Below are 72,089 nucleotides of genomic sequence, written 5' to 3'. Positions count from 1 at the left end.
AGATGGAGACACGAAGAGACGGTAACTGGCGTAATCAACTCACCTCCACAATAAAGGAGAGAAACTCCCGTAATTATGTGGATTAAGTGCCAAAACCTAGCCATGCCCACCCGTTCGCTCACTCACCGCCTACCTGCCTACCTGTCTGCCTGCCACGCCCACGCCCATGGCCCATGCCCATGACCACGGCTCATGGCCCATGCCCATGGCCACGGCCACGGCCTCGGCCTGGCTTGGCCCACGCCCATGCCCACGCCCATGGCTTGGCCTGGCCCGGTCGATGGTGGCGCGCGCACGCGTGTGGCACTCCTATATCCTTTTCTTAGCTTCTCAATTAAGATGGATAATTTCCAATCAAATAAGCTGAGTCAATGTTTAGTCATAATCCTGTACGGTATTAAACCATACAACGCTTAATGTTATGGACCAAAGAGTTTTATTTGATTTATTAAATATTATACGGGCCAAACCCATAATATATCCAATAATCCCCAACAAACTCTAGGGTTTATAACAAAGTAGTCTTAGAACCACATTTCTTTTATATATCGGTGTTTCGATGGAGACTGTTAAGTTAAACATCCATCTAGAGCAATAGTTTCACTCAGTCACAACTGAATAATGGATTAAGCCTTGAATTGATAGTTTTGTGTGAGGTGAATGTCACTAAAGTCCTTAACTGATACTAGGCTGCAAAAGGCATCCCCTCTATTTGAAGCATATAAGTCATACTCTAGTGCCTTTCATGAGTATTTAGAGATCACCCAAATCTCATAGACTATGACTAGCAGTCTGACTCATATAGGTGTGTTCCTCAAAAGATATTTTGTAGGACAACATATTTGCTTTAGCAAGCCACTTGGAACACATTAAGCTAAAAACCAACCTGCCTTACAGAAAGGAAAGATATGCATCAGAAATGAGTCTTACTAAGAATCTTTCCTCACAATTTACTACTAGCTTGTTTCACCATCCTACTTCATGGGATCTCCGATCACATAGAATAGGTTACCACTACAGTAAATTTCATGTGGGTCTCAAACTCATCTCTCTCGATGCACTTTCTATCACATCGTGTGATAGACCCTTAGTGAATTGATCTGCCAGATTGTTAGACATGTGAACATAGTCCAACGCTATTACTCCAGAGTTTCTCAATTTTTTGATAGATTTTAGTCATCTCTTAATATGCCTTGTGGACTTCATGTTATCCTTAGAATTGTTAACCTTTGTAATCACAGTTTGGTTATCGCAGTTCATAGAAATAGCCGGTATGGGTTTTTCAACAACCGGTAAATCCATAAGGAGATCACGAAGCCACTCGGCCTCAGAGCCAGCGGTGTCTAATGCTGTGAGTTCTGTTTGCATTGTAGACTTCATTAAGATAGTCTGCTTGTAAGACTTCTAGGAAACAGCACCACCTCAAAGCAAAAACACATATCCACTTGTGGCATAAAGCTCATTAGCATCAGAGATCCAGTTGGCATCACAATAGCCTTCTAGCACCTTTGGGTGTCCAGTATAATGAATACCATAGCTCATAGTGCCTTTTAGATAGCGCATCACTCTCTCAAGAGCACGCCAGTGATCATCTCTCGGGTTTGACACAAAATGGCTTAGCTTGCACACAGCAAATGAGATGTCGGGCCTTGTTGCACTAGCAAGATACATGAGCGAACCAATGATCTGGGAATATCTCAATTGATCCCTTTCTATTCTCTGATTTTTTTCTCAATAGCACACTAGGGTCATAAGGTGTAATAGCAGGTTCACAGTCACTAAACCCAAAGTGACTCAGCACCTTTTCCACATAGTGTGTTTGTAACAGAGTTACCCCACCATCACCTTCTCTCAAAAGCTTGATATTAAGAATAACATCAGCCTCTCCCAAATCTTTCATTTCAAAATTATTAGACAAAAATTCCTTCACCTCCTCAATCACTTTGAGGCTGGATCCAAAGATTAGTACGTCATCAACATATAAGCGCAAAATAACTCCTTCTCATGCCACTGCATTTGTCAGCTTCATTCACAACAAAGCCAGCAGATGTTAGAGTTCTGTCGAACTTCTCAAGCCACTGCTTAGGAGCTTGTTTTAGGACATATAATGACTTTAATAATTTACACACCTTGCCTTCTTGACCATTTGCTATAAACCCATCTGGCTGATCCATATAGATCTCGTCCTCTATGATGAGGACATGACAACCATGCATATGACCATGTTTGGCACATGGTATGGAGGGGTAGGAGGCCAACAAGGGTGTCCAAGTCAAGAAGGAGGCCCGAGGCTAATTCGGTTCGACTCCCCGAGGTGGAGGCCCAAAGCAACTCAAGTTCGAGTTTGCCTCGGCCTCTAGGACCAGTCTGCCTTAAACTGGTCACCCAGAACGCATCCGGACTCCGTTTTTGACGATCCACATATGGTTGGAAAGCTAATTTGATAAGGAAGCCAATCCAAGTGGTCTCACATCAAAAGGCCTTCAGAATCAATGGAAATCGTTGAAACAAGTCAGCATCCAGAATCTACCAGGGTGCTGCGACACCGTCTTTTGGTTCATTGGACCGTGTATCGTGTTTGGACCCATTAGGGGGCACGTCTAGGGTAGGCGATGACCCTAAGACCTTTATAATCATACATCACCTTTGTCATTAGGTTTTGGGTTTTGCTTAGATTAATCTGTCAAGAAAGTTTTACCGTTCATCCGTTTGTGAGACCCCAACTTCGTGAGATTAATCAATCATCTACAATTTGGTTGCTTTCTTTCTTGTTCTTGCTTGTGTTCTTCGTTGCACAGGCAGGGATTAGACTTCTTGGTGAGGTCAACCGGATCCGTGTCTCGGTTGATAACTAGAGGAGTTGTGGTGCTAAGATTGCAGGGTTCGATCTTTCGATCTGAAGTCGGATTGGTGTGTCATTCTATGCCACAATGATAGTTATCACTACCACTTGGATTGGCTTCCTTATCAAATTAGCTTTCCAACCATATGTGGATCGTCAAAAATGGAGTCCAGATGCGTCCTAGGTGACCAGTTTAAGGCAGACTAGTCCTAGAGGCCGAGGCAGACTCGAACTTGAGTTGCTTTGGGCCTCCACCTTGGGGACTCAAACCGAGTTAGCCTCGGGCCTCCTTCTTGACTTGGACACCCTTGCTGGCCTCCTACCCCTCCATACCATGTGCCAAACATGGTCATATGCATGGGTGTCATGTCCTCATCATCCTCCCCTTCTTGATGAAAACTGTACTCGGCGTCGATTGTGCTTGAAACTGATCCTGCACAACATAAAGGAGAACGGGGTTGAGAAGACAAAGGGAACTGAAATAAGTGTGAGAAGGGAACGTGACTATGTTTCTAAGAAATTTCAGCAAGCATGTAAACTCCATGATCCGAATGCACATGATGTATGTCAACATTATCCTACAAAAGATTAGAACTAACCAAAGACAATGTAGAAATAGATGGTCTAGCAGACATAGATAGCCACCAACAATGCTCCCCTTCTTGGAAGTGAACTTGTTTCTTTGAGGAATATGAGAAAATGTTTGTATTATTATGGCTGCCCTCTAAACGATCATAACCTTGTACAACAAAAGGAAAATTCATATTACTACGAATGTATACTTGATGTATCATATATTGTCCCTTGTTGTTATATTTGCCAATAACATGATATGTGTGTTTAAAAAACCAAGGCAAATCAGCATATTTAAAAAGGCTCTCCTCCAAACAATCTAGGTTACATAAAACATCAAATTCAATGTAACCCAAAGTATATAAAGAAGACAATAGTTTGAACTCATCAGTTTTATTAGCAATATGAATAACATGTTTATTTTTAGCACAAGTGACTGGTTCCAAAACATGTAAAACTAAAGCATCATCAACCAATTCATCTTTATCACAAGGAACTTCAAGCAGATTATCATGAGATAGAGATAAATCAAGAGAGGGTTCCACTAACAATTGCTCTATGATAGCATGGTTTGTGGAAAAATTTAGTACATTAAAACATTTCTCACCTTCCGTGAGTGTAGCACCATGAGCATTACCTATGTTCTCAACAGGAGTAATAGGTGCATTGTGAAGTGATGGTTCTAAATTTGCATATGAGGTTGTGCGCTCCTCATTTTCTTCCATGTCATCCTCTCGCTTATGGACATTATCCTGTAGAAGGTTAGTCATAGCAAGAGGAATAACAATAGACTCTTCCTCTAAATGGTGCACCTCAGCATATGAAGTCAAAACAAGAGGTGGATTAAGAAAGGTTTCTTGCATAAGGAGTTTCATATCATTCCAAGTTTGAGGTTTATCAGAAGGATCTAAAGACTCCCACCAAGATAAAGCAGAATGTTGCAAAACACTAGCTGCATTTTTACCTTCCTCCTTGGACACATAAAGCAAGTAGCAAATATGTTATCTATGGCAATTTCCCACTCTATGTACTCATTAGCACCTATACCATCATAAGTCGGTGGATACGAACAACATGTCATTGTTAGAAGACAGCAAAAGACAACACAAAAGTATTATCCCTATCAAATGACTACGTGGTTGTCGTGGTGTCACTTTTCACATCAAGTGGAAGCGTCTTACCAAGCTCTTACAAAGTTCTTACCAACGCAAGCAGTGGGCGGTACAACCGGTGGCTGGTTCGTGATAACTGTGAGGCAGTGGTACCGAGATTGCAAGAGCCTTTTTTTGTACTGGTCTAAAGAGTTTGTGGAGCTTGGAAGGCACACAAAGAATAATATATATATCTAGCACATAAGTCAATAACAGAAAGTAATGCTGAATTATAATCCAAAGTACTTATTCTTGTTGCTGGTCTAAAATGTTCCAAGTACTAGGTGTGTAACAAACAAGTATGGTGGATAGCAAGGTGATAGGGGTGTGAGAAACAAGTATGGTGGATGGCAACAGCAACACAAACAAAAAACCAGACAGCACACGCTAACACAGCTCACTTTGGCCTTCTCTATGTGCTCCTATAGATATTGTTTCCCTTTTGCCCCTCTCTTTTTTCTATTTTTTGGGATCTCATTGTTTGTTTGGGAAATTTCAACTTTTTCTTTTTATTTTTTTGATATTTTTCCTTTACTTAGGAGCACAAAAGAAGTAACCACAGAAAATATGAGCTTAAACAAGTGAAAGGTGTGGCCTGTGGAAATTTTAGAAGACGTGCTCAAAATCGACAAAAAGCTTGTGACCACGAAAAGAGGATCTTGTGACCAGTTTTTGACCAAATTAAAAATCTCTGACCCCAACAAAGATAGGGGATGGACGGATCTGAAATTTTTTTCTAATCGATTTTGATATATGGAACATCGAAATCTGAGTTCGTATGCGAAAACTAGACCAGTTTTAAGAATTGGCTCCGAATTAGAGGACAAAATAGGAACAATGTGCGTAAAATTGGTCACGAAAGCAAAGATTTGATGCAAACAATGGGGGAAAACACACTAATTGGACTCTAACATGACCTAACCAGCAACAAGACCTCGACCAGGACACAAACTCAACATGATGGACTCTAAAACTGAAATATGCAAAGGCTATGGCGCGGAAGGTTCTAGGATAGGAAAAAAAAGTATGACACTGGACTATGGGACGAATGCAAAACACTCCAAACTAGGGGATAAATATAAACCTGATGGTATACCTTAGCTCTGATTACCACTTAATGGGAACGGGGGTCCCAATCTTCCGTCAGGTAGTGATAACTATCGTTGTGGCGGAGAATGACACACCGATCCGGCTTCAGATCGAAAGATCGAACCCTACAATCTTAGCACCACAACTCCTCTGGTTATCAATCGAGACACAGATCCAGTTGACCTCACCAAGAAGGCTAATCCCTGCCTGCGCAATGAAGAACACAAGCAAGAACAAGAAAGAAAGCTACCAAATTGCAGATGATTGATTAATCTCACGAAGTTGGGGTCTCACAAACCGATGAATGGCAAAACTGTTCTTGACAGTTTAATCTAAGAAAAACCCAAAACCTAATGATGGTGGCGGCGTATGATTATAAAGGTCTTAGGGTCATCGCCTACCCTGGACGTGCCCCCTAATGGGTCCAAACATGATACACGATCCAACGGACCAAAAGACGGTGTTGTAGCACCCTGGTAGATTCTAGATGCTGATTTGTTTCGATGATTTCTATTGATTCTGAAGGCCTTTTGACGTGAGACCACTTGGATTGGCTTCCTTATCAAATTAGCTTTCCAACCATATGTGGATCGTCGAAAACGGAGTCCGGATGCGTCCTAGGTGACCAGTTTAAGGCAGACTGGTCCTGGTGAAAACTCTAGTTTGGTTTTGGTAAATTGATGAAACCCTAAGTGCAAACCTAGTTTATCAAATAATCATGAGATAGGTAGCACATTCCAAGTGGTGAAGCAAATGAAGATCATGCCATGGTGATGATCAAGTGCTTGGACTTGGAAAGAAGAAAGAGAAAAATGAAAAGCTCAAGGCAAAGGTATAAACCATAGGAGCTATTTTGTTTTGGTGATCAAGACACTTAGAGAGTGTGATCACATTTAGGTTTGATAGCCGTACTATTAAGAGGGGTGAAACTCGTATCGAAATGCGGTTATCAAAGTGCCACTAGATGCTCTAACTCATTGCATATGCATTTAGGATCTAGTGGAATGCTAACACCCTTGAAAATGTTTGTGAAAATATGCTAACACATGTGCATAAGGTGATACACTTTGTGGTTGGCACATTTGAGCAAGGGTGAAGAAGTTAGAGGTGAAAAGGAGCTAGTCTTGCTAGTCACAAGGTGGTCGGACGCTGGTCTCAGGCAGACTGACGTGTCCAGTCGGTTGTAGCCTCGAAGACACCAGCGTCGGTCAACTGATCGGACATTGGGTCACTCAATGATCGGACGCTGAGGTCCAGGGTCTGGTCCTATTGTCGGGCAGCATAGAGAAAAGTCATTGTGTGACTGGACACTAGCAGGGTCCGGTCAAGCATGACCGGACGCGTCTGGACAAAGAAAACCGTTTCTAGAACCTTACTGGAAACAACCGGACGCTGGAGATTGAGCGTCCGGTCAGTTTGTGCGCTATGTCTGGTCAGCAGATGACCATTGAAATCTAATGAATAGTATTTGAAGCAAGGGACACATGGCATGAATCATGTGACCGGACGCTGAGGGCCAGCGTCCGATCGATCAGACCGGAGCATCCGGTCACCCCGTGTTGTGCCTAGTGAAGGGGTAAAAAGGCTCTATTTCGTGGGGGCTTCTATTTAAGCCCCATGGCCGGTTGAAGCTCATACCTTTGGCCATTTTCATTGATATAGCAACCTTGTGAGCTTAGCCAAACCCCTCCCACTCATCTCCATCATTGATTCATCATTCTTGTGAGATTGGGAGAGAATCCAAGTGTATTGCTTGAGTGATTGCATCTAGAGGCACTTGGTGTTCATGTTTTGCTGCGGGATTCGCTTGTTACTCTTGGTGGTTGCTGCCACCTAGATGGCTTGGAGCAGCAAGGATCATTGAGCGAAGGGTGGTGATTGTCTCCGGCTCCCATCGTGGTGATTATGAGGGGTTCTTGACCTTCCGATCGTGGTTGCCGCCACCTAGATGTCTTGTTACTCTTGTGGATTGCTCGTGGCTTCTATGATCCTCATCTTGTGTTGGTTGTGTGGCACCCTATTGAGGGTTTGGCGTGTGAAGCCAATTAGCGTGTGAACCTCTAAGTGAGTGAATTGCCATAACGAGGACTAGCTTGCCGGTAAGCAAGTGAACCTCGGTAAAAATAATTGTGTTCATCATTGATTCCGAGGTGATTGGTCTTCATTATTATTCATCCTTATGATTGATTGGTTCCTTCACCTACATAGCGGTATAACCTTCTTGATCACTCTCTTTATACTACCGCAAACTAGTTGTCAAGCTCTTTAGTGTAGCTAGTTGTGAGAGCTTGCTTGTTTGGTTGGTGTGGCTCTTTAGTTAGCCTTTGAGAGCACACTAACATAGGGTAGTGTCATAGCTATTGTGTGAATAGATACTATCTAAACTAGAATTGTGGTAGGTGGCTTGCATTTTGAGTAGGCTAGCGCAACATTTGCTTCGCTTCATAATTGTCTAACCATTTTGTTAAGTGTTGTTGTAGAAATTTTTATGAGGCTATTCACCCCCCCCCCCTCTAGCCATTAGGACCTTTCAAGTGGTATCGGAGCCGAGGTCACCATGATTTATGGCTTAACAACCTTCAGTGTAAAAATGGCTCAAATCAACAACACAAAGAAGCCACCCTAATTTGATGGCTCCAACTATCCCTATTGAAAGGTCAAGATGACAACTTATATCAAGTCAATCAATAGGAAGGTTTGGAAGGTGGTAGAAACCAAAATTGAGATTAAAGATCTAGAGAATCCTACCACGGCCAAAGAAGTGCTTCTCCAAAACAATGACATTGCTCTAAGTGTTATTCATGATGCAATTGATGAAAGAACATTTGAGCAAATCAAGAATATTGAGATGGCTCATGAGGCATGGAAGAAGTTGGAAGAATCATTTGAGGGCACTCAAGCCATGAAGGGTGCAAAGGCATACATCCTCAAAGAGAAGTTTGCAAGCTTCAAGATGAAGGAAGATGAGAGTGTGCCGGAGATGTTGCATAGGCTTCAAGTGCTTGTCAATGAACTTAAAGCACTTGGTGAAGAGGTGAAGGACAAGGACTTCTCTCACAAGTTCTTGAGATGCTTACCTTCAAGATTTGGCACATTGGTCACTATTCTAGTAAGGAGTGGTTTGGACACCATGACACCAAACCAAGTGTTGGGAGACATCATGACCGATGATACATATAGAGATGAAGATGAGAAGGAAGAAAAGAAGGAGAAGAAAGATGAGAAGAAGGATGAGAAGAAGAAGAGTGTGGCATTCAAGGCCACATCATCTAAGGGCAAAGCTAAGCAAGAAACATCAAGTGAAGAAGATGAATCTTGGGATGATGATGATGATGAGAAGATGGCCCTCTTTGTGAAGAGATTTGGGAAGTTCATGGTGAAGAAGGGCTACCGTGCTAGAAGAAAGAAGTCTTCATCCAAAAACAAAGAAGAGTCAAGAAGGTGCTTCAAGTATGGAAGCAAAGATCATCTTGTTGCTCAATGCCCATACAATAGCGACAATGATGATGACAACAAGAAGAACAAGAAGAAGGACAAGAAGGAAAAGAAAGAGAAGAAGAACAAGATGGCATTCAAAAAGAAGAAGGGTGGTTCATATGTAGTCACTTGGGATAGTGATGCTTCCTCAAGTGATGATGATGATGATAGTGATGATAACAAGACCACCAAGAAGAAGGTTCTTGCAAGCATTGCTATCAATGAGAAGCCTTCTCTCTTTGAATCCTCATCATGCTTCATGGCTAAGGCCACTAAGGTACAAACTAGTGATGATGAAAGCGATGAAGAACATGATGATGAAAATGAAAATGAAAATAACCATGATAGTGATAGTGATGATGATGAACCCACCAAAGATGAACTATTTGACATGCTAGAGGATGCTAGAGAACACTTTGATATCAAGAGAAGGGAATGCAAAAGCTTGCGTAAGGAATTAAAATACCTTAAGCAAGCCTTTGATAAGCTCAATGCATCTCATGAGAGGCTAGAGGAAGCCAATGAGAAGCTTGGCCAAGCTCACAAAAAGCTTGAAAAGGCTCATTCCTCTTTGCTTGATGAGCAAAATAAAAAGAAGCATGTTGAAACTTGCAATATAGGTTTAACTTGTGATATAATTGATGAATCACTATCTATGCCTATCATTATTTCTTCTACTAACCCTTCTTGTAGCACTTCCACTTCTACCTCATCTAGTAGTGATGGTCTCACTTGTGATGCCTCACTAATGGTTGAGAATGAGAACCTCAAGAAGGAGGTCGATAAGCTCACTCACACCTTGGCGAAGGCCTATGGTGGTAAGGACCGCTTGCTTATGTGCTTGGGTAGCTAAAGAGCTTCTCTCTACAAAGAGGGATTGGGCTATACCCCCAAGAGAGGCAAGGCAGCCTTTGCTCCTCACAAGACTAGTTTTGTGAAGAACAATGGTCAGTTTTGCACTAGTTGCAAGCAAGTGGGTCATGTAGAGCAAAAATGCAACAACAAGAGCAAAAATGCTAATGTATCCTCCATAAAGCGTGATTCATGCTATATGCTTACTAAGGGTACAAATGGTGTGAAGGCTAAGTTCATTGGTAAACCATGGATGGGCTCAAAGAAGAAAGCCATTTGGGTACCAAAGAGCTTAGTGACTAACCTTTAAGGACCCAAGCAAGTTTGGGTACCTAAAAAGAATTGATCTTCTTTTGTAGGTTAATTACAAAGCCAGAGGAAGGCATTGGGTTCTTGATAGTGGGTGCACTCAACACATGACCGGTGATGCAAGAATGTTCAACTCAATCAACACCAATGGCAATGATGGTTATGATAGTATCACATTTGGTGACAATGGCAAAGACAAGGTCAAAGGACTTGGTAAGATTGCAATATCCAATGACATGAGCATATCCAATGTGTTGCTAGTAGAGAGCTTGAACTTTAATTTGCTATCAGTGGCTCAATTGTGTGATCTTGGATTCAAATGCATATTTGGGGTAGATGATATAGAGATCATAAGTGTAGATGGCTCTAACTTGATCTTCAAAGGCTTTAGATATGAGAATCTATACTTGGTTGATTTCAATGCTAGTGAAGCTAAATTATCTACATGCTTATTTACTAAGTCTAGCGTGGGTTGGTTATGGCATAGAAGGCTTGGTCATGTTGGAATGAAACAATTGAATAGATTGGTTAAGCATGACTTGGTTAGAGGCTTGAAAGATGTTGTGTTTGAAAAAGATAAGCTTTGTAGCTCTTGTGAAGCCAGAAAATAAGTTGGAAACACCCATCCTAAGAAAAGCATGATGAGCACTAGTAAAGCATTTGAGTTATTGCATATGGATTTATTTGGGCTAACATAATACACTAGTATCGGTGGAAACAAATATGGCTTTGTGATAGTGGATGACTATACTAGATACACATGGGTATTCTTTCTAGTGGACAAAAGTGATGTATTTGCAACATTCAAATCATTTGTCAAAGGCATTCACAATGAGTTTGAAATAACCATCAAGAGAGTTAGAAGTGACAATGGTAGTGAGTTCAAGAACACTAGAATTGATGAGTTATGTGATGAATTTGGAATTAGACATCAATTCTCGATCAAGTACACTCCACAATCAAATGGCCTTATTGAGAGGAAGAATAGAACACTCATTGATATGGCAAGGTCTATGCTTAGTGAGTACAATGTGAGTCAATCCTTTTGGGCCGAAGCTATCAACATGGCTTGCTATTGTAGCAACCGCCTCTATTGTCACCCATTGAAAAAGAAGACACCATATGAGCTTTTGAATGGTAGAAAACCCAACATTGTATATTTTTGGGTCTTTGGTTGCAAATGCTATATCTTGAAGAAAGGCACTAGATTGGGCAAGTTTGACAAGAAATGTGATGAAGGATTCCTACTTGGATATTCCACTACAAGCAAATCATATAGAGTTTGGAATTTGGATAGTGGCACTCTTGATAAAGTTCATGATGTTGAATTTGATGAAACCAAGGGTTCACAAGAAGAGAATGATAACTTGGAAGATGTTAGAGGCATTCAACTTTCAAATGCCATGAAGAACATGGATATTAGTGAATTGAGGCCTAGGCAAGTGAATGATGATGAAGATGATCAAGTGCAAGTGCTCTCTAACTCAAATGTGTAAGATGATACAAATCAAGCTAGTACAAGTGGCTCTCATAACAATGAACAAGATCAAGTGGCTAGTACATCATCTCAACCCAATGATCAAGCAAGTGCAAGCAATCAAGTTCCAATCCTCCATCCAACCAATGTTGTAAGGGATCATCCATTGGACACTATCATTGGTGATATTTCAAGAGGTGTGCAAACTATTTCAAGATTGGCTTCATTTTGTGAGCATTTCTCATTTGTATCATCCATTGAACCAAAGAAGATAGATGAAGTATTAAAGGATGTTGATTGGGTGAATGCTATGTATGAAGAATTGAATAATTTCACAAGAAATCAAGTATGGGAATTAGTGGAAAGACCAAAGGGACACAATGTGATTGGAATCAAATGGGTCTTTAGAAACAAGCAAGATCAAGACGGGATAGTAGTAAGGAACAAAGCAAGATTGGTAGCACAAGGATATACACAAGTTGAAGGTCTTGACTTTAGAGAAACATATGCCCCGGTTGCTAGATTGGAAGCAATTAGAATCTTGCTAGCCTATGCTTGTGCCCACAACATCAAGCTCTATCAAATGGATGTTAAGAGTGTATTTCTCAATGGCTACATCAATGAAGAAGTATATGTTGAGCAACCTCCCAATTTTGAAGATGATAAGAAGCCCAACCATGTGTACAAGTTGAAGAAGGCTTTGTATGGCTTGAAGCAAGCACCTAGAGCATGGTATGAGAGATTGAGGGATTTCCTACTCTCTAAAGGGTTCATAATGGGCAAGGTTGACACCACTCTTTTCATCAAGAAGATTGGAAAAGATCTATTTATATTGCAAATCTATGTTGATGATATCATATTTGGATCAACCAATCAAGATTTTTGTGATGAGTTTGGAAAGATGATGGCTAATGAGTTTGAGATGTCCATGATTGGAGAATTGAGTTACTTCCTTGGTCTTCAAATCAAGCAATTGAAGAATGGTACATTTGTGAGTTAAGGCAAGTACATCAAGGACATGATCAAGAAGTTTGGAATGATTGATAGTAAAGCCATTAGCACACCAATGGGAACCAATAGCAACTTAGATAGTGATGCAAGTGGAAACATGGTGGATCAAAAGTTGTATTGGTCTATAATTAAAAGCCTACTCTATGTGACCACATCAAGGCCGGATGTCATGTTTAGTGTATGCATGTGTGCAAGATTTCAAGCCTCATCAAGAGAAAGTTATTTGAAGGCTACAAAGAGAATATTGAGGTACTTGAAGCATACACCAAATGTTGATTTATGGTATCCCAAAGGTGCAAAGTTTGAGCTAGTTGGTTACTCTGACTTGGATTATGCGGGATGCAAGGTTGAAAGGAAGAGCACCTCGGGCACATGACAATTGTTGGGAAGATCACTTGTTTCATGGTCATCAAAGAAGCAAAATAGTATTGCATTATCAACCACCAAAGCCAAATACATATCCACCGGTAGTTGTTGTGCACAAATTCTTTGGATGAAGGCCACTTTGAGTGACTTTGGAATCAAGTTCAAGAAAGTGCCATTGCTATGTGACAATGAGAGTGCAATCAAGTTGATCAACAATCCGGTTCAACATGCAAGAACAAAGCACATTGATGTCCACCACTATTTCATAAGAGATCACCAATAAAAAGGGGACATTTGCATTGAGAGTGTAGGCACCGAAGATCAACTTGCTGATATATTCACCAAGCCATTGGATGAGAAAAGGTTTCGCAAGCTAAGGAATGAGTTGAACATATTGGATTTCTCAAATATGTGTTGATGCACCCTCCACTTATATGACATGCCTCTCCTTCGAGCTATTCAAGGTAAAAGTTGATTGGCATGCCATACATCCTTGCTAAGGACATGTTTAGTGCATCTAGTCACATTTTCAATCTTATTAGAACCTTTCAAGTGGTTTAATTTTATTAGGCTCATTCATGAAAATAAAATGAATTTGATGTTTATATGGTATCACTATTGCTTCTATGCTTGACTTAATCTAGTGGTAGCATATGACATGTTAATGGGCTTGTAAACCTAGTGTTTAATCTAGAAAATGAACTCTAAGTGTTTAACTCAACATGGTACAAGATAACCCTTATTTGAAGGAGTGAAGAAACTTGTCCTTGGATCAAACCGAGTTAAATATCTTTGGTAAATGATCTAGATTAGACCAAATTTGGAAAAATGGTCCTCACCCCATTGATTGACATTGATAATCTCGACCCTACAAGTGGTACTATCTATATTTTAAGTCTTTGTGGTCATTGATGACAAAGGGGGAGAGAAACAAAGATATAAGTGATAGGTGGAGAAACAAAGATATAAGTGATAGGGGAAGAAATAACGAAGATATAGTACATGGGGAGAAAGAAGTGTACTAAGATGGTGAAAAGACAACAAAGGGGGAGAACTTGACAAAAGGGGAGAAATATATAACAAAGGAAAGGGATCAATTAAAACCTTGAGCACACAAGTAGGGGGAGCAAGCTCATGAACTTGTATGGTGCATTTAAATGTGTATTTCATATGTTTGCTTGCATGGCATAAGCTCTAAATTTTAAAATATCCATGCTTGTGTGATGTATGCTAGTTGTAAGATTGAATGATGAAATGAAATCACTAGATAATTTTCATTTTCATGTAAGTTTTTACAAGTGGTATTTTTTCAAAGTATGTTTCCAAGTAGTATAAAGCTAACCATGGTGCTAAGGATGGTATAATGGTGCACTCCGATTGGTATCACGCTTCAAAGGTCCATCTTACCATAATTCTAAAGGCTGATGCAGACTCTATCCATTAGGACCTTTCACCTGGAGGCCGATGCAGACTCGAACTTGAGTTGATTTGGGCCTCCACCTCGGGGACTCGAACCGAATTAGCCTCAGGCCTCCTTCTTGACTTGGACACCCTTGCTGGCCTCCTACCCCTCCATACCATGTGCCAAACATGGTCATATGCATGGGTGTCATGTCATCATCACTCTAACTCTCCATTTAGGAAAGTTGTCTTAACGTCCATTTGATGAACGATAAGACCATAAGAGGCTGCCAGGGAAAGCAAAACTTGAATTGTAGTCAATCGGGCAACCGGTGAATAAGTATCAAAGAAATCATCACCTTCCTTTTGAGTATAACCCTTGGCCACAAGTCTTGCCTTGTACCTCTCGATAGTACCATCAGGCCTAAGTTTTTTCTTGAACACCCATTTGCACCCTGTATGCTTGCACCCATAAGGACGATCAACTATTTCCCAAGTTCCATTAGACATAATAGAATCCATCTCACTCTGTACTGCTTCCTTCCATAAGTCAGCATCAGGAGAGGAATATGCCTCTTCAATGGTCGTTGGTGTGTCATCCACAACGTGTGTATGTGTATATCACTAACAAACGCTACAGCATGCAAGTATGACATACCGATCGATACAGTAAGTACGCAAAGTATGGTAATCAGAGAGTTAAGGGTATACCCAGTGGAGGGTCCCATGCCGAGGACATCGGAGGCTCCATTCGCACCAGACATAGTGCGTTGCTCGAAGTCGTGGACCACAGTCGATGCAGGAAGGTGTTCGCAGTGCAGTCCCACGAATGGTCACCAGGAAGAAGATGTCTGCTATGTGGACGAGCAGTCGCAGAATCGCTCCCCAAAAACCTAATCGCCGCACACCCCGTGCAAGGTTCGCAGGAGGATGAGGGTTCTGGAGGCACCTGCTCTCCCACTGCTCCGTGCGCGCAGAGGTACGGGACGGGGAAAGCCAAAGGGCGGCTGAGATGTGGTTTCTCGGAAGCCAAAGGAAGATTGGACTGACGGAGGACTTCTACTTCTATGCCTGCGGCGGGGAGGGAGAAAGCCAGCGGAGGAACTCAGGAGACGGAGACACGAAGAGACGGTAACCGGCGCAATCAACTCACATCCACCATAAAGGAGAGAAACTTTCGTAATTATGTGGATTAAGTGGCAAAACCTGGCCACGCCTACCCGTCCGCTCGCCGCCTGCCTACCTACCATGGCCCGACCAGCGGCGGCGCGCGTGCGCGTGTGGTACTCCTGTGTCCTTTTCTCAGCTTCTCAATTAAGATTGGATAATTTCCAACCAAATAAGCTGAGTCAACGTTCAGTCAAAATCCCATTATGGCTTATAAGTCAAATGAACAACGCACAGGGCGCTGCTGGATGACGACGTTGCCATGCGCTTGCTCTTGCAGAGGAGGTAGAAGGCGACGGGGAGGTGCAGCACGCCAGCGGCCATCCCGATCACCGCCGCCGCCACCATGTACCTTCACATAATTTGGGTTAGTTTGGACATTATATATAGAGTTAAACGCACCAGAGATCCATTAACTTATGAGGAGGTTTCAGTTGGGTCCATCAACTTTCAAAGTGGTTTTTTAGGGGCATAAACTTTTAAAATGGTTCACTGCAGGTCCATGTCATTTATTTAACCTTAAATCCAACGTACATTTGTAGAAAACTCTTTTATCTTCTACGCAGTCAGACCCATCCTACTCACGCATCAATGCACGTCGGCTTCGGTGCTTTAGGACAAGGAACCTTGCCATGCTGTATCACAGTGTCATGCATGCATGCATGCAAGGATTGCGGCTCATAACGGCAGGGCACGCAGCAGCATATGGCCCTGGCCGGCTGGCCCCTCCTGCAGTCCGAGTGTGTGTGCAACGCGTGCATGTGTTATGCGTTGCGTGCGCGCACGGAAAGACTACAGCTGCAGATGCCTAGGTCGTCGCGGCAAGGCACGTCGGCACGTCGACGTCGCGGCATGATCCGCGCTCCGTGTCTGCGTGCGTGCGTGCATGACCAGGGCGCGGCCGGCTAGCCGGCAAGGGGAGGCTCAGGCTGGGCCGTGGGTGTGGGGGGCTGCATCCTAGTAGGCCGAGAGGCCGTGGACCACGCGCGCGCGGCCGCCATGGACCACGCGCGCGCGGCCGCCATGGCCCGCGGCTCCGTCCTTTATTCGATGGCGAATGCCGACTGCCGAGAGCTCAAGAAACGACAGCAACAAGCACCTAAGATCACAGCCAACCCCTATCGACTATTACAGACTCCGACCTCAGAACGAATGTTTACAATATCGTGCAACTAATTAGCTAACAAAACACCCCCTAATCTAGATGCACACTGACGACACCTAGAGCACTCCTCAGTTCTATGAACCTAACTCGCCCCAGCGCCTTCGTGAAGATGTCGGCGAGCTGCTCTGCAGTTCCAACAAGATCTACCTCCACCTTTCCTTCTTCAATGCATTCACGAAGAAAATGATACTTTGTATCAATGTGTTTACTTTGATCGTGATGTACTGGATTTTTGCTGAGCGCGATAGCGGACATATTGTCCATGAGTAGCTTCACAGTCATCTCCCTTGTTCCCAACATGTCTGCAACTAGTCGATTGAGCCAAATCCCTTGGCACGCTGCTGCTGCTGCTGCGACATACTCTGCTTCGCAGGAAGATAAGGCAACAATCTTTTGCTTCTGCGAAGCCCATGTGACCAAGCTACTGCCGAGAAAATAACCAACACCAGAAGTGCTTTTCCTGTCCTCGACATCTCCCGCAAAATCATTGTCGCTGTACCCAACCAACATTGGTTTCAATTCAGCTCCTTTATCATATCTACAGCCATACGCCAACGTACCCTTCAGGTATCTTAAGATATGTTTGACAGCAGCCCAGTGTTCTCTTCCTGGGGCCTCCATGTACCTGCTCACAACACCTACTGAATATGCCAAATCCGGCCTTGTGTTGACCAAGTATCTTAGGCTCCCAATTATGCTTCTGTACTCGGTTGGATTCACAGACTCTCCATCTTTCAGCTTGCTGAGCTTGAGTCGACATTCCATAGGAGTCTCACACTTGTTACAGTTACTCATACCTGCATTGTTAAGTATCTTTGCAGCATATGAGCTTTGACAGAGTGTGATCCCATCAGTCCCTTGCTTCACCTCAATTCCCAGGTAATAGCTCAAGAGACCCAAGTCACTCATGCTAAACTTTTTCTTCATCTCAGATTTGAAAATATTGATGTCCCTGACATTCGGTCCTGAGATGATCAAGTCATCTACATATACTCCCACAAGCAAGAATGAATTTCTGTTGCTCCTCCGGTATACTGCATGATCTAGCTTGCTTCTTACAAACCCAAGAGCAATCAGCTCTTTGTCAAGTTTTGCATTCCATGCCCTCGGTGCTTGTTTAAGCCCATAAAGTGCCTTCCTCAACTTGAGTACCTTGTCACCAGTCCCAACTACAAAACCTAGAGGCTGTTGCACATACACTATTTCTGAGAGGTCACCATTCAGAAAAGCTGATTTTACGTCCATATGATGGACCTCCCATCCACCTTGAGCTGCAAGTGCCAACAAAACTCTTATAGTTTCTAGTCTGGCAACTGGAGCATAAACTTCATCAAAGTCAACTCCATAACGTTGAGCATAGCCCTTTGCTACCAGGCGCGCTTTGTACCCACATTCCCTTCGGGGTCCTTTTTAACCTTGAACACCCATTTCAGGCCAATGGCCTTTTGCTTTGGTGGCAACACACCGACATCCCAGGTTTTATTTGCCTCTATTGCCTGCATCTCTGGCTGCATTGCTTGTCTCCAACACTGCTTGGTCAAGGCTTCATCCACTGTCCTTGGTTCTTCAGCAGCAACTAAGCAGAGACCACTGTACTCGAACTCCTGTACTTCCTCTGTCGTATCGAGCAGATTGGGTATTGTTCGATACCGCAATGGCGCGCCGTCAGAGTCGACAGACCCATTGGTGGGTGGAGTCGCCGACTGGATCATTGGTGTCCCTGGACTGGACATTGGAGTTTGTGGAGGCGAGTTTGAAGCACCCCCCACCGATGGAATTGACGCTGCAGGCGAACCCGATTCACCATTAGGTTCAGAAACATCTTCAGAAGCCGCATCAGGTCCGTCAGCCTGTATTGTCGGATCATGAACAGTGTCGTCAAGACACTGAACTCTGAATGTGTTCTGTTTTGTTGCTTCTGCGTTCGCGCTGCTGCTGTCCTTCCCTTCCCAATTCCATGGCTTGCTTTCATCGAAGATCACATCACGGGTCAGTATCAATCTATCTTTGACGGGATCATAGATTCGATACCCCTTCGTCCCCGGCTCATAGCCGAGAAAAACTCCTGGGACAGTTCTGTCAGTTAGCTTATTCATACCAGGGCCAATGCGTTTAGCATACGCAACGCATCCAAAAGTTCGTAGATGCTTGACTCCCGGTTTCCTTCCATGCCACATCTCAAACGGAGTCTTCCCGCTCAGGCTCTTTGTTGGACTTCGATTCAGGATGTGTACGGCTGTTCTGACGGCTTCTCCCCAGAACTTTGATGGCACCTTCATGCTTTTCAACAGACAACGCGCCATCTTGACCACCGTTTGATTCCTCCGTTCAACAACACCGTTTTGTTGTGGTGTGTATGGAGTGGTGGTGTTGTGCCTTATACCGTGCTCATTGCAAAATATTACAAACGCACCTGAATTGAATTCTCCTCCACGATCTGTCCTGAGCGCTTTCAGTCGACGACCGGACTCCAGTTCAGCCGCCACCTTGAATTTCTTGAAGCATGCAAGTGCTTCATGAGCCGTGGAGCGCCTTGGCGACGCCGAAGTCGGCCACGCGCGCCTCCATGTCGGCGTCGAGCAGGATGTTGCTGGGCTTGAGGTCGCGGTGAAGTCGGCCACGCGCGCCTCCATGTCGGCGTCGAGCAGGATGTTGCTGGGCTTGAGGTCGCGGTGCGCCACGGCCGGCACGCAGTCGTGGTGCAGGCCACTCCCACCGCGATCCGGTGCCGCGCGTCCCAGTCCAGCCCCGCCTTGCCCGCGGCGCCGGCACCGGCAGCGACGTGCAGGAGGTCGTCCAGGCTGCCGTGGAGGTCCGGTCGCGGCCTCGACGCCATGGAGGTCCGGTCGCGGCCTCGACGCCATGGAGCTCCCGGCGGCTTGGTGAAGTCTATGCTCCTGGGCGGCTGCTTCCTTGGACGCGGTGGCTTGGGCACCGAGCTGTGGTGGAGCCCAATTGTCGCCGCTGCGCGAGGTTCGGCCGCGCTTGCCGGCGACGAGGAAGATCACCTCCTTGCTCGGGTGACACCCCAGGATCGAGAACTGAGTCTGGGCGGCGGCGCCTTGGTGGAGTACGAGGCGCGCGCCCTGGCGCAGCGACTGCCCGACGAGCAGGGCGTCGGTGGGGTGGTCGAACGACTGCCACACCGTGGCGTTCCGCGCGCGCCACGGAGTAGTTCCGCCGCCCCACGCAGAGGCAGAGCCTTCAATTGGACGCCTACACATCACCGGTCGTCACGCCTAGCTCACTCGCTCGCTCGTCGTCTTCGAAGGTCATTTGCTTTGTCCATGTCGTCGTCCCTAGCTCCTGGAGCCAAACCACAAAACGAACTCTCTGCATGCATGCCTTTCCGTCCGTCGGTTCGTGTGAGCGACGGGCGTCCAGCAAGCTGTAGCATTTCCTTTTCCCCTATATACGTACGTACGTCGTATTTACCACGCTGCTACACTCAAAGCCATGTATGGCCTGGCCCCTGATGAAAGCATGCGGCTGGCCACAGTCCACAGAGACGACTTGCTTTGAACAGAGTAGCTACTAGCTACAACAACGGCAGTTTTGTCAAGCTTTATTTGCTGCAGTGATAAGACTGCTGCTAAACCGGTCATGCATGCTTTCAGCCACTACAGGATCACGCCATGGCTGCCTCTTTTCCTCGTGGAAAGGCATGCCGCGGCTGCAGTGTATGTAACCTGGGACGTACTGGGATTTGCTTGTTGCTGTCGTTTCTTGAGCTCTCGGCAATCGGCATTCGCCATCGAATAAAGGACGGAGCCGCGGGCCACGGCGGCCGCGCGCGCGTGGTCCACGGCCTCTCGGCCTGCTAGGATGCAGCCCCCCACACCCACGGCCCAGCCTGGGCCTCCCCTTGCCGGCCGGCCGGCCGGCCGGCCGCGCCCTGGTCACGCACGCACGCACGGAGCGCGGATCATGCCGCGACGTCGACGTGCCGACGTGCATTGCCGCGGCGACCCAGGCATCTGCAGCTGTAGTCTTTCCGTGCGCGCACGCAACGCATAACACATGCACGCGTTGCACACACACTCGGACCGCAGGAGGGGCCAGCCGGCCAGGGCCATATGCTGCTGCGTGTCCTGCCGTTATGAGCCGCAATCCTTGCATGCATGCATGCATGTGCGTGAGCAGGAAGGGTCTGACCAGACCGCGTAGAAGATAAAGAAAGGTAGGGGGTTTTCTACAAATGTACATTGGATTTAAGGTTAAATAAATGATATGGACCTGCAGTGAACTATTTTTAAAGTTTATGGATCCAAAAAGCTACTTTAAAAGTTGATGGACCCAACTGAAACCTTCTCACAAGTTAATGGATCTCTGATGCATTTAACTCTTATATATACATACAGGTAAACTACACATGTACGGAGAGAGCTAAGAGCTTCGAGTATATAGATAGATAATAGAAGGTTGCAGGGGCGCGGCATGCACGTACGTGTAGCTCTGGAGCTTGTTGAAGTTGTCCTCGTAACTGAGCCTGGTGTGGTTGGCCGTCGTGAGCACGGTCATGGCCAGGAAGGCGACCATGAGCAGCCGAGCACCGAGGCCGCGCGGCGATCCACGCCTTCCGGGACAGCGCCATGCTTCTTCATTCTCCGGGAGAGTTTGCTATTGCTAGATAGGAACAGTGACGCAGCACGGACACGATTGAACTAGTTAAACCTTTGTAACCAAGTGCGATATTTGTAGTTGAATCGATCGATCCTAGGTAGCTTGCCTGGCACGTCGATCTCGCGTCGGTAAATGCATGTCACCGCCGCTCGTACGTTGCTTTGACCCATTCACTGAGGATCATGGGACCTACGGCAGTGTTCGGCTGGTATGAAAAAAATACTGGTCATACTAGTTTGTTGTGAGAAAAAAACATTGTCCCGACTAAAAAAATAAGCCGAACAAGCCAGTTTCTTGGTCAGCCGAACACTCTGTCCAGATATCCTTGTACTGGACGCCGCAGGACCAATTCCTTGTACGGTCCAGAGATCCATCTCACGTCGGACAAGTGTATGCAACTATGCCCTTGTCAGGGCCTAAAATTCAAGGGCGTTATATTGGGGTGTTACATGTGAGTGTTTGGATAATAATAATAAAACAAATTATAAAAATCATCGGTACTCCGCGAGACGAATTTATTAAGCATAACTAACCCGTCATCAGCAAATGTTTTTCGGTAGCTTTACTGTAGCACCACGTTATCAAACCATGGGCTAATTAGGCTTACAAAATTTATCACGTAAATTAGTCGCAATTTATGCAATTAGTTATTTTTTTAGTCTATATTAATACTCCATACATGTGTCAAACATCCGATATGATATGGACTAAACTTTAGAGGAAAAACTAAACAAGGCCTATGATTGGTTTGCCTGCATAGCTTCCTATGCATTTTTAGTCTGTCATTGGTATTAGATGCATGAGTGGTTTCTCTGTCATGAACTGCTGCATAAGTGGCACCTGCATAGCTGCATACAGTGAAATCGGCCATTTTGTAGGTTACAACATGGATCTTTTTTTAGAATAATGTTAGTCTGCACAAATTATACCAGGATAAAGCGCAATGGTCCATGCAGCAAGGAAATGACGATTCACAAATCTGATTGCGAAAACCGTGAATTTGTGCAGCTTAACTATTTGCCCAGCTGCAAACTGCTGTTTTCCTGCTACTGCTGTTTGCCGAGATCGCAGCTATTTAACTCCTGCTACACCTGATGACTGAAACACTGAAGGGCCTGTTCGTTTAGGCCAAAATGCAACTAGGAATAGTTACAGGTGATAAAGGTTATATAAATTATTGAAACAATCCATGTAGGAATTGTCCAGCCCAGTAATCCCTAACAACCGAACGGGCCCGAAAGGAGATGCAGCTGCTGGTTTCACCGGATTACTGACAAACTTGTTAGTGTAGACTCAGTAGCAGCTATCTGCCAACCACTCAGAGGAACCACACACGCTGCATCCCAGCTGAACTGACAAACCAAAGCAACCGGGCAATTACTGCTTCAGAATAAGTTTCGGAAAGTACACAAGACTGATGACTGAACAACTCCCAAATTCACCACAAAGAATCAAACCAATAATAACAGATAGGAAAATTAGATAAGGACGATCTGTAGGTAGCTGTTGCTGGGAAGGAATCGCACGGTTGCTGAAATTAAAAGAGTGCTGCTTTGCTATTGCTGTGTATCTGAAAACAGTTGTTTCAGAAACACAATAGTACGCAGGCTTCCAACAGAGGTTCTCCAAAATTCATCAGAAACAGGTCAAACCAAATTTTACTGTAAAGAAACTCTGAACACAACCGTAACTCATTCTGAAGAGACCTTTCTAACAAGATCCACCCAGAAAATTGAAGCTTTCTTCCAAATTTTAGAAATTCAAGAAACCCAGAGAAAAAGGTGAATTTTGAGGAAAACTCAAAATCCATGGCGCTCGAGTGAGGATTTATTAGGGAAACGTCCTAGGATTGCTCACTCATCTGTCATGTCATTACACTGTTTTGCCCTGAAAAATCTGACACAAATCAGTCAAACGTGAAGAACTTAAAATCACCAAAAATAGCCCGAAATTCTACAAAAAAAAGAAAAAGAAAAACGCAAGAACAAGCGGATAGAGAACAAATTTGACTCAGATTCAAAGCAACATGGAAATGGGTTGCATGACAATTTCATCAAGAGCATGGCTAGCCACCTCCCTTCATCCTCCCACTAAAAAGTGAAGAAACTAGAGCAAAAGGTGCTCAACTCTCTCTACTCCCCTCTCTTTCTCTCTTTAAGCACTTGCTAACCTAGTACAGAAAATGATTAGAGAGATTCAAGATCCGCGTTTGACTTGGTCTTGATCCCGCCTTGACTTTGGTCAACATAGCCTTCATCCCATCCACACACCCTCTTGTCGCCCTTCACCACCCATGATACACCGACATGAACCTTGCTTGACGTTCACCATCGCCATCAACCACCAAGTCTATCCACCACCTGCACATACACAACCAAGAGGCATGTTGCACCAGGACCACTTTGCCTCCTGTTAGTAGTAAGCAAGAACAGCTCAACCGTAAGGATTTATGGTCCATGACAATCCACTCTTCATACATAATGACAAGGGCACATCTTAACCTTGTCATCTCACGGCGTCATGGTTTGATTTGCACAAACTTCTACAGAGCAAGCAACCAACAAACTGAAAAGTAGAAACATACAGTTGAGCACGCATCGCACCAAATTAGTTAAATTTGTACCAACTCCCATATGTTCTCCTTTGTTGATGAAACTCTAAAGCAAGAAGATATCTTTTCCCCCAATTCTATCACAGATGCACCAAATCCAAATGAAATGGCTAACTGCGTTCTCCTATAGTCCTATGTAATCATCAGGTACGGTCTAGAAAAGGCATGCAAGATAGACGATCCGGTCTATAGATAGAAAGAGACATTACATATAGTACAAAGGATGCATTTAAAGAGGGGTAGCCGAAGGAGGCCTTCCTAAACTGTTGTACAACGTTTGATAAATGATAATCAAACTGAAAATCTCACATCACAAGCACAACGCATACAAGATTATCAGAGGAGCCAGGTCGATCGGATCGGAGCAATGCATTGATCTGAAACCCCCCATGCGGTATCTGAAATGCTGTGTGGGCGGTATGGAAACACAAACTGAGTTGGGGAGGGACCGGACCGCGGAATTGATGATCTTGACCTTGACTGAGCTGGTGACAGATGGTCGTCAGACATCGGCGTCGTCGGCGTGGGTCGCCCGGGCCCGGAGCCTGGCGGAGACGACAGTGGCGGCAATGGATAGTACCATCCCGAGGAGGATGAAGACCAAGGGGACGAAGGCCTTGTTGTAGACTTGTAGTAGTCCTCGAGGTCGTCCTTGACGCTGTTGTCCTCCCATCTCGTGTAGCGGCTCCTTGAAGCTATTGTCCTCCCATCACTCCGTAAGAAGTCGTTGGTGGCACCGAACCCCGCACCGACCACTACCGGAGGCGGATTCTTTGCCGAGTGCCTGACGCATTAGGCAAAGGCCGATATACACCCGCTAAAGCCTTTGTCGAGTTTTACACTCGGCAAAGGACGCTCGGTAAACAGTTTATCGGCAAACACCTCTTTACCGAGTGCATTATATCGGGCACTCGGCAAAGGCTTTGCCGAGTGCCAATCCGACACTCGGCGAAGAAAAGTGGCCGTGACGGCAAGCGCCACCGTGACGGCGGCTTTGCCGAGTGTCAAGGTCAAGCACTCGGCAAAGGTACCTGATTTGCTGAGCGCCACTGACTTAAACACTCGGCAAAGGTGGCCACTTTGCCGAGTGTCTTGTCGGCGACACTCGACAAAGTGACGACCTTTGCCGAGTGCCTGGACCGTGGCACTCGGCAAATCTGTGATGTTTGCCGAGTGCAATGGCCATTGCACTCGGCAAAGCATGTTCCTAGGTAGTTCCTAGATGGTCACTTTGCCGAGCGTCATGGCCATTGCACTCGGCAAAGTGACTGAAAACAGCATTTTTTATTTGTTTTTTTACATCACATCCAAACAAACAGAAGATATATATAACAAACATCACCAACATCACATATATATCATCAACAACACATATATATCACCAACACCACATATATATCACAAACGTCACATATATATCACAAACGTCACATATCTCACAATATATCACAAATAAATTCACAAGCAATCCAAGTGCTCCATCATCGTCAACCACAATTGTAAATAGAAGTATCATTAACAACCACAAGTATCATCACTGATTTGGTGAAGGGTTCGCTGAAGCATGAGGATCATTCGATGCCACCGATTGATTCTGCACAAAGGAGAAGAGATTGCATGTGTGAGACAAGTTAAATATATACCATACATGAATAAAACTTTCATACTCCACTAGGTTTGACCGTAAGCATAAACATATAAACTAAAACATTTATACTCACAGGAGTATAATAGTGAGGAGGTGGAGGTGGAGGTGGAGCGAATAGCGAAGGTGGCGGAGCTACAAGCGGCGCCAAGACTTTGCATGTACTGAAGAATCTCCATCATCCTCCGCTGCTCGGCCTCCCGCTCGGCCTCCACCCTCTCCATCTTCGCCTGCATCTGCTCCCGTATCCTCCTCTCTTGTTCCAGCTGGGCCTACAATATATTCACCCCAATGTTACAATAATGCAAAGGAAAGGTATGAAAAAAACCAATGAACGACGAATAAACCAGGAATAACCTCGAGTGCCTCCACCCGATGGTGTGAAGTGTCCTACTGAGGTCGTATGGCGGGGCTCCTGCTCGCGCTGCTTGCTCGAATCTGAAAGAGACGGGGAGTAGCAGCCGAGTCGATTGCGTCGTCGTCAATCTAGTACCGCCCATGCTTCTTGCCTCCTCCCACCCTCATGACGACTTCTCCATCAAGGTCCTCAGTGCTCGGATCGTACTCTGACCCATGGACCTCCCTTGCCATCGATGTGTACTCACTGAGGCGGTTGTGGACGGTCAAATTGCTATACGCCTCGGGCCCGTCCTCTGGGATGTAGTCGACGTCGGACGTCGCCTTGCCCTTGTGGGCCATAGCAAATGCCTTGAAGATGAAGCAAGGCTGGCCACCATGTGACACCGACTACGAGAAAAAAATGCAAGATGATTAGAAATCATGCAGAATTGAGCGTTAGAATAAATAAATGAATTTGCGTACCCATGTTTCTGCGTATCCGCTAAGGTTGCGGCTGCCTTGATGGTGTGCTACACCTGGCATCATCAAACGCCGCTCCCGGCACAAGTTGTGCGTCTCCCACTCGCGTGAGCACCACCTGTCCACCATCTGTTCCCAGCACTGGGGATGCATGGTGCACCAATAAGGAATCATCTACAGGCCATCAAGTACATGACATATCAGAAGATGAAATTAAGCCTACTTAATCTCAAAAGGAATCAGTATTAATGTTCTGTATTTACCTGTAGGTACTGGTCCCGGGTCAGCGTCATGGATCTTGCGTCCCTTTTGGTGACCTTTCTTCCAAGGATGGTCCCGTGGTAAGTTATGATGGCCTGGATACGCGTCTCGTAATGCATGTCCACGACGAGTTTTTTGCAACATTTGGTAGCCACCGCATCCGCCCTGGCCTCATGTCTGTCCTGGCATCTAAAGAAATCCTACATACAAATACGATGTATCCATTCATTATTTCAAGAATGTATTGAGCAATGTAGTGCGAGGAAGACTTACCCACAGCTCTTGCTTCACCCGCTCCGTCTTGTTGTTGAATACCCTATGGGCCCGATCTACAGCATCGGGGGCGGTGGCTGTCGACGAAATATGGTCGGCAATCCATCTAGGGGTATGCCCATGATGGTAGATTGTCGGTAGACAGTGTGTGTAATCAGGAACCAGATGGTTATAGAGGCACAAGACATAAGATTTATACAGGTTCGGCCGCCGTGTTGGCGTGATACCTATGTACTGTGTCTCATTATTCTGTATTGATTGAGGTGAGATCTGTGTGATCTGTATAATCTAGATGCTTTTGAGGGGGACCCCTGCCTCTCCTTATATAGTCTGGAGGAGGAGGGTTACAAGTAAAGTATCCTATTTGGTACTATTACAATATCTAGTACAACTTGTAATCTTGTCGTGCACGCCTCGATCTTACGGGCCGGGCCACCTCGGATGGTGCGGCCCATGTACCATCTTATGGTACCTGGGGGTATATCCCCCACAGTGGCGTAGTGGTCAAATGAGTAGGCCGGCCCCATCACTCCGGCATACTCAACCAGGCCAGGGAAGTGCTCCTTGCACAGAAGACCGAGGATGTCATTGACTTGGCATGTGTGACCACCTCCACTCGCCACAATCGTCCAATTCCTGCCCAAGTGATTAAGAAAAAAATATTAATTTCTATTTTGATTTTCAACATATCATATAAAGTAGTGATAACATCTAAAGTTACTTACTTTTCTCCCTCGGGTCGAATCAGCTGGCATCTCTCACGAGGTATCGGTCGTTGAGGGAGGCTCGCGGGACCTCGCAAGTAGACGCTCGATGAACTAGAGGAAGCAGAACCCCCCGCTGTTGCCTCATCCTCGTTGTCCTCCTACGCATCCTCCTATGCCTCCTCGTTGTCCTCCTGTGTGTCCTCATGTGCCTCCTCGGCGTCCTCCTAGGGCACCTGCTCCTCCTCCTCCTCCCCCTCACATGACGGGGCGGCAGGCGATGACTCCCTCCTACGGCTGCTCCTCCTCCTACTCTTCCTCGGTGCAGCGGTCCTTGTCCTTCGGTACAAGGATGTTAGCTTCCTTGTCCCACCGTCCACCATCTTTGTTCAATCACCTGTAATTAAAAAGAGTAAACCAATAAGCACAGATAAATAAGAAGTGCTTAGAAATAGATGCAAAATAAACAAAACATAATTACAAAATAACATAGTATTACATGTATTAGAAATAATCTTCATGATCGGGATTAGCTGGATCATAAGTCTCATCATCACTATCAATCATGTCAAAATAATCAACACTATCCGAATGAGCAATGTTGTCATTGTCATTGTCTAAATGTAATCGCTCAAGCATTTGTAAGTCCTTCACATTTTACACCTCATCTCCAGCGTCCTCTTCAATAACCGTTTTATTGTCTACTTCCATTCTGATTATTTCGGTTAAGTCTATCTCAAACCTCCCTTCTAGTCTCTCTTCTTGAAAGAACTCTCCATCATATGTGTTTGGGTCTAAGTTGTAATCTTCATCGTTTGTGACAGGCACTTTATCGTGTGGTGATACCATGTGCACAATATCCCAACCCTTAAGATGCCTTATGGTTTGACACGCATATGGGAGATAATAAACTTGCGTGGTCTGTTGGGCCACAATATAGACATCGTCTCCTGGTAAGATGGAATCATGTCAAATTTCGACTAGCCCAAGATTAGAATATGTCTGTCTCATTACTTTAGGATCAAACCAATGACATTTGAATATGATGGGGTTAAAAGGTTTGGAACCATGAAACTTGAGTTCGTATATTTCTTCAATTCTTCCATAATACTCGACCTCATCAACGCCAGGCGTAAAAACTCCAGAACTTGTGGTTCTTCGATTGGGCCGACTCTGCTTGTAGCTTGTTGTGCAAAAGCAATATCCATTCACGTCGTAACCAGAAAATGACCTGACCCTATAGGCAAAGCCATCGGCAACCTATCTCAACTCGGCACGCATAGACGCATCCCTCTAGCCCTGCAAGCTCAAGCAGGATACATCGTTATATTATTCGCACGTATGATTAACTTGGAATGTCAAACTAAGTACGAGCTAAATTGGATGGTACCTTCCATTTGAACCAAGAAATGAAATCGGGCATTTCATTTCCCACACCCTATCTAAGAAGGGTATCTACCTGCTGTGGGGTAGGATCCCTTGATTGACGCCAGAATTCATGAAGAAATTCCCTATACCAATGAGAAACAAGAGGGTTGGATGCAGAATAGTGACGGCGTATTTAACAAGTTCATTGAGAACTTACTGCATGTACGGTGCCACTTCATCAAGGTTGGTCAACACGTATAGCATGATATGTCGCCGCTCTTCATGATTCAAGTCTTGGGGGTCGATGCACTTGCGCTTCCGAGTTGCCCTCAGAAAAGGCTGAGGTTCGATTCATTTTCGCCAGCATTGTAACGAGGGGGTGGATTATGCACGCTAGAGAGGTTGTCACCATAGTATGTTGTTGTGAAGTTCGCCACCTCATCCAGAATGTCTGCCTCTGCAATGGAAGCCTCGATTTTGCATTCATTTCTACATTTCTTTCGAAGAACCTTTAGACATCTCTCGATTGGATAGCACCAACGGCCCTGCATGGGCCCCCCTATTCATGCCTCATACGGGAGGTGCAAAATCAAATGCCGCATCAGATTGAAGAAGCCGGGTGGAAAGATCTTCTCCAACTTACAGAGCAACACAGGTGCCATTCTTTCCAAGTCAGCAATCATGGTCCTGAGATAACTCCTTGGCACAAAGCTGGTGAAAGAAATAGCTCAACTCTGCCAGCACTAGCTAGACATGCTCAGGGACATAGCCTCGAAACTATCACCAGAAGAAGCCGCTCAATCCATATGTGGTAGTCATGACTATTCATCCCTAAGACTCACATAGTAGATAAGTTCACTCCCCTCCTCAGATTAGCTGCATACCCATCAGGGAACATTAACGTCTGCATCCATTCTAGTACTTCCCTCCTTTGGGGCTTGCTCAAGACAAAATCGGCCGTAGGCCTTCTCCATGTCTTGCCGTGACTAGGAGGCTTCATATGTTGGTTTGGTCTATCGCATAACGTTGCCAGATCCACTCTAGCCTTAACGTTGTCCTTTGACTTGTCAGGAATAGTCCATGATTGTTGCCCAAAGTGCCTCGGCGACATTCTTTTCAGTGTGTATTACATCAATATTGTGTGGAAGGAGAAGGTCATCAAAATAGGGGAGCCAAGTCAAGCCTGACTTATGAGTCCACATATGTTGCTCTCCATATCCCACAAAACCACCTTCTAGATTGACCATGAGACCATCTATCTATTCACGAACTGCGACACCAGTCATTATCGGTGGTGCAGGGTCTGTCACTATGACACCTTTCATAAAGTTCTTGATGTCTCATCTAAATGCATGGTCAAGAGGGAGGAATTGATGATGTTTGTCGAATGATGAATACTTACCACCCTTCTACAACTAAATGAACCTCAGACCTTCCTTGCATACTGGACATGGAAACTTCCCATGAACACACCAGGCGCAGAATATCCCATACGCTAGGAAGTCATGCAAGGAGTAGTGGTACCAAACATGCATTTTGAAGTTTTTCTTTATAGCTTGGTCGTATGTCCATACCCCTTTCTCCCAAGCATGGACCAATTCATCAATCATAGGCTCCATGAACACACCCATATTATTCCTCGGGTGTCCAGGAATTATCAACGACAAGAATACGTTCTATCATTGAAAGCATACGCCAGGGGGAGATTGAGGGGGATAACAAACATGGGCCAACATGTGTATGGGGCAGCCATCATTCCATAAGGATTGAACCCATCTGTTGCCAGTGCAACACATACATTACGAACCTCTTTAGCTTTCTCATGATGAATGCCATCAAAGTGGGTCCATGCTTCACCATCGGATGCATGTACCATCCTATCAGGATTGTATCATTTGTCATTTTTGTGTCATGTCATCTGTTTCGCAGATTCCTCGGTCATGTATAGCTGTTGGATCCTTGGTATGAACAGAAGGTGCCATAGGATTGTCAAGGGAATGTCAAGCTGTCTCTTCTGGCCATCACCAAAATCTACCTCCAGAAACCTAGAGGATTTACACTTTGGACAGTACTTTGCTTCCATGTATTCTTTCCTAAATAGGACGCACCCCTTCGGGCAAGCATGTATCTGCTCATACGGCATCTTAAGTGCACGAAGGAGTTTCTGTGACTCGTGCATGCTCTTTGGCAGAAGGTGACCCTCCGGAAGCAGGCTGTCAATAACTGTCAACATACCATCGAAGGCGTCTCGACTCAGGCTATACTGGGACTTTAACGTCATTATGGGTCCAATGGCATCCAGTTGAGAAACCTTTGTCTGGCTGTGAAGGGATTTCTGTGTCGCGGTAAACATGTCGTAGAATGCCTTTGCGGTTGCATCTGGCTCCTCCTCCGTACATCCTTCAGCGAACTATGCCTCGTGATAGTCATTTAACATGTCTGCTACCCCGGCATCAGCATCATAATCCTCGACGCGTGGTCTCACCACCTCCTCTCTCATACGATCGGCTTCACCATGGTAGACCCACTAGGTATAGTCTGCCGTAAATCCATTCTTCCAAAGATGTTCCCCCATGACCTTCTTCGTTTGTCCTTTCCTGTTTGCACATTTGCTGTAGGGACAACAAATTTTACTCGCTCCTTTAGCAGCCACGCCAAATGTCCGTTCCAAGAAAGCATCGGTCTTGTTGATCCATTCATTGGTGACCTGACCCTAACTTGCGCGGCCCGTGTACATCCACTCACGGTCCTCCATCCTCTAACATATATAGCGACGAGTAATATAAACATCAATTACATCTACACGACGTTCCTACTATCTAATAGGTGAGGATATGTCCTAATCCCACGCGAGGATGCGTATGTGGGGTTAGTTTCCATGCTCTACTCCTATCCTGAGACAGAATTTCGGACAGCACCTCCTTCGCTATTCTCCAAATACACGTCCTGCCAGGGTGAGTGTGTATCCGGAGAACAACAGGGAGATGATGCTGAAACTCTGTCTCGGATCGGAGCAGACCATGGAAACTAACCCCACTTACGCATCCGCGGGCTATCCAAAAAACGTGGACAATTCGAAACAGATACGGTTTTAGATATGGAAAATATCTGCATATTTCCTACCGTATCTCTTTCGAACGAGAGACGCCTAACTGGGTTACGTGATCTACAACCATGATAAGGAAAGAGGGGTTATACCTAGGGTGGCGGTGGAGTCAAGCTAGCGGTGTCGTGGCGGGTCGGTGTAGTGGCGAGGCGACGCGGTGCAGGCAGACCCATAGCGGCAAGGAAGGCGATCGGGGTCGCCGAGGTACTCCGGCTCCGCTCCGACGGGCTCTTCTCTACAAAAAAAAGAAACATAAAACTGTTAATACAAAATTTCGGCAACACCTCCCCTGCACGGTGAGGTTTCCAAAACCTGCAAGAAAACCAACGGCACGATGGCCGACATGCACATATATATGAACGGCACGATGGTCGACATGCACAAGATTATATCCAACCACATATATATAACAATGTCACAACCACTCCTACGACTACCACCACTACTACTCTACCACTACTACTACCGCAACTACTAGTAATACTACGACGACGACGACGGTAGGGCATACCTAGTGGGCATCGTAGGGCGGTGGTGGTGAAGGGGCCAGGGCGCCAGTGGACAAGGCGACGGCTGGGGAAGCACCGGGGACGGCGTGGGCGCGACCGGCGCTGGCGCTCTCCTTCTTCTTCCTCCTTCCTCCTTCTTCCTCCTCCTTCTTCCTCCTCTCCTCCTCTCCTCCTCCTCTCTTTCTCCTCCTCCTCCGGCGGCGCGGCGCGGGGGGGGCGGCGCGGCGGCGCGGGCGCGGGCCGGGGCTGGCGCGGGCGTGTGTGCGTGCATGCGGTGTGTGGGCTGGCTGGGTTGGGAGGTTAAATCCCCTCTTTGCCGAGTGCCCCCGATCTAGCACTCGGTAAAGTTTTTTTTATTTTTTTTAATTCTTTGTCGAGTGCCACCAGGCACTCGGCAAAGAGGGGTTTTTTTATTATTTTTTAAAAAAAATCTTTACCGAGTGCCATAGGTCCTGACACTCGGCAAATAGACTCCTTTGCCGAGTGTCTTCTCCTGACACTCGACAAAGAGGCTTCTTTGCCGAGTATTATTTTTTGACACTCAGCAAACCATTTTTTTCATTTTTGACCTTCAAAGTTTTTCTGCAGTCCTCAGACAATACCTGGTACTCCATGTTCCAATGTGGCACATTTCTCGGACTTTTTCTATATTTCTTTAATTTATTTCATTTAATTGAATTTTGTTGGATAATTCAAATTATAACTGCTAGTCATTCGAATAATGAAAAAAATGAATGGAAAAATGATATTCATGTTATTTAGTATAATGTGAGGCCGTATCCAGGAACAGACCACCAATTTCGAACATCTTGTTCACGAAACATGATCACGAACTTGTGGTCGAGTTGTTTTTAAATTCTATAAAAAGCAAACGAAGTTTGAAAATCATGAAACTTGTCAAGATGTCAAGATATCATATGTGGAGGCTATGATAAAAAATTGATGAGGTTTCGCGCAAGTTGTCACGTACGATGCTTGTAAACCGACTTGCGCGAAACCTCCTCAATTTTTTATCACAGCCTCCACATATGATATCTTGACATCTTGAGAAGTTTCATGATTTTCGGACTTCGTTTGCTTTTTATAGAATTTAGAAACAACTCGACCGCAAGTTCGTGGTCATGTTTCGTGAACAAGATGTACAAAATTGGTGATATGTTCCTGGATACGGCCTCACAATTATACTAAATAACATGAATATCATTTTTTCATTCATTTTTTCATTATTCGAATGACTAGCAGTTATAATTTGAATTATACAATAAAATTTAATTAAATGAAATAAATTAAAGAAATATAGAAAAAGTTCGAGAAATGTGCCACATTGGAACCTGGAGTATCAGGTATTGTCTAAGGACTGCAGAAAAAGTTTGAAGGTCAAAAGTGAAAAAAAAATATGGTTTGTCGAGTGTCAAAAAATGACACTCGGCAAATGAGCCTCTTTGCCGAGTGTCAGGAGAAGACACTCGGCAAAGGATTAACGGCGGCGGCTCTTTGCCAAGTGTTATTGTTTGACACTCGGCAAACCTGGTCTTTGTCGAGTGTTATTCTTTGTCGAGTGTTCGACACTCGGTAAACCACCTTTTATCGAGTGCTTTCTCTCTGACACTCGGCAAACAGCCTCTTTACCGAATGTCCGATAAAAAACGTTCGGCAAAGTCTGAGACACTCGACAAAAAAGCCGTCTCCGGTACTGGACGCCGCTGGCCAGCAGAACGGTCACCACCTGCACGCGTGTGTACCGCACATGCATGCATATATACGTTATTATGGCCCCGTTCGTTGGTCTGAAACTTCGCTGAAACTGACTGAAAACACTGTTTCTGGCTGAATTATTGTGAGAGAAAAACACTGTTCCGGCTGAAAAAAGAAGCCGAACAAACTGAATATGGGGTAAGCCGAATAGGGCCTATGAATCATCACGCACACGCCACACGCAACATGAGTAGCTAGCTAGTAGTGTAGTACTTAGTATATGCAGCATGTTTGTTTGGTTGTGGCTTGTCGTAAACGATCGTAAATTTTTAGCCGGTACAGTAACCAGCCGACAGTACTTCCTCACGAACCAACAACGAAATGAACCGACCAACCAAACAGGCTGATGTAATGTAAGCACAGCAACGTGTGATGAAATGCGGCGATACCACGTCGGCGCACACGCTGATGTCGAGGATGAGGGCGCTGGGCGTCATCCGGTTGCTCTTGCAGAGGAGGTATAGACGGCGACGGGGATCTGCAGCATGCCGCCGGCCATCGCGATCACCGCCACGGCGACCGTGTACCTTCAGTTTATTTGGAGATCACACGCACATGAACATGCATACAGCAGCGACGACACGGAACAAATCAAATGAAATGAAACCGTTAGTTTCAGCGCAGGGCCTTAGCTTGCTCCATCATCGATCACCTAATAAGCTACTAAGCTAGCTACTACGAGATGAGAGGGCACGTATGAGTAGCTCTGCAGCTTGTAGTAGTCAACACCGTAATCGCGCTTGGTGTGGTTGTGGACCGTCAGGGGCACGCTCACGGCCAGGACGGCGATCATGAGCAGCCGCGCACCCATGCCGGCGGCGATCCACGCCTTCCGCGACAGCGCCATCATATATCCTGCTCGATCTCTCCTTGGCCGCGAGCTCGCTAGGGACGGCGACGCACGGACGACACCGCCACCATGCATGGAGTGCGCGCCTGCGTACGTATTTGTAGTGCAAGGAACCGAGGTGTAAGTTTCTGGGAAGCATGCAGGAGCAGCTAGCTGCTAGCCGCGGGATATATAGATACCCGTTGCCGTTGGCGTTGGGCGTCGTTGGGGCGTTACTGCTTGCCTTTGCTCCCATCGTCGTGTCGATGGGGACGCCTATGTGGTGATGTCACGAAAAACAGAGGCCAGCCTATGACGCTAGCTCGGGCTGAGCACCTGCTTGGTTCCTTAGTTCCAACGCCGTCCGGCGCTGCAAACACAACGGACACGGCATCATCCTCGAGGAAACGCGGAGGTAGTAAATTATTCCAGGGAAATTTCACCCCGAGTTCGGGCCTCGGAACCATATGCGACAACCTCATTTTGGATCGATGGTTGCTTTCGTAACGTCATGTTGTGTGTTCGTGTGTATGATTGTTTTATAACATTGCAGTCATGGTACAGATTTGATACGCTCCAAGCAGTGGCAGATCCAGGGTTAAACACATGTGGGGCCAAAGCTCATTAATTTTAGATCCATTAACACCATTAACATATATAGCTGTGAATTTTATAAGAAAATTTGGCAAAAGCAATGGCCCCACAGCCAAAGCCTAGATCCGTCACTGGCTCCAAGCCCCTCATATCTTCTCTCCTTCCTCCCCTCTCTACTCTCCTTCGCTCACTTTCACTTCGTTTCCTAGGTTGGGGATGACGACGGATCTCCTTCGGGCTTAGAGGCACGAGTCTTCGAGGATGAAGGTGGTCATCCTTCGAGGAAACGCGCATGTAGTAAATTATTCCAGGGAAATTTCGCCCCGAGTTCGGGCCTCGGAACCATATGCGACAACCAATCATTTTGGATCGATGGTTGCTTTCGTAACAGTGTAGTACGTCATGCTGTGTGTTCGTGTGTATGGTTGTTTTTATAACATTGCAGTCATGGTACATATTTGATACACTCCAAGCAGTGGCGGATCCAGTGTTAAACACCTGTGGGCCAAAGCTCATTAATTTTAGATCAATTAACACCATTAACATATATAGTTGTGAATTTTATAAGAAAATTTGGCAAAAGCAATGGCCCCACAGCCAAAGCCTAGATCTGTCAGTAGCTCCAAGCCCCTCATCTCTTCTCTCCTTCCTCCCCTCTCTACTCTCCTTCGCTCACTTTCACTTCGTTTCCTAGGTTGGGGATGACGACGGATCTCCTTCAGGCTTAGAGGCGCGAGTCTTTGAGGATGAAGGTGGTCATCCTTCGAGGAAACGCGCATGTAGTAAATTATTCCAGGGAAATTTCGCCCTGAGTTCGGGCCTCGGAACCATATGCGACAACCAATCATTTTGGATCGATGGTTGCTTTGGTAACAGTGTAGTATGTCATGCTGTGTGTTCGTGTGTATGGTTGTTTTTATAACATTGCAGTCATGGTACAGATTTGATACGCTCCAAGCAGTGGCGGATCCAGGGTTAAACACCTGTGGGGCCAAAGCTCATTAATTTTAGATCAATTAACACCATTAACATATATAGTTGTGAATTTTATAAGAAAATTTGGCACAAGCAATGGCCCCACAGCCAAAGCCTAGATCCGTCACTGGCTCCAAGCCCCTCATCTCCTCTCTCCTTCCTCCCCTCTCTACTCTCCTTCGCTCACTTTCACTCCGTTTCCTAGGTTGGGGATGACGACGGATCTCCTTCGGGCTTAGAGGCGCGAGTCTTTGAGGATGAAGGTGGTCTTGGAAGGTGTGGTTCTCTGAGGACAGAGGGATGAAGGCATGGGTCTCCAGGACAGATGTGGGCCTTGGCAGCGGGCAATCCCTACGGCGATAGTGATGCCGATGATGGCCACTGTTTTTTCTTCTTTTTTTAGAGGCGAGCGTTGAACACACCCGCCTACGAAGATGTGATTTCTAGAGAGGAGTGAAGTTACGGACCCACCTCTACTGCTATGATTTCTAGAAACAGGCTTTTCATATTGCCTCTGCAAACTCCTAATTAACAGTGATGGTTGAGTTGTCCACCTCTATAATGTTCTATTAACTGACTCAGAAAAGTGATAATGTAGTAGTGGCGGCCACCGCCACCCGATGTGCCTCCTCCCCAGTCCCCCGACACCTCCCCTCATGTAGCTCCTCCTCCTTGCCCTCCCTTACTCTCCCCAAGTGTGGATCCTCGTGCCTCCCCTCCGGTCTGTTCCTCCTTCCCGCCCTCTCCAAGCGCCTCCTTCAGGCTCCTCCCTCTACGCCTCCCCTCCCAGTAGTTCCTCCTGCCTGTCCACATCTCTCCCTCCCAAGCGTTGCTCCTTCTCCCGGGCATGGCCTCCCCTTGCTGCTCCACCTCGTTACCTACTTCCCTAGACAGGCATGCATGTGCCACCACAACCCCCTTCGGTGGCATGCACTACCACCGGCCCTTCTAGTCCTCCCGATGTGATTTAACAAAAGATAATGAAATTGGGTGAAATTAGAAATCTAGCACATGTTTATACTGATGATTTGTCAAAAAATGAAATTAGATATGCTCAGAGGACATTGTCATGTGCAACTATGTTTAGTTCTTGTTTTAATTGAGGTATTTGGGATTGATTTTGTTGTTTCAACATATAGTTCATTTGCAAGTAATTTTATGATTTATTTGTTAGGATTTATATGCGGGTGGTGATAGCACATATTATATACGCTATGGTTTTTCGAAGACCGGGAGCATAGCTCTATTTTTAGTTTTGCATATAAATTCAAAATATTTGGATTTGTACCATTTGTATTAACTACTAGTATATAGTTTGAATTTATATAGTGTGAAATACATCGAATAGATAGAGTATTTAAGCAATGGGAGAGAAGTAGAAGTAGGGGCTCTGATTTGAGAGCTATTGTTAGAGTTGAACTCAGAAAAAAGAACCCTCGAAGGTAGAAGAGCGCTTAAATCTAAAGTACGAGTCTAGTTTGGTTTTGACTAATTGATGAAACCATTGTGGACTAACCTTCTTTTTAAGTGTTGTGATTGAAGTAAGGTTGGTTCACACCAAGGTGGAGCTAGATGACACTCATGGTGATGGAGATGGTCAAAAGATGGTGATAAGTGCTCCTACTTGAAAAAGAAGAAAGAAAAAAACAAAATAGGTTGAAGGCAAAGGTATTAAACCTAAGGCCATTTTGTTTTGCCGGTCAAGATGTAATAGAGTGCGTGATCGGGTTTAGGATAGATAACCGTACTATAAAAAGGGAAAATCTTTAATTGCAATGGTTATCTAATGCCACTAAGTGTGAGTCTCATTTTCATATATAGTGTGCTTAGTGACGTGGTTAGATGCATGAGAAAGCCCGAGAAAATTCTTTGTGAAAAGCTATCTCAAGTGCTAAAATTAGTTTGGTGCTTTTGGGAAGAGATAGCACTTGAAATGGGCATGCTGTGAAGTCTGAACAAGAAATTCTAGTTCAACTCAGTTGAATTGCTCGGCAAGGGTGCTCTGTTGTTTGGCGCCACTTAACAAGAAATTTAGTTGACCCGAGTTGGAATTTTTAGTGCGGGGATCCTCCCATGCCAACGGTCAGGAGAGGAGCACCCGCCTGAGAAATTTCAGTGCGGGAAAGGGGCACCTACACAGCAATGGTCAAGAGGCTGGCTAGCTGGGGATAAGGTTGGATCTCCCCTTTCTTCCTCCTCCATTAATTCCCCAATCTCGCATTTGCTCACATCCTCTTGGAAGAAGAAAAGCTCTCCCCTTCTCCTCTCTCACTCCCAAGGATTGGTGCTCCATTTAAGTGAGAAATTGAGCTCTAGTGTGGATCTTGAGAGCTTCAGGAGCATCTCCTCCCCCTCTCCTAGCTTGGTGCTCATTCATGAGAGGATTTGGGGGAAACCCTAATGTGTGCATTTGAGGTTGCATTTTGGTGGCACTATTATGATTGTGGATCTCTTATTACTCTTGGTGATTGCCATCACCTAGGTGATTGGTGAGAGGATTTGGTGATTGTATGCGCCCCCAATTAAGGATTTGTGAGGGGATCTGGACCTTATTCCCCACAGGAGATCACAAAAGGTACTCTAGTGGATTGTTTGTGATGTTGAGTGCCCTCATTTGTGGAGGTTCTTACGGCACCCTTGTGTAGGGCTAGGCTTGTGTATGCCTATTAACACGTGAACCACCAAGTGAATAGGACGCCACAACGGGGACTACCTTGTCGACGAGCAAGTGAACCTCGGGATAAATCATTGAGTCAATTGGTATTCATTTGATTGACCTTGCCTGACTCGATATACTATCTCATTGCATTACTTTCATCAATATACTTGTGTAATAATTGTTAGTCTTCTTGTGTAGCTAGTGAACTAGAGAAGTAATTAGTTAAGTAGCTAGTTGATGTTAGTGTGATTATCTTGCTAGCTAGCTCACTAGATAATTTATGAGTGACACAGCTCATTGATTGCCATAGAGATCATAGCACACCAGTATATTGGTAGGCGGCCTGTATTTTTAGTAGAGCTAGAGCAAAACACAATTATCACTTTTTAATTGTGTAACCATTTGCTTTAAGTGTCTTGTAAATTTTTTAATTAGGCTATTTAAACCCCCTCTAGACATTTAGGACTTTCCAGCCTCCCCTCACAACGGTTCCTTCAGGCTCCTCCTCCCTCCCAAACGCTGCTCCTTCTCCACGGCATGGCCTCCCCTTGCCGCTCCACCTTGTTACCTACTTCCCTAGATAGGCATGCGTGTGCCACCACAGCCCCTTGTTGCGGCATGCACCGCCACCGGCCCTTCTAGTCCTCCCGATGCGATTTAACAAAAAATAATGAAATTGGATGAAATTAGAAACCGAGCACATGTTTATACTAATAATTTGTCAAAAAATGAAATTAGATATGCTCAGAGGACATTGTCATGTGCAACGATGTTTAGTTCTTGTTTTAATTGAGGTATTTGGGATTGATGTCTTTTGTTTCAACACATAGTTCATTTGCTAGTAAATTTATGATTTATTTGTTACGATTTATATGTGGATGGTGATAGCACATATTATATCGCTATGGCTTTTGAACATATTCCTTTCATCAATATACTTGTGTAATAATTGTTAGTCTTCTTGTGTAGCTAGTGAACTAGAGAAGTAATTAGTTAAGTAGCTAGTTGATGTTAGTGTGATTATCTTGCTAGCTAGCTCACTAGATAGTTTACGAGTGACACAGCTCATTGATTGCCATAGAGATCATAGCACACCAGTATATTGGTAGGTGGCCTGTATTTTTAGTACAGCTAGAGCAAAACACAATTATTACTTTTTAACTGTGTAACCATTTGCTTTAAGTGTCTTGTAGAATTTTTAGTTAGGCTATTCAAACCCCCTCTAGACATTAGGACTTTCTAGCCTCCCCTCCCAACGGTTCCTTCAGGCTCCTCCTCCCTCCCAAACGCCGCTCCTTTTCCCCGGCATGGCCTCCCCTTGCCGCTCCACCTTGTTACCTAATTCCCTGGATAGGCATGCGTGTGCCACCACAGCCCCTTGTTGCGACATGCACCGCCACCGGCCCTTCTAGTCCTCCCGATACGATTTAACAAAAATAATGAAATTGGATGAAATTAGAAACCGAGCACATGTTTATACTAATGATTTGTCAAAAAATGAAATTAGATATGCTCAGAGGACATTGTCATGTGCAACGATGTTTAGTTCTTGTTTTAATTGAGGTATTTGGGATTGATGTCTTTTGTTTCAACACATAGTTCATTTGCTAGTAAATTTATGATTTATTTATTAGGATTTATGTGCGGATGGTGATAGCACATATTATATCGCTATGGCTTTTCGAAGACCGGGAGCAAGCTCTATTTTTAATTTTGCATTTAAATTCAAACTGTCGTATTGGATTTGTACCATTTGTATTAACTACTAGTATTATATAGTCTGAACTTATATAGTGTCGCATACATAAAATAGATGAGTAAAGGGAGAGAAGTAGAAGTAGGGGCTCTGATTTGAGAGCTGTTGTTAGAGTTAAGCTCAGTCTCAGACAGAAAGAGCCCTCAAAAGTAGAATAGCGCTTAATTAAATCTAAAGTACGGGTGGGTGTTGGGAGCATTGTTGGATCGGAGTTGCTCCCATTCAAAACTTTTTCCATTTATACTCGTCACAACACCTTGGAATATGTATCCGAACATATTCTACAGCTGTATTTAAGACCAGAGGCCCAAAAAAAAACACCTTGGAATATCAGTATTGGTTAGGGAGGGCCTTGCATTCTGAACTAAACACTGGCAGAGTTTGCTTAATCTTTCGTGCCACGATAGAGCCGCCGACCGGTCAGACGTCGTCGATGTCGTTGCTTGCTGCCCTGACCCGGAGCCTGGTGGAGACGACGGTGGCGCACACGGACAGGAGCATGCCGATGAGGAGGAAGACGATGGCGATGAGCCCCTTCTGGTAGTACTTGACGAGATCTTGCGTGGCGTCTTCCTCCCATCGCGAGCCATGCTTCACGTACTCCAAGACGTCGTCGGTGGCGCCGAAGCCCGCGCCCACGGCGCTGGCCAGCACCACGGTCACCACCTGCATGCAGATGCAGCATCGTCATACGATCGAAACCCATACCATGAGTGGAGTATATATCTACGTGATCGAGCACACGTACAATGTCGGCGTACATACTGACGTCGAGGATGAGGGATCTGGACGTCATCCGCTTGCTCCTGCAGAGGAGGTAGACGGCGACGGGGATCTGCAGCACGCTGCCCGCCATCCCGACGACCGCTGCGACCACCGCGTACCTTTTTAGTTTCCGATGGCACACGCAGCATACACACAAGAATTAACCCTTCAGCAAGCCCTGGAGTGTACTAATAATAAGCTGTATCCACGACGACGCCGGCGCCGGCGGAGACGTATACGTACGTGTAGCTCTGGAGATCGTTGTTGTAGCCGGCGGCCTTGAAGTCGTAATGGACTCTGTTCGCGAACCTCGACTGCACGGTCATGGCCAGGACGGCGATCATCAGCAGCCGCGCAAGCAGGCCGGCGGCGATCCACGCCGTCCTCGACAGCGCCATCTGCTCGATCTCTCCCTCTCTCGCTGGCTGGGGGCCGCGCATGGTGTGTGTATTTGTAGTTTTGAGCGAGGGATCATCGACAGAGACAACGTTGGGGGGCCTTGCTGCTGGAGCATTGCTCCTATCGATCAGGCTGCCAATCCGCTCCATCTGTCACCCGGATGTAGCTTTTGCTTGCCGCGCTCGGCTCGACCGGGGGCGCATGCTTCCAAAACTGCGGAGACGGCAAGGACGATGGTGCAAACAACTTGGAGAGAAACTCGGATCATTTCCAGGAAATACACGAATAGCCATTGTCTCATCTTCATCTAGCCTTCCAAACGTTTTTCTTAATTAGCTCTGTCATTTTTTATGGATCTTCTTACGTATGTTCGATTAGAGGTTTATGTTGAGTTTTTTTTTTCTGCTGTTTGCTGATGACATACGTAACATGCCAAGCCTCAAAGAACTATTTAGACGATTTTCAGTAGTTCCAAGGACCTGATTTTAGATAGACAAGGGACCTTCAAATGAGCAGGGGAATCTCACATTTGCTCTCTGCTGACGACACTGCTCTTCGATCTTTTGTGCCGTGGCTGAACAAGCCGAGCGTGTGAAGGAAATCTTAACTCGAAATAGAATTGGCCTCCTTTGACTGCAAAAATATATACTCCGTATCTTGGCCTACCTACTCTGCAGGGGCGAATGAAGGAAGACAATTTTCAGTCATTGAAGGAACGACTAGGAAAAGCATATGAAGGATTATACAGAAAAGAACATGTCCACTGGAGCAAAGAAATCTTGACAAAGGCTGTTCCTAAGGCCCTGTCCACTGGATAGTGGGAAATGGTAAGAAGAAAATGGCGTGGGTAGTTTGGGACAAGCTGACCCTAAAGAAAGGCTGTGGAGGTATTGATAGAATGATAGATATAGAGATAAATAAAAACGATTATAGTTATAAAAAAAAGAAAAAAAGAAAGAAGCGAATGCATCAGGTTCCAAATCAAACCAATAAAAAGGTGGTCGGCAGGATTCGAACCTGCGCGGGCAAAGCCCACATGATTGATGTCTAATCAGCCATTCCTGCTCTAACTTCAACGAACAGTCAGATATTTGCGCGCAAGCTTGTTGTGCCAAGAGAAAGGCGGAACGCGATGAATGCAAAAGGGACGGGGGCCGAGATTGGGGCCCAGATAAACAGTCGTTCTGGTTCTTGGGCTGGGCCTACCCTGACCGCTTCCCGCCCCACCACCTCTTATCTTCCCCCGTTCCGTTCCCCCACCTCCACCATTGGCGCGTCCACCGAGGCGGCCGGGTCGGTAGGTTCGCCTCCGGCGCCCTCCGCCGCGGCCGACCAATGAATCATCCCGGCCTCGCGGCCTGGTCCCTCGCCCTCCTTATGCTTAGGTACGCTTCTGCTCCTCGGCACAGTTATTTCAGCCAGGCGTGGCTTCAGCTTCAGGGACCGCGCGGATGCTTCCCAGTCAGCCCGCCGGGTGGGCTGGGCGCAATGGGGGGGTTCCCAGTCTGGGTCAAGGATCGAAACTGAAAAGGCTAGTGGTAGTGCCAAATCTCGCTTGAGCGATGTACTCATGTGCAGTAGCATTTATGCTATCGAGTATCACCGTTTTGGTTTACATCCTCGCTCTGGACATTCACGAGGATATATGGGCAGCCTAAGGATGGCTTTGCTGGGGTTTTAGTGTAATATAATAGAATCACGTTCCCGGGTGTCACGTTTTCAGTTTGTCCAATTGCATTTAGCAAAAATATTGCTGAAACTACTGCTCTTGCCCCTGCGTGTGATGGATATTTGCCTTATTCCACTGCACGTGCTTTACCCACAACATGCCACTGAAAGATTACAAATAATAGAGCAAATTGGATCAGATATCCACATGCCAAGTCTGGCAAGATGATATTACAATACCATCAATAGAGGTAGTGCTCATATACTGGGCTTATTTTATATGCTGGTTTTTCTCTCAGAGGTGTATGCGTTTGCTATCTGTGCTCTTCCACACATCAAGTCATATGGAATTCTGTTTTCAACTAATTCCATGTTTTGTACCATGAATAATAACAAGAACTTGATTTTCTTGACGTTACCAGGAATGTCCAACTGAGTGACTGCTGAGCCGTAGATATCTCATTGATTGTTGATATGTGAGGACATTGTTTACAAACAAATGATATGTAGTATTCCAGATCTGAAGAACTAGACTCAGCATATACAACAGAAGTCATAGTGTATAAAAAGGAAGGATTTTCTCCAACAAAAATTCTTCCATAAGCCTCCAGATCTACTGCATTAAGTTATGTCACATGTTTTGCTGAATATGTCCTGAAGTAAAACTAATGTAAAAGTCAACCTTTGTAATTAATTCAACCTTAGTAGTGCTCTCGTAATGACAGTATTTTACTACTTTGTTCTCTTGACTTCTTGTACATACTAAGCCTTGGCAGTAAGCTTTTAATTTGCATCTTCCAGCAAAAGTTTTATGTTAGAGCCAATTTGTTCTCAAGAACTGTAGACTATCAAAATAACTCATAACTGTATCGGGTAATATGCAAACGAAAAATGCTTGTTGCTCTGTTTGAAATATTGTTATTTATTACAGTTGTTTCTGGTGTCATACTGTCATCTGATAAAGTAATTCAATAGCAAGCGAAGCAACAGTACACTTCATACAAGACAGAACTGAACTTTGACTTCTCAGAGCTTAAAACTGAATTTGTATGACATATTGCTAGTTTCATTTCAGATCATCTGTCTTTCTTAAGTCATCGTTTGTTTGATTGGGTTTAAAATCAGCAAAATCATAGTTAGCAGCCCAAAATCAAGAATTATAGCATCTTCTGAAGATTAAGACCTTAGCCACTCTTCTAAAGTATCAATATTTGGACGTACGTAACTGTAGATCATGAACACAAAGTGTTTCGTCAATGTTCCCTTAACAACTTATGTTGTGTGCTTGATTATTTAAGGAGTCAGTTGACAAGCAGTGTTCATTTTCTTTTCAGCTTTAATGGTAAATAAATGATCATTAGGTGCAATTTACTATTCAAGCAACCATGTTACATGATCAGTTGGTATTTATGGCACATCAATTTTGTTAGTTGCGATGCTAGCATTCTGAACTATGTCATCATGGTGCTTTTAAAATTATTATACATAGATAATAATTTATTTGGAGAACACTTCAATTCCTGTAACGAACACGCAAGTTACGCTAGCATGTCATGTCATGTCATGTGCTTCTTAATTCAAAAACAATAATTGTGTGCATGAACAATAGATCTTTACGGATTGTTTCAATCGTCAAATCATGATCCATCCAGTGCCGTGATAGAAATGCAATGCATTATTCATTTCAGATTCTTTGACATCATACATTCTATACGTGTAGGTTTTTATTATTAAAAAAATGGTGATTATATAGCTCAAAATTTAAGTAGTACTGATATCATCATTTGTTGTCACCTAACGGATCATTCCTTGTGGCTTCTAAACATGGTTGAAATTGGCAGTGGCGAAATGTGGAATACCTAGCTATTGAAATTTGCATTGTCAAGGTTTCACGCAACATAAAGATGTGGTCCTATTGATTTTTTAAATTCTGTTCATTTTTCCATAGCAAAGTTTGGAGTACTTTTATTTTATTTCCCTTGATTCAGCTCAATCTGTGCAGATTTATTAGCTATTTATATGCAGTAGTACTATATGACTGTACTGCTATGTTATAAAAATAATTCTTTATACACTTTCTTTAATCTATCACCACAATTCGTATCAAGGTAATTGATGAGCATATAGTCATGTCCTTCAGATACAGTAGTTGTTTCTTCTTATGGTATATGATATGCGGTTCTCCTTCAATAGAGAATCAATGATATGTTTGCTTATTAACCAGTTATAGCTGCTGCTAGCCCACTAGTACTTTGTTGACTTTGGATTGATTTTGAAGAAGATACGCAATGCAAGTTTCCAACAGGTCTGAGGTATGTGGCTAATGAAACCGTCTTTCTTCCGTTTATTGGTTGAATGTCCCTGTGTCAAAGCATCATATGCATACCAACTTGCACTTAATGAATAAGGGGATATACCTTGTTACAATTCCACGTCTAAATGAATGGCACTAGATGAATTTGATTTATGTGCATATCTTCTTAGATTGTAAAGGTGGCATGGCGCTAATATTTGACAGCTGTTTTTGTTACAGCATATAAAATGGAGTTGATGCATCACTCATTTCTTACAAAGGTAAAACTTGAGTCCCACCAAACACTTTGAAACTCTGCCTTGAGTGAAGAATCCTGGGTCAGAAAAAAAAGTCCTCAACGAAATGTCTTTGAGTTTCTGTCAATTGAACGATATGCATCCTAGAGTTTGTTGAAAAATATAGGTGCCATTATATTTGTCTGAAATTCCAAAACTCTCAATCTATTATGCCTAGAAGGCTAGCTGCATATGCATCCCTACCCACTTACACTTAAATGATTTGTGACTAAGAATTCAGGATCTTTTTCTCTCGATTATATAGGCTTCTGTGTAATTTATCTCCCTTCTCTTATTTACTGTGGTTGAGAAGATCAATAATAAATGGAAATCTGTTATTTGAGAGGTTGATATGTGATCACATAAGTCCCTGTAATTTTTGCTCCTTTGCTGATGTTCATTTTTTTTTTGAAACATAATTGCTGATGTTCACTGAATGAGAGAAATTACTAAGAACATGAAATTTCGGTCTCTTTACCTCAATCATTGCTCATTGAAGTAAATTTTTTTGTGGAATCTTTCTGCTGCATCACACTGTCTGATTGTGACACACTGATTAAGCTTCCTTGCATTGTCATATCTACCTTAGCCAGTTAGCCTTATGGACAGTGAGGCAATTTGTAGAGCTGCACTGTATTCACATGTGTGTGATTTTAACATATTTCTGTTACCTCATTGTCTTTCGGCATTGTGGTCAGTTTGGAATGGGCTTTCCTTGAATGTCATGACATTTAATATGCGTTCAAACCTTGAGCATAACTTCTAACCCATTCATCAAGTCTTTACCTCCATACACGGCACTGAGAAAAGTGGCGAAGAAAAAGCTACTGCTCAAACATAAAAAAAACAAGAGAAAAATGACTTAGTAAACAAGTTTCTTGTAATAATTGGTTGAACAAAATGTAAACGCTAAGAAGCGTATAGAAAACTGAATGTATCTCCTCTTTTGCATGAGTGATCGATTTCATAGTATGAATGCTGAAGGTTTCTGGCTCACAATGATGTGTCATGGCACAATGATGTGTCATGAAAGCAAGCTATACAATAATCTGTAGCCTTTTTTGGTCTCTGATTACATTTGAGTATTACTTTTGGAACCTAAATTCAATGCAGCCATATCAACAATAGAAGTTTTCAGAATTTTATTTGTGCAACGTTTAATATAAAATGCAAAAAAATCCATCAAACTAGAGTTTTTTTTTTTAAAAAGTTGACATTCCATTGTTTAATATTAACTCTGTTGACATTTCCATCCAGTCTCTTGAAAAGGAACTATTGATTAACAAGCCATAGATGATAGATATTGTTTCAAAAAATAATCGAAATAAGTTAGCATGCCTTATGATTTTGGTGTCTTATTTCTTTATTGGTGAATTATATCTTAATCATCTGGGAGAAGAACCAAATGTTTTTGTCTTTTCATCCTGTATGTTGAGTTTAACTGTGCCCTTAACTAAACTATATTGTTTGTTTTACATGTTAGGCTCTCCCAGTGCACTGTGTAATATACATTAAATGAGTGTTTTTGTGACATAGCATAGAGTTAAGGAAGAAAGAGAATAAAGATGTATCTTCATAGAGATACAACTTGGGCTCGATATTCAAGACTAAGAAACCATGTTGGTTTGGACCTATTGTGATATATATATAAAGCACATGCAACAATTAATCGGTTTAGCGTTCCTAAGAAATAACACCAATATACTATGCAATGGGTTTGTTGTATTTGTATCATACTTGCATTTATATGTCTATATGAAATTGCTGCTTTGATGAGAGCAACATCATACAATGCAGTGGGAGTAGCCTCAGGAGATCCCTGATGACTTTAATTCACTAACTTTTCTGCCTATTAAATTTCAGGTATGTAGGTTGTCAATAGGCAAATGGTTATTTTTATTTATAGCCTATGCCTTCCCAATCAACTATTTGTTGTATTATATAGGCAAAGTATATAGTGAAACAGTATTGTACACATGTTACTAGTTCTAATTGTCAATGGAAGGTGCTGTTGAAATATTTACTGAAAGCAACGTACATATTTGTTTGGGTACGCAGCCTGCCAGAGCAAGTCTTGCTCAGTTTTCCCTTTTGCTTGTACAAAGGAGACGGTCCTTGTCTCGAACATCCCAAAGTAATAACATGATGATTGGAGCACATCGGTGCATATTGCTGATTTCTGTAGGAATAGTCAAAAGTGCCTGCAACATACATAATCCGAAATGCAGAATCTTGGGTTGTCACTACTGATAGATTCAGTTTTCTTGTTTTGAGGAAACAGGAGAGGGTTGCCCTACTGGATACATCTATGAAACAAAGAAGAAAAAAACAGCCTGTCCTGAAAAGCGGACCTTGCCCCTACTGGATTCAGTTTTATTGTAATCCTCATGCATGCCATTAATCACTTATGCAGTAAACGAATGCCTTCTAGCTTAGTTTCATTGTCATATTTAATGAGATCTACCTTTAAACTTTTAAAATTTACCCGTAAAAAAAATTTGTTTCAAGGTGTGCTTTCTAGTCCAGATATTATATCATGCCTCACGGGCAACTTCATATGTAAAGTATATAGATTATAGAGTCTCCCAGCTCAGTGCACTTCTGTGCGATTTTTCAACTGTGCACTTCTAATTCAAACATGTGTGTCATCGTTTGTAAAGTCTAATGATAATTTAAGTTTTAACACCTCAGTGACAAAAGCATATTCGACTTTCTGCGATGCCTTTTCGCTTAGAGGAGAAGTTGCACAAATATTTGTTACTTTCTTTATCTGATTTCCTTTTCTTTCTAGAAGCATTTTATCAATTGGCATGGTTCTTTTCTGCTTATCAGAAATGTTAAGATTTTTTTTATAGATTAAATATCAAGGGCCATATGACTAGGAAAAGGCTAGTTGCCTAATGTACAAAAAGGGTTAAATGTTCGGCTATGTCGGCAAGAGATGCAAATAGTAGTAAGAAAACCTTGAGAGTTAATGTTGATGCTTTTACATTTATATTATTTCTAAGAGCCCTATATCATTAGCATGCTCAACTTAGTTGACCTCTGAGGGAGCATTTCTATTCAACAACTTGTATATAGAAAGTACACGTGGAAATCCTCTGTGCAAACAACCTTACAGAACCTTAAACAAATGACAAGGTGGTCATAAAACTTTAGGGCCGATAATGATTAGCCAGATTGCACCCTTACAAAGCATTATAGTAATCAAATCTTTTATTTTATTCTTTACTTGCTTGGTACTGTGTTCTTTTGGTTAACTCTATGATTAGTTGATTACCCATACAGTACTATATATATATTGCCTGATGCTTTCTCTTTAGCCCATTACTCATATCCTTCCTCTATTCTTGACATGGAGCTTGAGCTTAGTCTGGGGGATTCTCGAGCTCCAGCAAAGAGCACTTTCACGCCTGCACTGACTCCTATACACGCAGGTGAAGGAGAAGGCCATGAGCTTGTGCTAGAGCTAGGAGTAGGGACTGCCAAAAGAGCTGAACAAGACAATCAAAAGACACTCGTGCAAGCAGAAGATGTGCAGGAAGAAGAAGAAGAAACACGCTCATACAGCGAGTCACCTGTCGAGCTGAGCCTCATCTGCCCTTTGCTGCCTGCCTCAGCAGAAATAGGTACAGAACACATTATATGTGCAAATTGGATGCTAGTTTTATTGGTTCTAATTTCCAAGGGTAAGGTATGTTGTGGTCAAGTACATATGGGCTTCAGGGCTTGCAAGTTCTTGGATGGTAACAAGTCCTCTTTACAGGGACCGTGAATTCAGAGGTGTGCGTACGAGGATTTGATTTAAACACTGTTTTGGTGGATGGAGACACAGCACAAGGAAGATCTTTGTCAACTTCGTCCTTGCCTTTGGAGGTTCCTGTTCGGCAGACAGCTGATCAGGAAGCTGCAGAGGATGAGGCGATTAGTGGGGTTGGTGGGGGAATGAGGAAGAAGCTGAGGCTGTCCAAGAAGCAATCTGCGTTCCTGGAGGATAGCTTCAAGGCACACAGCACACTTTCCCCAGTATGTGTCTATCCTGTTGCGTTTACTATATTTCCCTGTATCTGAGGAACATATTACGTGGAACGTATTAGTGCCCTATCCTTGTAAGATGCCCTTGACTCATTAAGATTTCTACAAAAAGTTGTAAGCGATGATGTGTAATCTAAAGCGACAAACTAAAAAGGATTTAAGGTGATGCAGCATAATGAGAAAGTAATTATAGAGTACAGCAGGATGATTGTTTGTTTGTTTTTTGTTCTTTTCTAGACTAGAAAGATTGGTAGCTGTGCCTGTATGGTACAGATTCTTTTGTGATTGCTGTATGACTGTCTTATGATCACCAAGAAACAGTAATCAATTCTTTTTGCAAAGTAGAGATATTGCCCTCGGGAAACTCAGTTAATATATAATGGTCCTTGATGGGAAGTTTTGTAAGAATCAAGGGCATGCTGCATGCACTCTTGCATGTATGAGTATGAGCTTATTTATATATAAAATATGCAGGCAGCCAGGCAAAGAATTTATGCGTGAAACAATCTGAGTGGGTTTGTCTATTGGGAAAATGGTTCATCATTCTAACAAAATGGAATGTTTTATAAATTTAATTATTGGGGATCAACTTGTAAAACCATTATCGGCTAGAAAGATTATTGTTTCACACTGGGATGGTTGGCTACTTCTCTGGCTTGTAGCACGAGCACTCTGTTACACTGTAAGTAAATATTAAGCTTCGATTTTCACTGATTTCTGATCAAATGTTTGGTTACTGATATTTTGTCACAGAAACAGAAGAGTGATTTGGCGAACCGGCTTAGCCTTCGACCGCGCCAGGTGGAGGTCTGGTTTCAGAACAGAAGAGCGAGGTAATATAATGTCACCCACCTCTTTTCTATCAGATGGCATCAAAATCAGTCATCATTCCTAAAATTAAGCTGGTATGACTGTGCCGGTGCCCTGGGTTCTTACCTATAACTTATTAACATGTCATCATATCATCGAATCTACCATGGCAGAACTAAGCTAAAGCAGACGGAGGTGGACTGTGAGTATCTGAAACGTTGCTGCGAGAACCTAGCACAGGAGAACCGAAGGCTCCAGAGGGAGGTGGCAGAGCTGCGTGCCCAGCGTGTTTCCACCATCGCTGCCTACCCGTTTTACGGCCATCATCTGCCTGCAGCGGGGTTCAGCACTGCCCGAGTGTGCCCCTCATGCGATAATAAGAAGGCCACAGCTCACTACACTGCTATCAGCGCACCACCAGCAGTAGTGCCACCACCATCCTCGGGGCCCACCTTGTTCGCCAGGCCTCACTTCGGTCCCTTCACCGTCCACCCAGTGCTCCGCCGCCAGCCGTCGGCGACCTCGTGATATGATGCCCAAAATAAAGCTCTGATTTCGGTGTGCGTAAATGTAGACTACTTGTACTGTAAGTACATACGGAGTCGTAGTAGTTAGAAGTAACTACTGTTCAACCATGATCAAAATGATTATAAGAGATGGATGCATATATACTTTGTAAAATGTAGTTGAAAAAAGTAGATTCGACAAATCGATGTTACGATGATGTAAATGACTAAATGGCCTCGTGTGTGTCGCATCGCTAGATCAGCAGATCTTGGATTTTCTGTGGTTGCGTAATTGACTCTGCGTAGCTTGTCGCTGTACCTTATGATATGGCTTGCAGAAGAATATATATCATCCCGGCACGGTAAAAGCTACGTTTGCCAATTATGTGCCAGTGGCGAATACTAATTTTCGCTTTGTTCGTTTGGCTTATAAGCCATATTTTTTTAGCCAAAGAACAATATTTTTCTTTCACAATAAATTAATCAACAATACTTTTAGTCATGGCTTATCAGCCAAACGAACATGGCATTTGTTGTTGAGACATCGATCATGAGCTGTGACAACTCTGACCAGCTATAGGCAACCTTGTTGGGAGAAGAAACGTAACTGGGCGACGTACGTACGCTGACCCGGCTCTGCGAATGAGAATCACTAATTGAGCTGGCTTGTACGTGTGTGATGCGCTGAAACATCTTTTTCTTTGGTGTCTACTCTAGCGTGAGTGTCACCGACCACAGGCAGACGAAGCTGTCAAGTGTTGATTACTCGTGCTGCTGATCGAACTAATCAGGTGGCAAGCCAGCGTCTCGACAGATCATTTAATTTGCTGCGAGTCGAGTCGACGAAAAAAATGGTTGAAAATTGAAGAAAGATGTTTGATTTCGCAATGCCTTAAAAAACACGATACGTTTGGAATGCGATGTTTTTCTAGCTCGGGTTCGCTTATATATTATAATAAAGAAGAAAAAGAAGATTAGAAGAAACTGTCTCCGTTTTGAAAGCTGAACCTGATCTCGAGTAATAGAATATATGCAATAATGTATGTGGAGTCGATCGGGCTTAATAAACAATTATACGACTAACCGCTATTATACACATCACACTATTGCCATTTGTCACACACACACACACACACACACACACACACACACACACACACACACACACACACATATATATATATATATATATATATATATATATATATATATATATATATATATATATATATATATATATATATATATGTGCACGCATACTTCTACACCGTTATGCTTTCTTAAACTTTGTTCATATATTTTGACAGTCTAAAAGCAATGGTCAGAAGAATATATAATGCAAAGGAGACTTTGTGCATGCATGTTACTAATAATATAATATAGATGTAGTGCTATCTATGGGAGGCATGTGTGTACGTTTTTTTACTGTATGTATGAGGGACAATAATGTGGTGAATTCCTTGCCAAACCTGCACACCTCTAAGTAGAATTACATCAATTACGTACAAAGAGGAGACAAGGGTTAAGCCAGCGAGCAGGACAAAAGAGGAGAGGTTGGCCGGTCGGTCCGTCTATATTTTTTCAATTAATAAATAGTATTTTTTTCTCACGTCAATAGTATTTTCAGGCCTTGACTTATCGGTCAAGTGAATAAGGCACAGGTAGATTAACGTATATTCGCAGTCAGAGCTTGATGGGAGGGCGCACGTGGACGAGGACGGATACACGTGCGCACGCTCACAGCCGCAAGAGATGGAACGTACTCCTAGTAGCTACCTAGACCTACGCCTCGACCGAATCATCACGAGTTTGACCATGCATCACGATTGGTTTGGTTGATTACACATAGAGGATAGACTTTCGATTTAGCACAATAGTTCGGTTAGAGTTGGATCGGAGACTAATTTAAGCATTTGTGTTGGGTCCAAGTTTAATAGACGTTAGAGGATCTTTAGTCCCTTTAGTCTCGGTTAGTAACACAAATCAGTACTAAAGTAGATGTTTTAGTCTTGATTGGTGTTATCAGCCTGGACTAAAGAGTCTTTACCCTTTAATTCTAATTGGTAACACAAAACTGAACTAAAATAGACTCTTTAGTTCTAACTTATCAGCCAAGCGAATAAGGCACACATATATTAGCATATATTCGCACTCTTGATTGGAGGGCGCACGTGGACGAGGACGGATACACGTGCGCACGCTCACAGCCGCAAGAGATGGAACGTACTCCTAGCTTAGTACCTACCTAGACCTACGCCTCGACCGAATCATCACGAGTTTGACCATGCATCACGATTGGTTTGGTTGATTACACATAAAGAATAGACTTTCGATTTAACACAATAGTTAGGTTAGAGTTGGATCCGAGACTAATTTAAGAATTTGTGTTGGGTCCAAGTTTAATAGATGTTAGAGGATCTTTAGTTCTTTTAGTCCTGGTTGATAACACAAACTAGTACTAAAGTAGATTTTTTAGTCCCGGTTGGTGTTATCAACCCGGACTAAAGAGCCTTGACCCTTTAGTTCTGGTTGGTAACACAAAACCGGACTAAAATAGACCATTTAGTTCTGATTAGTAACACCAACCAGGAGGAGTAAAGGTCTTTCAACCAGTTAGTTCAAAAGGAACGCATCCCATGCAAAGTCACATGTGTTGTGTAGACGGGGCGGTAAGCTACACGTTAGGCAATGCACGAGGTTTTAGGCTTGACTCCCACGAGCCACAGGAGTGGGAGACATCATTTTTTTAACCCGGAGCATCTTTAGTCTGGGTTCAGATAAACAAAACTAAAGAGACATGCCTTTAGTCCTGGATTCCTAGTCCCGGTTAAGAAATCGGGACTAAAGCCATTTCCCAACCGGGACCAAAGCCACGTTCACCTAAGACTAATTAGCTCCGGATTTTTAGTCCCTGTTGGAAAACCAGGAGCCCTTTTCCAACCGAGACCAAAGCCACGTTTTTTTAGGCCCGAAGCATCTTTAGTCCAGGTTCAGATAACCTAGACTAAAGAGTGGCATTTAGCTCCGAATTTCTAGTCCCTCTTGTGAAACCAGGATTATTAAAGCCCTTTTCCAACCTGGACCAAAGCCACATTCTTTACCGGTGTTAATTGATCATGACCGCTCGATCGGGTTCTAGTAAGAATTGAATAAATACTGATATATAGATAGATAGACGGACATAGATGGATCGCAATCGCATATGCATCTCAGCAATCTCAAAATTAAACAACTCATGGATCATCTCGCATGTATTATTGGGTTGACATGCGACGTGCACGGCTAGCTAGCAGCTAGCGATATATATCATCATATCGATCAATCGTTGTGTCCTTGGATATGCATGCATGCAAGCACACAAGCTAGCGTCCATAAAAAACTCGCTCGTGACATGTCATCATGCGCACGGTTAGCTTAGCTTATAAGTCAAATGAACAGTATTTTTCTTTCACAACAAATTAGCCAACAGTACTTTCAATCATGACTTATCAGACAACAAACAGAATGGATCGCTCATCAGATCCTTCTCTATATCTCTGGGCATGGGCCCTTGCATAATCCATCATTATCCTTGTCCAGGTGTATACACACCATATATACCAATCGAATCGATGCTGCGGTGCTCAAACATGTAAGGGGCTTGCTAGCGGATGCCCACGCATACAGCCGTTTCACGTGCCCATACAGGCCTACGTGTCCCCGAACGTCACCAGCATCGAGAAAGAGAGGGGGGAGGGGGGACGGTGGATGCTAGCCGACACCAGAGGAGGAGGAGACACCGAGACAAAGCAGCATAAAAGCGAGGATAGAGATGCAACACCCAATCTACTTTTGAAACATCTAGATATAACATACGTCTGAACGAAGGTAGAGTAAACACTTGAAACATGTATTTGTAGCACTTGCAAAAACACATGAAAAATGCTTGAAAAATATTGTAAAACGTACGTAATATCCAGATAAAACAATTATAACATATATGTGAAACATATGCAACATCCAAAAAACACACTTGCAACAAAAATTTGGAAATAACAGATAAAACATTGAAAACAGAAGCTTGCAACATACGTGTACAACCACTGCAACATCCGATCTATTTTGCAACATCAGTATGAAACACTTGAAACATGCCTCTGAAACCTCTAGAATACTTGAAAACATACGTTTGTAACATGCACTTTCAGCACAACATCTTCTTGCCGCTTGGGAGAATGGAGGCTCGTCGGTGTGTGTTGACCGAAGGCAACGACCCGGGGCAAGGAGTAGAGAAAATGGCGCCCACATCAAGTTCAAGGAGGCGATGAACGGATCTCGAAAGAAAGGCCCGCCGGCGGTCCTCGGCTCCCACCCCGAGTTCAAGGGGCTGGTAGTCCGGTGGTCTGGGGCGTGGGGGAGCAAGCGTGGCGGTGCGGCAAGTGGGTGGGAACGACGGTGTGATGCCGCATTAGAGCAGCGAAGAGGCGGTGGGGGCGCTCGGCTGCGCTGGTGGCCGGCGGGGCTGCAGGCGACGGCGCAGCGCTGCAAGCTGCGCGGGGTGCGACACGTTGCGGAAGAAAGAGAGCCACGAGGTAGGAAGACCGATTTTTTCTTAGAAACTCCCGAGCAAATAGGAAGAGGTGGTTAGGCTAGCATCATGGTCCAACAACATAGCGTTTGAGATGGACGGGCGCCCGGTTCCCAGAATTACCGTACATGTAAAGCATACTCCCTCAGTACCCGGCTGTAGTTCACTCTGGTTTTATCCTGAATCAAATTTCTCCAATTGAACTACATTACCAAATAAATACACCAGCGACGTCTCATTAAATTAGTTTTATTAATTTCCCCTATCATCAAACTACATGCTTAAAATGATAGAGGGGCTACCCACCTTAATTGAGCGAGTTGAGTTAAATGCGTAATTTGGACTACACCTTGGCAAAACATATATTGCGGGTGCGTATCTGATGCAAATACAATATGCACCAAATATGGGAACTGGTGCAAATCCACTGAAAAATAAATCTACATATACAACCTAAAAAATGAAACTTTGCAAACCTACAGATGATTCTAAGTTACATTCACAAAGAAAAAAAATTGTGGTAAAAATGAAACTTAGCAATCATGTGCTTTGATCAATGTGCTAGAAACCAACCATTAAAGGAGTAACTTTTTTTTTCCTATATATCTTTTTATATAGGTCGGATCGACAAACATATATGGACTAGTGGGGCTCTATCTCTATGTTGTTGGAGAAGACACAAGAACTCATTATCATGCATGACATACTTAACACCCCAACAACTTGTGCAAATAATAATCTCAACTTTAATTACGTTCAAGGTTCAAGTTGTCGAGGCGCTTGTATGGGAGAGAAGGTAGTAAAGCTGGGCAATGGAGTTTCAAGCTTTGACGCAACTAACAAACCACTCATGCATGTATCGATGAGATCGTCATGATAAAAGAAAATGTGCACACATGCGGCAGGGCAGGGGCATGTAATTGACCCAACTACCCCGTTTCTCTCTCCCTCCCTCTCCCTCTCCCTCTCCCTCTCAGCAATGGCAGCCACACGGACCGAGTCCGAGCCAGTGACGGACGTGCGGACCGGAGATCCAGCGGGCGGCCCTGCTGCTTCATTGTCCTTTTCCAAAGGCCCAAGAGCAGACGAGAGCCGGTTCGGTTTCTTCAGTTCTGCTCGAAGCTCGATGCTGTATTTTCCAACAATTGCGTGGCGTAGCAGAATTTCCAAACTGAAAGCATTTGCGTAGCTTCTTGGGGTCGGTATTCAGAATCAGCAGGTTTTTTTCGATGACCGTACTCTGAAGATGGAAATAACGTGCTAGTGTTTGATTGACTACAGCCAATTGTACTTGTCTGCAGATTGGTGAACCGAACCGGCTGGGACCTGATCTTCTGTCAAACGAATTGCCTTCGTTCTTGTGCTTGTGTTGTCGATTATCCAGGTGCGTTTTATTTGGCCGGTGTTTGGACGTACGGTACGAGACGCATCTCTCTTTTGGGAGCTCTTTTGCAAACCGTGGGACATTTCCAAAGAACAAAATCATACTATTAATTTTCGTCGACGAGAAATGGACTCGTGAATTTGAGTTGAGAGAATTAGATCGAACTTTAGGGCGTGTTTAGTGCCTGCATAGGCACCGGCCTGGCCCATCTGATGCAGGTTGGTTTCCTGGACCGGATCTGGAGCCAGGCTCAACAGATGCTAGATTCCCTTCCGGGCCAGGCTGAGCAGGAACGTGGCTGGGGTTCGTTTCCATCGAAACGCATTCGGCAAAAGCCCACAGCGCACGAATTCGGCAGTGTTTGATTCGTGGCCTCGCGGACAGCTTGTGGCGCGATCTTGATCGTCAGACCACCAAAACTGACGGCCTAAGATAAGTGCCTGACAAACAGATTTTATCTCTAGGCATGAAATCAAACACGCTCGAAACGCATTCAAAAAAAAAAAAGACAGAATAGCCGTTTTAGTTCCTGAACTATTGCTTGAGGCTCAATTTCATCTCTGAGTTTTCAAAACGACTGTTTTAGTACCTGAACTCTACTTTTAGGTTCAATTTCATCCCAGAAATACGAAGACGATCGTTTCAGTCCTCAAACTATGTATTTTGGGCTCAGTTTCATCCATAAATTATCAAAGTACATTTAGGTCTTTAAACTTTTATTTACAACTCAACTTTGTCTATCAAAAAGAAAACATCATATTTTAGGCACAATTTCATCCATGAATTATCAAAAATGTATTTTTGCTCAACTTTGTCCTTTGTCCAGCACCACCTATGATTTGAGGTACTATTGTCGTCTTAAGTATCGAATCAGATAGCACACTTTCAATATTTATTTATATTCATATTCTATGATAGATATAAATATAGAACTAAATATTCTTAAATATGAATTATTTTTAGCCCATGGATTAAAAAATATTATTTTATACACAAATGGTTATCAGTGGAGCCTAACTCTAGAAGTAGCTAAGGAAAAAATTATAGATCTTATTGTTTCAATATACCCATGTTTCTTAAGGAATAAATAACAAAGCTACTGTAATTACTTCCACAAAAAATTATTTAGTCAGATATATATAAATGGTACCATCGTAGGGTAACACTAAAAATAATAGCCTTGAGCTTGTTGGCGAAGGCGGCAAACTAGCTGCCCTGGTGCACGGCCACCTGGAGCTCGGCGTCGCTGGGCAGCCTGCTCCTCCCGTCGGCGCCGGCGAACGTGCCGGACCCGTACGGGCTGCAGCACCTGACCTCGTCCATGTCGAACATGCCGGCGCCGAACGTGGACCCGACGGGCACGAACACCATGGCGTGGTGCGTGAGCTGCGACACACGGCCGTGAGCGCCGTCTCCTCCTGCATGCCCGCCGCCCTGGGTGCCCAGCGAGAAGAAGAACCCCGCGGGCTTGCCCGCGAGCGCCTGCGTCTGCCACAGCCCGCCCGTGGAGTCGAAGAGCGCCTTCATCTGCGCCGCCATCATGCCGAACCGCGACGGGAAACCGAACAGGATGCCGTCGGCGTCGGCCAACTGCTTGCCCGAGATCACCGGGTGCTTGTCGCTCTTGGCTGGCGCGTGCATCTTCGCCAGCGTCTCCGCCACCTGCCAGATGGTTGCAAGGTGCTCATGATTTGGTTGTCCACGCACACGACGTAGATCTTTGTCACCGCCATTGATCGATCGCACAAGCTTGTCGTCTGCGTTCTTCCTCCGTCAGTTTTTGCTGTGTGCAGTGTGCTGCTTCGTGACTCCATCGATCCACACCGAGCGCGCGTTTATATAAGAGTCCGCTGCAAAGCTGAGCACGACGGATCGGAGGTGATTTGGGCACTGGGCACCATCTCATTTGGGCGGTCAAAAGCCGGCAACCGGCGGCTCCGTGGTTTGCTGAGGTGATCAGTGGCGTCCCTGCTGACGTCGCTCCTCGTCAAAGTATATATATACCACAACAAAGGGAAACTGAGGCTGGGTACATACAACATATATACTCCTATATAACAAGCGCTAATGCAAGGGCAAATACAAATCACTGGAAATATTTAATTCTTTCAAGATTTCTCCAAACCAAATGGAATTAGCATAAAGAGGGCTGAAACTAAGTAAGTGCTAGCTAGGATTCAAAATAAATTTTAAAATTGCTTTGAACCCAAACTTATGTGACGGAACTGAGTGCGGGACGACAATCGAGAGCGGCGCGCGAGGAACGATAGCTAGCATGAAGACTGAAGACGGTGGCAGTGACAGGGGCAGGGGCCATGCGTGGGCTAGCCATGGCCGTGAGAGAGGTGAAAGAGGATAGATGGAGCTAACATGTGGGCTTAGACCCATTTTGGTGACCAATGAGCTAGGCCCAAACAGAGATTAAACACCAAAATAACACAATTTGTGAATACAAGGATCAGCATAATACACACATGCACAAGTTTAAAGACCAGCTATGGACTTTACTCACTATAAATTATAACAGTGTATAATCAAAAAAAAATTATAACGATGTGGGTGAGCGGCGGCGGCGCGTCGGGCTGCAGTAGAAAAGAAATCTAGCGTAGGAAGAGGTCAAAGCACTCAGTGTTGGATAGATAGATTCCATCACAAAGGGCAAAGTGCGCGCGGATTGGAAGAAGCGTGCATACCATTGGAGTCATTTTATTTTAGCCGGTTAAGTCTTGTTGAGTATAATTTAGTACTCAGGATTTGTTAACTCCTATTGCAAGTGAACCTCAACAGTATGTGGATTTTTGCCCATGTTGTATGACGGGTTTGAAAGACGATATCCAGCGGTAGACATTGTGTTTGAAATCTCTGCTTGGGAAGGACGATATTTTGTTATGTGTTGTATAATTGTGTTAGTACATGCTCTGTCGAAGGCTAAAATTCATGGTTTGTAAGACTTAAATAACTGGTTTGTAATACTTTCGCATTTTTACTCTGGTGTAATATATTTGTATCAACCGCTGTAATATTGCAATGATTATCTGTAATGATACTGAACGGTTGTAAAAAGTGGATGACTAGGGATCCATCGAGGACACAACATAGATTGCCGGAGTTGTTTGAGTCCCATGTATATTAGTCAGGAGTCTGTAAGACAATGACAAGTACACGTGAATCTGTATGACTAGGGCAGTTCCGCCACACCTCGCTGGCACACAACGGAGGGGATGCGGTGGGCTCGGCTCCGGCAGCAGTTGTGGTGCAGGGCGGAGTGCTGCCACCAACATGGGCAAGGGGAACATGATGTCTCAACTGCCGGCACAGGAGAGGACGTCGACCCACCGACAACAATGCACGAAGTAGGACGAGGGCCGCAACTCCTAGCGGTTAGAGCTGGGAGGAGAGGTCGAACTTTGATGGCTTTGGTGGAAAGGAGTGTCCAGTCTCCGCTCGCGCAGCAAAAGCTAGAAGGTTTGGGATGAGATAGAGAGAGGGGGCTAATTAAAAAATTCTTACATGTTTAGCCGTAAAACTTTAGAAGTGCGTGTTGTAGCTGGACTGTTGGAAGATTGATCTATTAAACCCTCTATAGGTGATGTGTCCAAGCTTATAGAGAGTAAGCTCTCAACCATTGATTATGAATCGAAATTCATGTTATGGGGCATGTAAATGAAAGTATTAGGCAAGAAAATCAATGATTGGATGCATATATCATGAAAATAGGAAAAAAGAAGGATGGCCATGGTAAATCACAATAGAACAACTACACCTCACTCAAGTGTTCCAACACTTGATTTATCTCTCTTCTCTGTCTCCCTCTCTTCTTCTCCATAGATGGCAGCCTTAGAAAGGGGGTCGAGGGAGGGAGGCAAAGCCCGGGGGTGGAGACGGGAGAGACAACGGCGTGGCGGAGGCAACACTGACACCGTGTAGGGTCTAGATGACGAACTAGAGGGGGTGTCGATGTTTGACCACCGATAGCCTACCACGGGGGTACCCGGGGCAGTATGTTCGGACTTCAGCGTATGCAGAACTCGACGGCTAACGCAAGAGACAGTCGATTTATCCTGGTTCGGGCCCTCGATCGTGGATCGAGTAATAGCCCTACGTCCAGCCGGCGTTAGCCTTTGCGTTGGATTGATCGTTAAGTGTTGTGTTGTGTACAATTGTTCTCTTTTTCTCTCAATTCAAGAAGCCCTGCCCTCCTTTATATAGTCAGGAGGTCAGAGTCCTAGTCGGTTTACAATGAGAGTTCTTAGTAGAATTACAAGATAATACTACTACTAAGATTACAGGAGAAGAATCCTAGTCAGGCTAGTTCTTCTCCCTTCCTTGCGGGGTATCCCGTGGGTCCCGCACCGACAGGGGGGGTGGATAGTCCTTTCTTAAACTTAAATGCGCCGGCTAAACGAAACAAATACGAAATTAAAATTATCGGTCTAGCCAAGACTACACCCCTCTATCGAAGTTCACAAGCACCTTATAAAGATTCTAATTAGACAACAAAGGTGTTGGGCTAGCTAGAGCTCACCTAACCAATTCTAGAAGCAAGGTCACACAAACCTATGCCACTAGTACTTCAACCAATGAGGGAGCTCCTACACATGCTAGTAAGTAAAAGCACAAAGCCACCAAAGCTCACTAGCAATGCTCAATAATAAGGCAACCAATGCCCAATTAGAGAGCGCAAATACTTAGCTACACAAACTAAGCAATGTGACTAATAAGGTTACACATACCAAATTAGCCACACAAGGGAGCTACTTCTATGCTACACAAGCAAGAAGGTAACTAGTGAGCTACATAAGCTAACTAATTACAAGAGCAACTACACAAGCACAATGTATATGAAATATAAATATAAGCTTGTGTAACGAGGATGCAAACCAACGGGAATACAAGGATGACACGATGATTTTTATCCCGAAGTTCATATGCTTGCCAACACGCTAGTCCTCGTTGAGACAAGCTCCAAGGTTGCTGCCGGTCCTCTTGCTAGTGGTGACCCGCAAGTCACACTCTCCCATGTGGAGAGCTTACCACAAGCTCTAGCACTTGATCCGGCCGGACCACTAGTCGCCCTTCGCGTATTGCTCTACTAGAGTTGCTCTTCGCGGCTCCCATAGGGCGAGCACAATGCCCCTCACAAAGCTCTTCTCCAGAGCACCACACAAGCTTCTTGTGGGCTTCAACGGAAACCACCACCAAGCCATCTAGGAGGTGGCAACCTCTAAGAGTAACAAGCACCAATGGCTTGTAAGACGACCACCTAGTGTCACTCGATGCAACCTCACGATGCAATCGTACTAGAATCGCTCACTCACTCGATTGGATGAACACTATCAAGCTCAAGTGAGTTAGAGGGCTCCCAAGCACACCTACACAAGCCACCAAGGCTCAAGGGTGCTCAGCTCATCTCCCCTCACGGCCAAAGGCCGACCAACACTTCTATTTATAGCCCCATGGGCTAAAATAGCCGTTACCCCTTCACTAGGCATTTTTTAGGACGGCCGGACACGCTGGTCGTATCGACTGGACGCACCCTGCCAGCGTCCGATCATGCTATGTCGTCCACATGTCACTCTACATTCAACCGGAGCCGCTAGATCTCAACGGTTAAGTTGCGATCGGACGCGCACCACGAGGATGACCGGACACTGTTACGCCTGAGTCCGGTCATTTCCAGAGAGCTCCCCGAGCCTCTATTTTGCTACCGAACGCATCTGCTCCTACATGACCGGACACAGTCCAGCGTCCGATCAGCTCTGCACCCACGCGCCAACTCTAGCGCCGCCTATGTCACCATACGTCACACGCGACCAGACATAGGCTCTGCGCGTCCGGTCACTCTTACCGCGTAGCGTCCGGTCACTTGACTGAGACCGCACCCAACTGCTGCCACTGACCGAATGCGCCGGTCCTGCTAAGGCCAGCGTTCGATCACTCACAGTGACCTCCTTTCGCCTCCTTTTCTTCACCGAGTTGATCCACATCAACTCCAACTTATTCTTTTTTGTAAATGTGCCAACACCACCATGTGCATGTATGTTAGCATTTTCACAATCATTTTTCAAAGGATTTAGCCACTCAACTAGCCACGCCACTCAATCCTAGCAACGATGCAAAGTTAGATTACTCGAGTGGCACTAGATGACCGATATGTAAATAATTTTGCCCCTCTTGATAGTACGACCATCTATCCTAAACTTGGTCATAAACTTCTCTACGCACCTATGACTGGTGAAATGAAATGCCCTAGGTTATACCTTTGCCTTGCGTATTCCATTCCATCTCCTCCATTGTTGATGCAACACATGCACTAACCAATCACCAAATGATATGATCCACTTCATATCATCACATGACCATATTGGTTCATCGATCTTGACTTCACTTGCTTTTCACCGTTGTCTTCGTCCATCGGTGCCAAGTCTTGCTCAAGCTTCACCGCCACGCGGTCCATCACTCCAAAGCCTCCGACTTGCCCTTCATGCTTGCAACCGGTCCATCAAGCCAAGTCATGTCTTGATCTTCTCCACCTTGATCACATGACTCTATGTCATGTCTCATGTGCAATAATCTCCTTCATCATCACATGTGTGAGCTTTGCAATATCTTTGATCCATCATCACCATCATGGCATATGTTTCTCACACACATGTACCTGTGGACTAATCACCTGTATATCTCACTTAAACACATTAGTCCACCTAAGGTTGTCACTCAATTACCAAAACCAAACAATGACCTTTCAATCTTCCCTTTTTGGTAATTGATGACAACTCTATAAAGATATAGAAATTAAGCTCATTTCAAGCTAGCACTTCACACAAGTGTAAATTGCCAACTTGATTTGGATTTTATGCCACTTATCTAACATTTAAGTTCTATGTTAAGATTTAGATGAGCATCATAAAACCTGACTTGGTAGTGATAGCTCCCCCTACATGTGTGCTCAAATGATTTGGTTTCAAGTTTGAACACATGCATAAATATGAAATTTGTGGGAGTGTTATCACTACTAAGTGATGCTAAGGTGTATAGAATAACCTTTGAAGCGTGATACCCATCGGAGTTACACTTTTAACACCATCTTTAGCACCATGAGTAGCTAGACAACAAAAATACTAGAAACCCTGTGAGATCAACATTATAAGCAAGGTTCTAGTACCACATGTAAAAATACAAGTCTAGCTACTATCCTATGCATGCTAGTTATCAAATCATCATTCAAGTTCAACAACTAGCATACACCACACAAGCATGCATATCAAATTTCAAAAAAAATTATGCAATGCAAGCAAGCACATGAATATGCACATATCAAATGCAATCAATCAAAGTTTATGAGTTTGCTCCCCCTACTTGTGTGCTTCTCTTGTCCAAGAATTTTGATCCATCTCTTTTCTTCAATGTTGCTCCCTCTTTGTCCATGTCCATGTCCAACCTCTACTTCTTTGTCTCAATCTCTCCCAAAGCTTTCATATCTTTGTACAATATCTCCCCCTTTGTCATCAATTTCTATAAAAGGTGTGCTTCTCATTGATGCAAATGTTTGCATTTGGGGTAGGTGGTTGAGGTTTGAATCTTGTATTTTTTATGGACATCACTTGATTGTTGGAATGACACCACTTGTATAGCTTCTTGAGATACCACACATAGGATATTTGACTTGATACCAATTTGTGGGACACCTCCCCCTATGTCATAGCATGGGTCATCCATTTGATAAACTTGAGCTCTTGTAGATGAGGGATGCATTCTTCATTTGACGATCACTTAAAGTTGAGGATCACTTGCGGAACTGTCATCTTGCATGATTGATACCACATGTAGATGTGATATCACTTGAAAGAATTTTCTAGCATAGAACCACTTGTTGGATTTATCAATAAAAAACATTTCTTGAACCTTTGCTATCTTCATGAGTACCACTTATAAGATATCACTTGTGAGTTGATCTAAACATCACTTGTGAACTCTTGATGAAATACATGAGTCTAGATATCACTTGAAACAAACAAACTAGATATCCATTTGCATTGTTGTCTTATGCTTGTACTCTTATCACTATCATGAACTTCTAATTTTGACTTGACTAAATTAATTTGCCTAAGCTTCCATGTCCGGTTTGAACCAATGACAGGCTTCTTCACACCTCTTGCAAGGGTTATCTTGCCAATATTGCACTTGTCACTTGTTGGCAATCTAAATTAAATCAAGTACTTGGGTTCACTATGTAATAGAATCGACCAATTATACGAAATTAAGTAAGAAAATCATCCACCAGAGCAGACGATTGAACAAACTTAAGCCCGTATAACCCGGTAGTCCGTGAAATCACGAAGGATTTCAAACCAACTCGTGTCCCAGCCATGATCGTAATAAGTTTAGCGGTCACCATCACAACTTACATAAAAGTTCGCATCACAGATATATCAGAGTTTAAACATAGTTATTACAAACCAGTTCGAATAAAAGTAGCGGAAGTCATTTGTTCAAACCACACACACTCACGCGGAGTTTAAATATAGTGCCAGTGAATGATCATCTCCAACAAAAGCATCAGATGAGACGTAAGGAATGACCATGCCCATGGTCCTAAGCATCACCCATCGCAGGATAAAGGCAGTTGATACAGTAGCCGTAATACATCTGCCCATCTGCAACAAGTGGGAATAAAACCCTGAGTACGAGAAGGTACTCAGCTAGACTTACCCGACATAACCAAAAATAAATGACACCAAGGATTATGAAGGGCTTTATAGTAGGGTAGCTAACTCATTTGCAAAAAGAAGCATTTTTAGCATTTCGAGAACCTTTAGAAAAGCATTTTTGCCAAGTTAATTATTATTAACCTGTCGACTAGATTTGCACCTATACTAGAGTGAACATGTGATTAAGCTGATAATGATAACCAACGATCATTAAATAACTTCCATACTGTCATATTCATTAAAACTGTCCAAATGTTCCATAAACATTTACTACGATGAAGTAACTCAAGTCAAGTGCTCACTATCCAGGAGCGATGGCAATTCGAATCGATTCCTAACCAGCTGGTGATTTATTCCTTACACAAACCTCACTCACCCGCTAAAGTGAGATATTGATCACCGAGTCAACTTTTCAGGAATCTCGAGTTTGCCAGGAACCACATGTACCCGGGGGCCGACCGACTGCACTTTGGTCTTATCATCCCGCCCCCGTGTCCTACCACACCTGCTCCGGCACAGTGCGTTGCGGGCAATCTACTCGGCCTGAAAAATCTCCCAGCTTCGCGGTCGGAAGGTACTTTATCCGGCCAGCTAAATGTAAGGCATGCGTTCAACATGACTCGAGGCCCAACAACGGTCGGTCCTTAATCGACACAGACGGAAACACTACAGTCCAAAACTCTGCAAGTCTCCGTCCGGTCTTAACTTCATTTAACACTTAGTTATACCATGACTTTATAGTCATCCAAGCAGATCCAGGTAACCACCTATAGCTCGCAGGTGACAGGAAATCACCCGACTTCTACCGGTCTAAGCCAGCTAAGCATTGACTTGACTGCGGATACCAGGGTAACAAGGATATAGTATAACAAAGGTAAACAAGGTATAATGCAGCAACGGTTGCAAACAACTCCTGAACGTAATGCATCAATTAAAGTAAAGCATTTAATTAAATAATTGCAAACCGGGAGAAAAATGCTCCGGGGCTTGCCTCTCTCGAAGGAGCTCGGACGGTGATCGGGGCACTCCGGAAGTTCCTCAACGTCCTCCTCGTCGGCTTCTGGCACTTCCTGCGGCTGCACCTCGAGCTGCTCCTCGGGCTCCTTGGGTATGACGACTAGGTTCTCAGTTTGCGATCCTGTATGATGCAATGCACGTAAGTGATTATGCAAACGGTGCATCGAAGGAGATGAATGCAATGGATATGTTTAAATGCAAGGTAGTCAACATCATCCAAGAAACTATACTACAAGCACATGTCATCTACTGCATTCTCTTCTACTACTAATATATTAAGTCAACATATCTTATGAAATGCTTCAAAGATACACCAAAGCTTTACTAATTTCTTAATCACACTTAAAGCAACACTTGCTTAAACCCTAATTAATAATAGGTTTGAATAGCAACATATATTTCTGATGCTCCTAAAAATCTGAGAAAATTACAGTAGCATAATACTATCCTAAACAAACTACCATAAAAATTTCATGGCATTTGGATAAGTAAACTATCCTACACAAAAATGACAAGCTATAGCATAAAAATGAGCATGAAATTACTTTGTACTATGAAAAGTGTCAAACAATAGAATTAATATTTTTCCTAGGTTCTTCATAGCGTATAATGACTGTCCAAAAATTATCACATGCATGTTTTATACAAAGTTTGCTCTCTAGCAAAAATAACAAAAATCAGCCATTAAAGGTACTTGAACTACACCTAAAACTTTTCCCACAGTACATGCATGAAACATATTTTTCCTAAGAAGTAAATGATATAAGAAGATTAACAAACTTGAAATCATATTTTTCTGAAGCCTATAGATTTTTCTACACATTTTTTAAGTTATCAGCAATATACATGATTAAATAAAATCCTACGGAAAAGTATCCCAAAAATGACATGCAATAATTTTCCCAAGTAGATCTGATGATAAGGAACCTAGCAAAATTTGTTCCAACAGATTTGAAGCTAAAAGGAGTACACAAACATTTTCCAAAGCATTTAAATAGAATTCTAAAAAAAATCATTTTTGAAATCCCTTTTAAAAGTCAGACGACAAAATACTGGGTGCACCCGGTGCTGTGCACCCGGATCCGTTCCAGGGCGCTGACGAGCGGGCCCCCATGGTCAACGACCCCCACCTGTCGGTCAGACCGAGACAGGGGCGGCGCTGACCGGCCAGCTCTCGCCGACGGCGAGCCAGCCGGCGGTGTGGTCACCACCAGTAGCTCACCCGCGACGAGGCGAACACGGTGCACCAAGAGAAGGCACAGGAGGAGCTCGGGATAGGGCTCGACGGCGCGCATGGCGGAGCGGCGGCGCTGCTCCCGACGGCCGGCCATCTCCGGCCGGGAAGGGGCACGAAAGGTGGTGCGGGAGCTTCACCGAGCTCGTGTGGTGGTCGTGCGCGCGAAAAGGTAGCTAGAAGAAGGACGGAGGGCGAGGTCCACGGAGCGGAGCGCTCCGGTGAGCTCGGCCACAACTCCGGCGAGAGATTCCCAGGAAGAGGGAGCTTCTCACGGCTTACCGAGGCGAGCACGAGGTGCACGATGATGAGTCGGAGATGCGGGCGAGATGGAGGGTTCAATGGCGAGCTAGGACGGCTGGGCGAGCGAGCTCCGGCGAGGCACAGCGCGCGGTGGCTATTGCGGGCGCGCGGTGAGAGGCAGAGAGGCAGCGCGGGAGAGGAGAAGTGAGGAGCGCTGGAATGCGGTGGGCGCGTGGGGATTCAAGTCATGGCCAGCAGTGCCAGGACGGCCGCGGCGCGTGGCCGCGCGGTCAGGAGCCCGGCGACGGGTGTTGCCACGCGGCGGTCGGCTTCTGCCGGCGTCAGGACGCAGGCGCGCGAGTGCGGGCGAGCGGGAGACGCGGCGTGGGCCTAGGCCGACGAAGCGGCTGCGGGAGCAGAGGCGCGGCGCGGAGGCAGGCCGGGCCGCCTGTGCGGCTGGGCCGAAAGCGAGGCGGCGGCCCACCAATGAGAAAAATCCTTTTTCCAATTATATTTTCAAAAAATTTTTAAATGCCCTCTTTCAAATATTATTTTGAGCAAGAAAATGACCTCTTTTGAAAATGTACCAAAAATGAAAGTTGTTTAGAATTTAATTCTCTACAACTTTACTTTTATGACCAAAGCCAAATTCTTTCTAGATTTTGAATTGTAACATCAAAGTCAATGTTTGACTCCAAACCCTAATTTTGGGAATTTATTTTTTTTTGAAGCCAAATTTTGAATTAATTTGAATACAAACATTGCTCCAAAAATTGAACTAAACATTGCTAGATGATTTACAATAGTAGCCAAACATGTTTTACTAATCTAGCAAGAAATTCGGGCAAACACAATTCTAAACAAGTATATGCAACATTCATGTTTCACGAGCGTGTCTCATATGTTTCGAAACAGTGTTTCCATTGTTATTTACATGATTAGGCATGTATGATTAATATGCTTTATGATGCATGCTATGCATGATTTGCAGTGCCTAAATGTAGGCTTAACACCGGGGTGTTACACACTAGCTCATGAATAAATTCATAAACTAACCACTAGATCAACTAATCATTCAAGCAATAGTGGTAGGCTATGAATTTAAACATTTCATTTGTTATGCATGATCCTATGAAGCATGTACTATATGCACTAATCGCATACTAGTAAGGGATGAAATAATCATACACATTACAATGATACCTTTGCTATGTTAGAGTAGAGAATAGTCACATAGATTCTAATTTATTACTTCAATAGCAATTTAAAGTCCAATTATAAGCTTGATGAAGACCAATAGATACCATTTTGAATTCCATTCTTCACCCATATGAAATGAACACCACTTATGATAAAGTGCACTATCTTGTTGTGGTTAGCTTGCTTCATCTTTTGGTCAATGCTTGCATGAGAGAACTATTTGGAATGCCACTTGAATTGCCATGACTAGCTCTCTTTCAGGTGTTGCTTGCTTTCCTTGATCAACCATTTTGATTGCTTCAATTAAGCATCTTAAATGTCCCTCGAATCACCACTTCCATATTAGACTTCCAAGTACCACACTTGGTTTACCTACACATAGGCGGCAAGCCCCTACACTTAGGGAGAAGTGACCTCTCTCCAAGAATTATTCTTGACACTCACTTGAAATGAATTTGTTGATTGACCTAAGTGATGGACTTAATTTGATGAGTAACTTTGATTCCTTCTTTAAGTCCTTTTCTTTCTACTTGTTTAAGTTATTTTCTTTCTATCAAATGATTTCTAATAGTCACTAGAACTTAAACTTCATCTTCATCTTGAGTTTGATCTTGATCTTTTAATTTGAGTACCAAATATATGCAATGTACACTCCACAATTAAATGCCCTTGTATTCTTTGCTTGTCATACTTCTAGATCATCTCAAAACCAAACTTAGATACCTCAACTACTTACAAACATGTTTCCAACTTGAGGACCTTTCAATCAAAGTGACTCTAGATCAATCTAACAATTATTACTTTTCTGTCAGATTCTGTACTCTTCAAAGAAAAATACATATCTCCCAAAGTACAAATCTAAACACCACGAAATTTAGTGAAGATATGCTTCACTAATTTATCTAGCAGCTGTAAAAATTTAAGCTTCATTTGACTTCTAAATTGATACCAGATTACAATTCTTCTACTATTGTTACATGCTGAAAACTGCTGCACTATAGCTGACAAGATCCACTTCAAAACTAAAGCATTTCTTATCTAATTTTCATGAAATTTGTACAGCATCTTATACCATAAGTCCAGAACATGTAGACCAATTTTTATGCTAATACAATAAGTTTTGATCACTTAAATATGGCTAAGATCATAGTTCACTCAGATTTTCAATATAGGACAGATTTCAATCACTTGAGTTGTACTTCATCAAATGTGAATCAATTTTGAAATCAACTTCTTTGAATACTTTCACAAGATATAAATCCATTAAATCCACTAACTAAATGTTATCTTATGAACTTATCAAATACAAATCAATCCAAACTTGATTAGTAAGCAATTATCCATTTAATCATCTTATAGCAAGCAACATTGCATATTTATCCAATTCAATCAACTCATATGCACCCAAATGAAATGATCAACAACAGATATACCTTGGTTAGCTCATGATCATCCAATTAGCAAGCTTAAACTCAAATATTTGCAAGCCATCAAATATATCCAATGAATCACCAACAACTTGAATATGACACTTGTATGTTGATAACACTTGGACTTCACTCAATTATTATGGCATTGGGTTTGGATGTGCACT

The 72,089-nt window shown here is 44.0% G+C and overlaps 3 protein-coding genes across 7 annotated transcripts; 1 reads left to right on the top strand and 2 right to left on the bottom strand.

Annotated features, from left to right (window-relative positions):
* Positions 1-41,787: 41,787 nt before the first annotated feature.
* Positions 41,788-42,530, bottom strand: LOC136475351 (CASP-like protein 4D1). The gene is made up of 3 exons (XM_066472879.1): positions 42,376-42,530; positions 42,116-42,251; positions 41,788-42,033 (listed from the first exon to the last, which is right to left on the bottom strand). The coding sequence occupies exons 1-3, from the start codon at positions 42,528-42,530 to the stop codon at positions 41,788-41,790; spliced, it is 537 nt and encodes a 178-aa protein (XP_066328976.1).
* A 1,228-nt stretch (positions 42,531-43,758) lies between these two features.
* LOC136477527 (homeobox-leucine zipper protein HOX7-like) lies at positions 43,759-52,461 on the top strand. 5 transcript variants are annotated; one of them, XM_066475728.1, is made up of 8 exons: positions 43,787-43,916; positions 46,424-46,511; positions 46,733-46,773; positions 49,070-49,166; positions 50,226-50,417; positions 50,555-50,814; positions 51,577-51,656; positions 51,807-52,461. In XM_066475728.1, exons 3-8 carry the CDS (start codon positions 46,741-46,743, stop codon positions 52,159-52,161), a joined length of 1,017 nt encoding a protein of 338 aa, XP_066331825.1. In that variant the 5' UTR covers positions 43,787-43,916; positions 46,424-46,511; positions 46,733-46,740; the 3' UTR covers positions 52,162-52,461. The 5 variants fall into 5 exon arrangements, with proteins under 5 accessions (XP_066331823.1, XP_066331824.1, XP_066331825.1 ...); XM_066475727.1 differs by having other exon boundaries at positions 43,783-46,511; XM_066475726.1 differs by lacking the exons at positions 46,424-46,511; positions 46,733-46,773 and having other exon boundaries at positions 43,759-43,916; positions 49,048-49,166.
* Positions 52,462-59,296: 6,835 nt separating this feature from the next.
* On the bottom strand, positions 59,297-59,731 carry LOC136473981 (quinone-oxidoreductase QR2-like). Its single transcript, XM_066471599.1, has one exon. It carries the CDS (start codon positions 59,729-59,731, stop codon positions 59,297-59,299), a length of 435 nt encoding a protein of 144 aa, XP_066327696.1.
* Positions 59,732-72,089: the final 12,358 nt, after the last annotated feature.

This window comes from Miscanthus floridulus, chromosome 8 (genome assembly GCF_019320115.1).
Source record: "Miscanthus floridulus cultivar M001 chromosome 8, ASM1932011v1, whole genome shotgun sequence".
NCBI lineage: Eukaryota > Viridiplantae > Streptophyta > Magnoliopsida > Poales > Poaceae > Miscanthus > Miscanthus floridulus.
This window is presented reverse-complemented; position numbering and strand designations above follow the sequence as displayed.

Bases quoted from the DNA above. Each gene is read 5' to 3' on its own strand.
- LOC136475351 (XM_066472879.1), bottom strand. From the start codon at position 42,530: ATGGCGCTGTCGAGGACGGCGTGGATCGCCGCCGGCCTGCTTGCGCGG. The intron at 42,252-42,375 runs GTACGTATACGT...GAAACTAAAAAG, and splicing joins AACGATCTCCAGAGCTACAC to GTACGCGGTGGTCGCAGCGG. The intron at 42,034-42,115 runs GTACGTGTGCTC...ATCTGCATGCAG, and splicing joins TCAGTATGTACGCCGACATT to GTGGTGACCGTGGTGCTGGC.
- LOC136477527 (XM_066475726.1), top strand. From the start codon at position 43,867: ATGAATCATCCCGGCCTCGCGGCCTGGTCCCTCGCCCTCCTTATGCTT. The intron at 49,167-50,225 runs GTAATCCTCATG...CTATACACGCAG, and splicing joins CTACTGGATTCAGTTTTATT to GTGAAGGAGAAGGCCATGAG. The intron at 50,815-51,576 runs GTATGTGTCTAT...ATTTTGTCACAG, and splicing joins CACACAGCACACTTTCCCCA to AAACAGAAGAGTGATTTGGC.
- LOC136473981 (XM_066471599.1), bottom strand. From the start codon at position 59,731: ATGCACGCGCCAGCCAAGAGCGACAAGCACCCGGTGATCTCGGGCAAG.